The sequence below is a fragment of the Pezoporus wallicus genome, unplaced genomic scaffold, assembly GCF_028554395.1.
Source record: "Pezoporus wallicus isolate ANWC-B61680 ecotype Strahan unplaced genomic scaffold, APGP_CSIRO_Pwel_v1 contig_865, whole genome shotgun sequence".
NCBI classification, from domain to species: Eukaryota; Metazoa; Chordata; class Aves; order Psittaciformes; family Psittacidae; genus Pezoporus; species Pezoporus wallicus.
The window spans coordinates 1,409,411-1,481,499 of NW_026636827.1; the positions used below are offsets into that span (position 1 = coordinate 1,409,411).

A 72,089-nucleotide genomic window follows, 5' to 3' on the forward strand; every position below is an offset into this window, starting at 1 on the left:
GCTTATTTATTATATAGTACTTCAGACTACTTAATTCCAATTCACTTCTCATGTCAGATGTATTTAACCGTAACATTTCTAGCTTCAATAACTGAAGATTTGGATTAGCTGAAGTACTCGGGGGAAAACAGGATGCCTGCTCACCCAAGCCTCCTGCAGGTGATACCATACAGGGCGATTGCTCTGTCCTGAGGGAACACTCTCCCTCTTCTGCTTCATTCTCCTGGTTTTAAAGTAAATATACCATAAATACTAGACCCACAGTGCTTTGCCACAGCCAAACACAACCTGACTGCTCAAAGTGAAAACAAGCACAGATGAACAGTGTGGAGGGCAAAGCAGTCCACACCCACTGGGTCAGCCAAGCTCATGGGTATATCAAGACATCAAAGGATACTTATGTTACTTGGTAAAAGGAGCGGAGAGGGAAATGTGTATTTTGATTCACCATACCAGTTATCTTTAAAAGAAGCACAGCCCCTTACTTAAAAAATGAGTACTGAATTGTGTCGCCAGAAGCAGATTAATTGCAGCTTCCAGGAAAAACTCTAAGATTATTTCACGTTGACTTTTATTCCCACTTGAATTAAGGTCCTTATGTTTCACTGACTCATTTGAATTTTTTGAATTGGCTTTGCATAGTATCATTTACTGATGTACTATCTTTAATTACATAACACACACACGCTCTCCAAATGCATTATTAATGAAAGTGTTTTTAATTAAATGGCTTTCAGCATAATATTCAGTCATTAATTTCACATGCTCAGGATGTGGAGAGATTCTATTCCGATGGTCTGGGAAAACTTTGTACTTTAGATGAGGGATACTTCCAAAGTGATAGTTTTAGAGTGAAGCTGAAAATCATTATGAGCACTGAATTACCCTCTCAGCAGCTGGTACCGCAGTTCTGCTCCACTGGGTGTTATCTATTCTTCAGCTCAAGTGCTCCTTTTGCTCTACCATGCTTCACCACTGGTAATTTTAAAATGCCCCTCACTGGATTCACATATATTCCACAGTGAATAATACCAGTTATCTTTTAGGAACAACTTAGACAACGGCACTAAGGCTGAATGCTCTACAATAAAAAGCTCTGCAACCTCCTTTCTAATTATATATCGCCCACCTGCCTCCACTCTTAAACTTTTAGTGCTCTTTGAAGTGATAAAGAGCCTTAGAAGTTACAAAGAGCATTCACATTCTTGGGGATTGGGCTTTCATAGTCCCAGGCTTTTGTTTTTGAGTAACAAAGTCCATCCACAGAAGCTTATGTTTAAAAGCCTTCTCAGCAGTGGTAAGGAGATGAGGACTGGCTCCCATTCTCCTGAAAGCACAGAATCCTGGATCATGTCTTACCCACTGGTTCCTCTCTCTACTTCAGCTCAATATCTTGATGTAAAGCTCACACTTCTGGATTCCTCCCTCTCTCTGCTGTGCTGCCCTACAGCTGCTGTCCTCTTTGAGCTTGAGGTTGTCCTTCCAGCTCAGCTCCTGTAGCCTAACAGCATGGAGATACTGGTCTCCACTTCAGCCAAGCAACAAAAACCTTGTGAAGATGACAGACAGGGAGGGTATACATTAGAATAAATGCTCAGAAACCTTCAATCAGTAAGATTAAATCAATCCCTTACTTCCTTGGGAACAAAAAAGAGAAAGGACTTCAGCTAGTAAGTAAGTTCAAAACCTCATTAAAAATCATAGTGACTTTATCTCAGAGTCATCATGTTTTAGCATGCTGACTAGAAAAACCATAGGGTAGACAACAGCTAGCTATAGGCTAGCTGTGGCAGAATCTGTACTTACAAAGCATCCCCATTAAAGATGATTGCTTTGCAGGGTTTTTAATGGAAGGGGCAGCACAGAGAAATATTATAAAAATCTACTATGTCACAATGATACTATACATGGACCTCCACTGCATTTAAAACGAATTTTAAAGAAATAACTAATATTTTGATATGACAAGACTAATGACAATATATGCCCACATTCCCAGCATTTCATGTCTAGACAAAACATTGCTCCATAATGAAGATAATTGAAAGTATGACTTTCATCAATATTTAATTAGCATTTAGTGCTAACTCATTATTGCTGTACAATTAATTTGACATCTTGCTGTATGGCCTACACAGACTTCCTTCTAGAGGTTCTTTTATTGGTGGGACATAAGTAACACCAGACACGTGTACCTTCCCTCAGGCTTCTAGAGAGAGGACTATGAAATATGGAGAATATGACTGATGTTTTAATCTATTGCAGAATACAAAAGATTAATATTGAAGCTCAAAATATGCCCATTTGGCTCATGCAGTTTTGTAATAAGGCCAATATTCTACTAAACTAACGTTTGCAGAAAACAGATTGTACCATCATCACACCTATCTTTTCCTTCCCAAATCCCCTGGCTTATGTACCCAGTGATAATTCAGTTAACCAAAACAGCATTGCCTTATGTTACCAATTTAAAATTGTTACAGAAGTTTCAAGATGATTCCACACAAGTGTGTGGAAACCCATGCAAAAGTATGGATCTTCAGATGATCGCAGAATGTGAGATGACTCCTGATGACTGGGATATACTTTACAAGAGCGTACTGACAAAGGACAAAAGATGCTTCACAGACATTCTGTCAGACCGAGATCTTAGTAGGAAACATGATGCAAACTGCAGTTTTCTTTCTACATCTTTGGAGCAGTGCTACTGACTCAGAGGATCCTTCACACAGTTGGTAAATGGGTTATCACCACCATGAAGGAAGAGATGCAAGGAAGTACATAGGCTAACAGTACTGCCTGAAGAACGTTGAGAATGCACTGCTTATGTTCCCAGATGTTAAATGAAGTTCTTGCAGGAATTTTCTGAACTACCTTGATTCAAGGGTGAACCTGCTCCAAGAAATGGAAAGCAACCATATGCATGCTTAGTTAACACCTAATCTAGCATTTCCAAACACAGGGACTACAGTTTGTAAAACTCTATGGTAGGATTTCAGAACTACTGCAACATGTTCAGATTTGTCACTAACTGGAAGTTTGATTAGTTTAAGGCATCTGAAAAGTCTGCCACACTTCCAAAATTTGAGACTGCTCACATCACTATCGCTACATCATTATTTCACTCCACTTCAGATATTTGAATGAAATATTTAACAAAGCTTTAATGAGTGCTACAAATTACGAGCCAGTACTAAGAGTTGCAAGTGGGAAGTTGTAAGACCTGCTTTAAGAGCCACTTCCCTTCATTTTGCACATACTCACTTTTGTCATGGAAAAAAGAAAATCAAGTTTCAGAATTGTCCTCACTTCTACATTTTTAAACATGTACTCCTTGCAAATTTTAAGGAAAAAATGGTTCATTCTTAATGATTTTCAAATTAAGGCAAATCTAATGAATATATTCTATCGCTTTGTTACCTTTGACAGCTAGTAAGACAACAATATTCATGCCTAGCAAGCTAATATAGCAACATATTTAAAGACCAAGTAATCACTAACATTGAAAGTGCTCAGCCAGCTTGGCAAGTACCAAGCTTGGTGGAAAAAGAACTGATACCACAGCTGAAGCTGAAGACTAGACAGATACAAGGTGTATACTTGCTGTGAAAATAACCAGAGTGACCCAGACACCGATACAGTTTTTACTGCTCACTGCTAGTTCCTACTGCCCTGCTGGAGCATTGGTATGGACAACACAAATGCTCTCCTTCATTTCATCCTCATTATTTAAGCTAAAATTGCTGAATAAATAGCTTTGACAGCCATGTACAAGTATATTAACAGTTAACTTTACCCAGCCAGCCATGCCCTTAGGCAGCACAGTTCCTCTGGGGAACTGACACTTCCCTTATAGATGTTTAAACCCTGTTTTTCTGCAGGAATAGAAGCTAGTTCTGACAAAGTTTAGCTTTACAGGAAGCAAGTAAAGATTACAGAACTATGCCAGCACTATTGATGGTTCTGTGATAGGAATCTCTACATACAGCTAAATAAGCTGCTTATTTTTATTAGTGATATGGTCTCAGTAGCACTGAACACAGCTGGGCCAGCCCCAGGTTTTGTGGTTGCTTTTAACGAATGAAGCAAGAGGCACATTCATGCCCATAAAAACTTCCTTACAATTTTGTAATTCATGTGAAAACACAAACAAGGATTATAGTAAAGCACAGTCTCAGTGCAACAGCACCTTCCTTTACACATTTTTATCTGGAGGAATTAGGAACAAATGTTTGGTCTGCTCTCTGCAAACAAGCAATAAGGGAAGATTATGGACTTGCTGATAGTACTGACTTAAAGTAAATACAATGAACTAGAGTAAATATGATTGCTCATAGAATGGCTATGACCAAGAGTGCAGAGATAATTATTATTACACAAAATTAGCCCAGCTTAGAAATGCTCTTGGGTTTATACCACATGGAGTATCCTCAACAACTAATGTTATATACATAATCATTTTTACTCCCTGAATATTTATGTTGCCTGGCCCAATGTTCTCCCAGATGCAGAAGAATGCCAAAATGATCTAGAACTAAGTGGTAGTTTGGGCAAGATCGAAAGCTGAATACAAACGTATCATTTCACCTGACCTTCCTAGCATGATACCTGTTTATAAATCAGTCATGCCGATTTAATATGTTTGCAAGGTTCCATCTTGCACAGTGCTCATTATAGCCTCAAGGTATTTTTCTGCACTAGTAGCTTTAAAGCATCTCCTTTGCACAAAATCTGTTTCAGCTGATTATTCTGCCAAATATATTCTATTTATCCAAGCTGAATCTTTATTTCCTGTCAATCTATTATGAAGTTTTGTCCTACTGTCCTTTTTTTCCCCCAGCTACTGAGAAAATACTTTGTTTGATCTCAGTTCTTTCCTCTGGACAAGCATTTCTACCAGAAGATGCAGGACTAATTAAGCAGAAACCAAAATTTTATTTATTTGGGTTTTTTTTTTGAGACCCAAATGTTGTATACCTGCAAAGCAGCATGGAAAGCTTAAGCTCCTATGCAGACAAAAAAACCCAATGGCTTTCACAACCTCATGCTGCTGATCTTAAGCACAAAATTAGTATGATGACGTATCTGGATAAATCCCCCCATGGGTGTGTATTAGGAGTAAGACAAAACCAAAGAAAGGACAACATAAAGGAGGCATATAGAAACTCTAAAAGAAAACCAAACCCTCTGAAGAGTAAATGCCTACAGGATTCACCTGTTCTGACATCTTGCAGATCTAAATGTATTCCAAAGCTCACCCTTAACTCACCCTTAACTCACCCTTAACTCACCCTTAACTCACCCTTAACTCACCCTTAACTCACCCTTAACTCACCCTTAACTCACCCTTAACTCACCCTTAACTCACCCTTAACTCACCCTTAACTCACCCTTAACTCACCCTTAACTCACCCTTAACTCCAGGATGAGTTAAGGCTCCTGATGGCAGCTTTGCATCCCTACATTCCTGCTGACCTACTAAAAAGTAGCTGGGAAGAAACTGCTTTTATAGAAAAGAGCCAGGATCTGCGTTTGTGCCCAAAACATTTCTTAAGGAAAAAAATACATTGAACTACCTAACGCATCTACCAGACTCTCCCTGAAAACTGAAATTCCGAACACCCCAAAGAAGCAACAGATAAACCTGGTTTGCCCATGTATACAAATTGCATTTTTTTTTAGAAACACTGGAGCTTGAATATGCAAATTATAAGAATGCATTAATTATCATTAATCATCCTTCACAAAGACTAAACTAACTGGAGAACTAATTTGAGAAAATTGAAGTACATGATAGAAAGCATTAAGATTCATTAAGTTTCAATTCTCTGGTCTGTCAGCTTGTCAAGAGTAGATGCCTGCTATTCTAGCATTAAGAAAATGCAAAGTGTTTTACCAGTAATCTAGTATACAGTTTAACCCCCCCCTCTTTGTTTAGAGATTTACTACACCTGATATGATACATTTTTTGTTAGCAGGCACAGTTACAAAGAAATTTCCATGTCCATTTCTCTCAATCAGGGAAACGGAACTTGCTGAAATTTCGTTACAGAGCTTTTGCAGGTTCACTAGTTATTCTGCATTTAAATTATTTACAAAGTGCAAGCACACATTCTGAAAAATAAAACAGAAAACAAGAAGGCATTTGAAGAAAAAGTTCCATTCAAAAAGATATCCACACTGCTCCATACCTACACCTCAAATTCACATTGACCAGAAAAGCCAGTAAGTACGCAACAAGGAGCAGGCATTATTTGTCCCATGGTTACAGCGAAGACCATATAAATACCTATGAAATAACAGCAAAGAGGGAGCTTAGAAGCTTGTCCATAACTTAGATGCCCCAGCAACCTATATCAAACACCTTTGGTTAACTTCAGATGCACTTTCAGCAACCAACTTGGCAGCTAGCCTTAGTGAGCACACCCTTGGCATGCTTCCCTGCATACCAGTCCTTAACACAGCAGCAGGAAAAGAGGTAAATAAATTTTAGTCCTTCTGTTCCCCTGGGATAATCCTCCCCAGGTAAAACGGCATAGGCTTTTGTGAGCCAGCGTAACAACACAAAGTCCTGCTGTAAGGGAGAAACTGAGCCTTGCCAGTGGAAAAAACTCCCACATGCATGTGTCCAAAAGGAACAGCCATCTGCAAGATCTGACAGGGACAAGATGCAAAATTTAATAGTTTGGGTGTTGTGTTGTGTTTTTTTTTGTGTGTGTGTTTGTGTGTGGTTTTTTTTCCTCCTTTTAAAACATATGGTGTGGGTTTATGGAGAACATCACGGCTCTTAATCTACGGATGCAGAACAATCCTAGCAAGATTTACTCTTTGCTGGCCACAGCAGGTAAATATTTTAGTTTCATTCTTCAGTAACATGTAGATAGTCTGATTTAAAATGTCAAGACTTGATAACCTTGACACAGCTGAGTTAGAAAATTGTGTATGCGATACACGAGATTTTAAAGCTCATAGAAAGTTACCAATTTAAAAATAGAAATTTTAAAGTTTACTTGGCAATTGAGGTTAAAATAGGCTACCCTGCACTTAGAGCTTCTATGCTTTCAGAAGTCACCCTATTAGAAAGTTTTTTTTTGCATATGCTTCAAAATTTACCTTTATTAACTGAAATGGCTCAGTCAACTATTCAGTGAGAAATGCAGGAAGTCAAAACCCATAGCTGCTTAAAATGCATCACAAATCGCCTCTGCTTTGATCAGCAGCACAAAATTTGACATAGTGAAGTTTATTTCCTACATGACTATCACTGCCAACGCATGAAACATGCATGAGTTTGGCAGAGCACAGATTTTTCACTCATCATATATACTGTTGATTGAAAACCAACACCTGCATGAAATAGTTATGCTCCAAACTGTACTAAGAACACAAGACAAAAATGTTAGTGTCAGGTAGTGTTTTCAAAGGAAGCCAAATCCACACTGCTTTACAGGATGATCATCATGATTGCTACAGCTCTAAGTGTCCTTCAAAATACTTTAACTGAGAACTCAAACTATTCTTGGTGGTTTCTCTATAAGCCAAGGCCAGGCAACTCTGCAAAATTACTTTTCCCTCCTGAGCATCGAATCACAAGCTCATTTCTGTTATTTATATTTAATGTATGAGAAACTCAATTTTATAATTAAAGCATCAACTTCACATACTGTTTAAAATATAACTTATTAGACAACCACTGGCATGACACCTCTATTCCAAAGCACCGGTGGATTGTCACAGTTAAGTCTGGGTTTTGGTGGGTATTCTTTTCCTAGATGCAGTGCTTGTAGTGGAAAATACAAGTCCTTCAACATCACGCATTTGCAATGCTCCAGCTTCTGCACTTACATTTCTTCCAGATTTCTCCGAGATAACAAAGAAGGAATCTTCAAAATCAACAATAAAAAAATATTCCTCTAGTGGAAAATTACCAAGAAGTTTGCGGAAAGATAAGCTGTTCAAACCTACTCTAACAGCAATTAACAGCATTTCCTCCATTACCATACCATCACAACGTTAAGTGCAAAGTTACTTGTGGATAATGGAAGTAGTTTGATTATAATTTACTTAATAAATATGGCAAGTAAAATTTGTAGTGGAATGGGTAACACTTTAACAAATACTAATTGTAACAGAAGTCATCTGAAACATACAAAGACATTAAAAGGTTATATTCTTTCATACAGATCATAGCTAAAATTAATGAATCCTTTGCTAAACAAAGCAAAAACCACATTGAATATTAAGGTAGATAAGATTCTAGAGTATATCAGAATTGCTGATAAAGTTAAGATGCAAGTTGTTGTGATTAGTCAGTAACTACTAAGTCTGGCAAAGCGGCACAAAGACGTTTTAATCAGTACTTCTCGGCTGTGACTGAGAAACTTTTCTTCTAGTAGCTGTAATGGGGACTGCTTAAGCTGGCACTACTCATAGCACATCAAACTGCCTACAGCATATGGCGGGGCTGGCACTTTGGTATACAAGAGCTGCTTTTTGTTCTAATAGCATATCCTACCAATCAAGATTCATTATTTGAGCTTTCCCCTTTTAAAGAAAGAAAAGGGCATACACTGGACTTACAATGAGAATTCCCAGAAACCTGCCAGAGTTACTAGTAGTATTTTAGTTAAACCAAGATTCAGATAAACTGACACCATAAAATACTTTAAAACAGAAGCATTCAACTAAAAGGAGGAAAAGCTTTATTTACACCCAAAAGGCCATCAGAATTTTAGAAGGAAAATAGGTGCTTTTTTCATCAATGCCAACTGAATCCATTCTGATGAATAATGAAGAAAACTTTTGAATGAGAAGCTATACATCAAGAAAAATTACTTCAGAAAGACCATGGATAAAAATATAGCTTTCTAAAATAAAAGAAATAATGAAGTTTAATATTCTCTACCTAGAAGTTGAAGCTCAGTTCAAAAATTTGGACTTGCACAAATAACTGATTGCCATTCATAGGGGTAACTAGTCATGTTTTCCTTGGAAGTTACTGAAACTGCCTGTGAAGGTGCAAGTTACACTACTGTTGCTGTTAGCCCCATGAGTAACATCAAGCTCAATCACTGGAAAGTAATTTAAGGGATTTATGTTTTAAGCAAACGTGGAGAACTTTGCGTGTACCTACACATAAAACAGCAATGTGCTATGCTAAGATACCCACAGGAGCCTTGTGATGACAGTTCTGTATCCTTATTTGTTACCCAAGTCATCTTGGGAAGAACTGCAATGGTCAACTGTGCTGTGTTTTCGACGTAGCCTAGATAACACAAACCAAGTAATTATGTTTGTTCAAACAGCCTGTGACATTTCTTATAAAGTGACTTACCTTGACATTACTGTTTTCATGAGTTCAGCACGTCCAAAGTCAAACACGTGGAGCAGCATATCAACAGTCCTATCTTTGCAAAAATATCTATAAACATATTAAATCCCATGAACTACCCATAGGGATTACTCCTGCATACCACTTCTCCTATAACAAATGCAAGCAACATTCCTGTTGTATGTAGTCATATGAGCCTATACTCCTTGACAAAAAAAAAACCAACCAGGTTTTGACAGCAGGTGGAAAAAGAAACCAAATCTCTTCAAAACTACGAAGTCCACCTTCATGACCATAAGATCAACTCTTCTTCCCACCCAGTATCAGTTCTGACAGAGTCTGTGTAAAGGCAGTCATTTCTCAGGTAGGCAAGTTATAAGCTGTTCAGACCTTGAAGTTATTTGAAGGTGTCAAAATGAAAAAATAATTAAGTTATTGCAGTCTTGCTCTGATCTTCACTATGATCTTCCCCAAAAACTGGTTTTCAAAGGACAGCAGTGTATTTCATGCCAGACAGACTGACAATGCTGGAAAAATTCCTTTTTCAAAAGGAGAGAAGCAAAAGTAGCGACTGTGAACATATACAGGAAATAAACCAAATACAAGCCACACAGACACATTCTGTATAAGTAACAACTTTATTGTAACTTGATGTGCTGAAATGCAAAAATATTTTCAGCAACAAGGTACAAAAAGTATTTCACCATTAACATCAGCTGATAAAAAAAGGCTGGATGGTTTGATACAACTGTTTACATATCTGAATGCTTTTAATCATTTCCACCGCAAAACAGGTCTAAGTCATTTCACTGGTTTAATTTCTAAAATAAGACTCATTGATCTTACACCTTCAAAAACCAGGTTACAAATACAGTGAAGTTCCTTGCAAAACACTTGAAATAGTGAATTCCCTTTACAAATGTAGTCCATTTACTGTAAGCAGAAGCCAAGTTATGAGACTAAGTCAGTGTCTTGCTAGCTAAGGAGCTAAGCTCTGCACTAAATGCACTATCAACACCAGACAGCAGACAGTTAACATTCCATTTGTCAATTACAAAAAGTAAATCCCTTAAACTCAGAAATTTTAACCAACTGTAAAATCCAATGAAATTGAACAGTATTTCAGGTAGCAATATCTCATATTTGCAATTCACTGTCTTTCATGAAACACAGTTTCAAATACAGCACATCGTTTTATTCTCCCAAGGGAGAAAACTTACTATAAGGATTTAAAAGGAACATAATCTCCATGTACGTCTTCTACTGACCATCTGTGCAAAGGTGGATTTTATACCCAATGTTTAGAAAAACATCAGACTAGAGTAAATTGTGAAACTAACTTTGTGTCCATGATTATCACATTTTGACATACGCTTATCTTGTAACAGCAAATATTTTCACATTTTCACAAAAATATACCATTACTCAACTTGTATCTATAATACTTATTCCACTTTTTTGTGTAGTTTCCACCTCAGTGAAACTGAATTTAGGTAGAAAGAATCAACATGCAACAGAGCCTAAACGGGCAATTTTTAACTTTTCCATCTCAATTGTATATCAAATAGCATACTCCACCTTTAAGATTACCTTTTAAAAAAGATCTTGTGTCCTGTTAAATATTCCCTTCATTACAACGGTTTCCTAAAAAGGCACAATGTGTTCATACTTCTGCATGCAGTAAATGGACTCAGAAATAAGGATCATTTATTGAAGCATCTCCCACCCAAAGCGTCTCCTTAGGAGAGGTTCAAATAAAAAAAAAAAAAAAAAACCATAGCATTTTAACAGCAAATTGAGTCCTTATTTTTAGAAAGTCATTCTTGACAAAAAACACCGCACAGTCATACACACACACGCACGCACACACAGGACACATGCAGGGTTCTCCCCAGAAAAGTATGGAAGCAATGGTTCACATCTATCTGAGGGAGTAGTGTTGGCAAGCCAAAACATGGCACCTTCATACATTATATTCCTAATACATATATAAAACTAAGAAAAACCCTTAACATTTCAGCCTGAAAAAAACTGTCCATTTGTATCTAGATATTTTCATACCTGCTGCACTTAGAACTGACAACTGAGGTTTTGAAGGGCAAGCTCTTGAGATGTGGGGAATAAAAACAAGCTACTGACTCCAAAGGAGAAGGTTGTAATTACCAGCCAGCCCTGTTCCAGTGAGAACACTGCATGTAGTTAATTAAAGAATAAGAGGTGAATAATTAGTGCACTCACTTAATAATACAGCAACTGTTTCACTTTTTTCGCAAGAGCTGACGAAACTTCAAAACATACATAAGAAAATATCTAAACAGATCAATCACCATGTGGGTTGTTTGTTTTTTTTTCCTGTTAGTGTAATGTATGATACACATTGTCTGACTTGAAAAGTGGACACTCTACAATGTAGGTAATATTACAGCATAGTGTCTGACATTTTTTGGTACAAAGTGTGCTGTTAACTTTCTATTAAAAAAAATTTCATAAAAGTCCTTAAGCTTTCCATTTGATTACTGTACGCTGATATTTTTGAGTAAGCTGAACTGGACAATCATTACAGCATTAAATATTCAAGTCACTTCGTATGTTAGAGCTGCAAGTTTTACCAGTGATGAGTATGAGGATATATAGTCCTAACGCATTACACAGTGCAGCAAAAACATCACTATTTTGGAGAGAACAATTAGTTTTGTCTTACTGTGAAGAATGTTTATGAGATCTTATTTTAGATAAATACTTTAAAATTCATAAAAGGATAAATCTCTGCAAATATATAATTTGATGCCTTACGTTCTATTAAAGTTTCTGATTTTACAGTTTATCCATCATAAAGATTTAGTTAGAAGGTAAGAAGAAAATGCATCTTTAGAGGTTATTTTATTGTTCAAAATGGAACTGAGCATTTTTTCCAATTTACCTTTGCTAGTGATATCCTAGGTGCCAAAGTATAAAACTATATACTCTTTCCTCTAAAAATTTCCTTCAGAGCAATTAGATGAATCCTAATGAAATGAGGATGGAGATAGATTTTAAGATAGTAAACAATCTGAAATTCTTCCTCTCTCCTCCCTGCGTGACTTTTTTTTAATAGGCAACCTAACCCCCTTATGCAAATATGTTCATAAATTAGGTGAGATCTCTCCCATTCCCCACTGTCTTCCCCAAAAGGTATAGCATACTATCACTATTACAGTAAACTCAATGCAGTAACTCAGGAAACATTTAGAGTGTGCACTACTGCAGACTTTTCCTCCCAATTGTAAACAATGCTATCAAACACTGAGGATGTTGATATTAAAGCTAAGGTTCGCATCATAAAGAACTGGCCCATGACAAGCAGTTTATAAATGTTTCATCCTTTTCACATTATGCAGAATTTCAATACCATCCACAATGCTAGCACAATAACCGAAATGCAAGACTGAGCAAGTCTTTGCTTGCAAACTCCATCTGACATTTCAGGGAAATATTCCTCTTGATGTGTACATAACCTTCTTAGGTGTTAATGAAAGCTATGCACATAGGTCAAGATGGGAAAAAACCCTTCAAAACTTTGCCATTCACATGCCTTTTTCAAATAAGCAAAAATATTCTGTTACTTAAATACGAAAGCTTGCAATAGCCACCTTCAATTGAGTCTTAAAAGACATGCCTTTCTTTTCTAACAAAACTAAATCCCATGTGGCTGTGGGCATCTTAAAATGTATCTAAAAAGTTAAGCCACAGTTACCTGTACCTCATTAATTCATCAAAAGCAAAATATATATGTACCACACAACATACAAAAGTTACACATTAAAAGTGCATATTCAGAATCCATTTGGCCCATTTCTTCAATTTACATTTGGTCATTCTATGCATCCTTTACTTTCCTATGTAACCATACACATGGGATATATTTTTTTTCCTTATACAATACTATTCTGTTTTCACATTGAACAATCTTTACCTCTGTTCTGTTCTGCATTAAATGTAAACTAATGATGGACCATAAAGAAACACAAGCAAGAGGTTTATTCTGTGTTTCTTTTTACCATTTGGACAGCTTTGACACACACACAGTAAGCATTACAAACTGTAATGAAAATACATTTTTGGGCCAAACCGTTGCATATTTGCCCCCACAATGAAAAATAAATTATGTTCAAAGCAGTATATTGCCATAAATAGCCTGTAAGCATTTGCTGAAGGTAAACAGGCTCTCCCCATATTCAACACTTGCCTAGGGTACATTATGTGCCTCTGATTCAAGTGCTTTTAATGAGAGGCTAGTTAAAACCTTCCAGTTTAGCACAGGACCAAACTATAATCTTTTTTTTTTTCTTCTGAAAATAATGGAAGATCCCTTTCAAAAATTAATCTTCAGTTATCAACTTTACTGCATTATGGCGCTAGTGCAATCCTGCAGAGCCTAGTCAAAAAGACAAGGCACATTAAAAAATAATAATAATAATAAAAAAATCAAGATACATTAGACTATATGGACTAGAGTCATTGAAGATAATTTAAGGCCTTTCAGTGAATTAATCAGTCTAATTTAAAGCTGAGGATTAAACCATAAATTATCCATCTGAAAAGCAAACAATAGGCTTTTTCAGCTTCTGTTCTGTGGACAAGGATAACAAAAAATTTTTATGGTTTGTGAAAACACCTCTGGACATGGAGTAGAGTCAATTCAGTTTCTCTAAAGTTCATGGAAGATTTCATGACTGTTTTAGCCGTTTGCGTGGAATGCCAAACTGTGGACACTGTGCAGATGCTAGTGCGCGAAAGGCCTCTGCTACTAAGTGAGGGTGGGAGTGGATCATGGACTTCCAGCCTGCTGTTTCCATTATGTCTGTTGCTTGGCTGAAAACAGAAGTATTAATAATAGTCACACAACTTTACAAACCAAATGCAAAAAAACACAGTTGAGAAGAGCAGGCAAGACAACTATCACAGAAAAGCAGCTGAACGTTATGAGACACCAGTTTATAAATGCTGGTAAGGATGCCATAGGAAAGAAACAGCAACTTGCAATTTGGGTATACTAATACCATCACATGTAGGACATAAGGTACTTACTTATTCTGCTTTACTTAGTACTGGCAACACATTAGCTAGAGGCCTGCATCCAATACTGGGCACTGTGTTAAGATAACCACCTTGAAATCGCTCAGAAAAAACACAATAAAAGAGGAAATCTAGAAGAAAGTGAGGTCTAGTGTAGACACAAAAAGCTAGGGAAGACAAAGTAATTTCATTACATAGAAGGGCATGCTCAGTTTAGAGAGAGAAGGATGACAAGATGAATCAGCCAAAACAGCAGCAAAAATGATGCAGTTCATATGTTAGAAAAAGCAATGAAGACAGATTAGCTGCCTGACTACAGAGCCCTTCACTGCAAGCTCACAGTTTCACTACCAGTCAAGTATATATGAGAATATTCACTCCTTCAGTACAAAATCACAGACTACACTCAGAACGGCTTTCAATGGCCACTATGGATTCTTAACTAACATAGAAGCAACAACAAATTTCAGCAAGTATCCAGGAAATTAAAAGCTATGTATTTTCTCAATGTGTATGTTTACTTTTTTGTGAATATAGATTCTTCCGCATGTGAAGAACATTACACTGGTCGGTATGCATGCCGCATTGACACAGGATAAATTCGTAATTTTGAACCAACAATTTATGCATCAGGCCCAGGTTTCTGCTACCCTGCATTTTCAAGCGCCTTTCATAATCACCCTCATACTGCTTCAGGAATACTGTCAAGCATAAAGTTAACAGACAACATCTGTACCATATGATCTCTAAATAACCTTTGCACATTCCTAATGCAAGCCTTTAATCTTCTGCTGCAAGTCAGTAAAGGTAAGTGCCTTGAGAAACAATATCAAAGTTCAGACTCCCTGGTGCCAAGTGTTAGTAAATTAAGCCAGGCCTTCTCACGTTATTTCCCTGATTTATTGCAGATGCTTTAGCTGAAGCAAAGATGACCAGCATCTTAAATAGCAATGTGCCAAGACACAAGTCAACTCAGTAAATTCCAAATCACTTCAAAAGGAATACATCTGCTAGTTTACATTGTTACGTATGCCGACTTATCTTTATTAAGTTTTCTACTGGTATTTCACTATTTACCTTCTACCACTCCCTTTTCCACAGCATGCTCAATCATTAGGCCTGTGAAGATTTTTTGTTGTTGTTGTTGTTAAAGGAGAAGCACTAATTGTAAAGCAACTGGTACAACACACATTTTAACTTCTCTGGAGATTCTGACAGTAAGATAAGGGCTCTGCTTCATTTCACTGTTTCAGCCTACTGCTGGCTGTCTTCTATTCTGAGATTCACTTGAGCTGTTCCAAACACATGCCGCAATCGGTCTTACAGTCTAAGCCACATATTTTTGACCTATTCCCAGCGTAGGCAGAAGCACTTAGAGAGCCAGCCAGAGCAGAGGGACCTGACTAGTTGTGTGGCCTCAAGAGTACTAGTGCTGGCATGTGGGAAGGTGCACAAACACTGCCAAAGGCAAAAAGAGCAACTGCCCTCCTTTCTTTGGAAATACTGCAGGCTCATATTGACCTAAGCAAGTCATGAAACCACACTGGAGTTGTCACTCCTCCAGGCATAAACCTGGTTAGTCAAGAGAAAAGTTCCATTTATAAAGGTTGCTGCCACCATCTCACAGCACTGATACAAGTGGGGGAGAGGAAGGAAAACTAGCTATTGTTAGGGACCTCATGTTAGAAGGCAATTAACTCTACCTATCAGTTAAAGGGGAGGTTGCAATCATAACTGGGGTAGCATCTGCTGAATCCTACTTTACTTACAGTCAGTGACTGGCCTCAGTAGTGTGGACATGAAGCAACAGTTCTTAAGATCTGCAGTCTATTTAGCAGTGTTTGTACAGAACATCATGAGGCAGGAAAACTTACTTGCTATTCCAGTTTTTCCCATCTTTACACCCAAGTTGTCTAAGAACACTGCACCTGTAAGAAAGAGCCATGCTCATGATGAAAAGGTACACAAAGCATAAATACAAATATATGTACAGTCTCAAAAATACTACTTGCCTGTTAATGAAGTCTATTGCTTGTGCTTTTAACTGTTCAGCGCTGTGCAAATCTGCGAGGATAAGAATGTCAGCAACATTTTCTACCGAGAGGTTACTACAGAGTGCTTCCTCACACATGACCTTCAGCCGTTCCAGTGCATACTGATAAAAGAAAAAACTACACTAATCATTCTTCAAACTCATTTTTTCTACCAGTACCTCTACAGTTTTTACAACAGTTCCAGTCATGAAAGTCCTTGGTGCCTCTCAAGCTTAACGTCAAACCACTTCCAAACAGATAATTCTAATTCAGTATGCTGTACTGAAGAGTCCTCAAATGGTAAGACATGTATTAGGTTTGACACAAACTGATCAAATGCTTTACTAGGAGAACTTTAGAACAAAAATAACTCATTCAGAAGTTTTCATTTTCCTTCAGTTTGGTAGGGGAGGAAGAGCAAGAAACAGACACAGGCTCTATAATTATATTAGACATGTATACATCTCAAAGTGAGGGGCAAGAAATTATACAGTGGTAACATTCATGAAAATGTCCACGGGAAAATACATTAAACTAGCTTATTCCAAGTTCAGTCCTACCCCTACCTCTGAATTTCTTTATTTCTTCCATACCTTTGACACAGCCTACCAGAAAGCTGATGTAAAAGAATTGCATTCCCACATTATATTCTGCATTAATAAACTATGCTTTTCTGAAGGATGTCATAGTCCGAACAGGTTTCATTCAGCTGTATACATTACTACTGAGAGCTTACCCATCCCATTTAGTTCAGCATCCTCCAGATAAGAGCTTTCAAGTCTGAAAAGAATTTTAGACACAAGTAGCATATATTCAAGTTGCCACTTATACATTTGTATTAGCAACTGTTGAATACAATGAAGAAATGCCACTCAAGTCAAATTATTGGGCTAACTTCTATGTTTCTAGACCTATGCATTTTTACTTCCATTTTATTTCTATAGTGCTCCACAAGATACAGCAGTGTAGATTTGTTCTAACTGATATTTATTTACTCTAAATAAGGGTATTACCTGGTAGGAATAATGCCTTCTGTAAAATGTAAAACACAATTTTTTTTTAGATTATTATTTCACATTCAAAAGGAATAAAGTTTCCATTTTGATTCCCAGATATTGCAGAAAATCCCACCACTGCAACTTATTATCTATATTTATCAATTATGCGCTAAATAAAGGCCAGCATTCATAAAATATCATCACTTCACCTTTCTGTTTGGGTATACTGAAACCTGGTAAAACACCATCAGTTTTGGAAGATAAGATGCTGGCAATGAGAAGTGAAAAGAGCAAGAGTGGCAAGTTACCAAGGCCAGGTCAAAGGATCTTGAAAACTTAAGAATCCATTAAACTGCCAGAAAAAAAAATACATCTATTTTTTTATTGAAATTAACTACTGGTGTGACTTATTATGTTAAATGCTTTATATCAGGACTGATTATGAGAATAGGTAATTTTCACCACTAATATCTTAAAGATATGATTGCTCAACCAATACCAAAACTGCAAAGGTAGTTTAAGAAATTGCCATTGCAGCTGAGAATGAAAACTTCAATTACACACAATGAAGTATTTTCTGGATTCTAAACTACTTCTGCCTCCTCTGGGAAAGACAACTGTGTGTCCTCTGAGGATAGCTAAGTAAAACTTTAACTCAAGCTGTAAAGCAGTGAAGAAAAAAAAATCAGTTATTGAGATCAAAAGTTAGAAAACTGTAAATTATGATAGGGAATAATCTCACCTTAACTGCTGTGCTACTAAAAGCCCCTTTATCTCAAATATAATTGTAGAAAAAGTATTTCACAGAGTGACAATTTAAAGTAGACAAAGTTCCAATACAGAAGAGATGAAAAGCTAAAACTATTATGTTTGTAGGGAAAACAAAAAGATGAAAGTTCTGAAGTAGCAGTACTTTAGGAAGCACAGTTAATTCAAACACTTGCATATAGCCTCTTCAAGAGCACAAAGATCTAGGATACATTTTATTCAAGACCAATTTTCCAAGCATATTAATGGTCTCCAATCTCGTCTCAAAAAAAAAAAAAATTAAAAATTGGGTAGCAAATATAATTAATCTGAAATACTTCTGGTCAAGAAAGATTTATCAGCCTTCGATTGCTAAAAGGCTATCCTTTCCCTTCTTTCTCTATTTCTGATGAAATCTGTTTCTCATAATTAAAAAAAAATAAAAATACACAATCTGAAAGAGTGGTAGGTTTGGGGTTTTTTTTTTAGAAGAAAATTCCACAAGCAAACATGAGGTTTGAGAATTTAAAAGTCAATAACTTACTTTGTCTGCAGCTGCTAACAAATTGTCAGCCATTTTTTCAAGGTTTGGTGCTTTTCCCGTGTAAATGAACCTCATCATTTCTTTAAAAACTTCAGGATCTACATCATTTATCTCTACACGATTCTGGTAAAAAAAAACCAACAATAAATGCCTCTAAAATTTAGCTACAACTTTAACATATCAAATATCATTTGATGAACACTACGAGTTTTCATTTGCCATCCATTATGCAAAATCCTTACAAACTTAAGTTAGCATTCAACAATATTAAGCAGAAAGTAAATAAAATTAACAGCTCTTAAAATCCCATAGAAATCAGTTAGGAACGCTTCAGGAATAACTGCAACTTTTTTCTAGAAATGTCGAAGTCTGGACTATTGCATAGGTTGTACATAAAAAGAAAAAATCAAGGCACAGTTTCAGGAATACTTAAAAGTGCTGCTGAGCTTCCAAGCCAACCATGATGTGCTTGGAATACCACAAGTCAGAGCACCAGGCAGAACAAAGTCAGACATTTTGGCTCGACTTTGACTGAGTCAACACAGCCTACATTTGGTTCTCGGAATCCAAAAAGCAAACACAAAAGCTGATATAATTGACATTATATGTGCTGAAGCCCATCCTAATAAAATTGCGGTACTACATGCTTGACCCCACCCTCAAATAGTATTCCCTATAAGCAACTGACAAAGTAGGAAATTATTTCAAAGATGCAGAAGCAAGCACCAGACTCCTGAATGGAGTACACAATAGTACATGAGATGCACATGTTCTGGTTTCCTATCCACTGAACCACAAACAGTATTTACGAGTAAGGCTGCACTAGTGATTCACTGTTAACATGAAGGTGGAGGCCCCCAGCAATGGTGCATTACTGAAGCTGTGACATATCTGGATTTCTCTCATTTCAGAAATCTCTATAAAATGCTTCCAGTATTCCAAATCTACCTGTGAAAGTTTCCAGATTGCGTAAGTGCAGGGAAGAAAAATGCCATGCTTGTGAAACCCAACTGTACTTCCACCCGATATTCATCCAATGTATTTGTTCACACCAGTGGCAATCTTGCAGCCTCCAAGACTAAGTGATGGTCATCTATTACAACTCTTTAGTGAGCTGATCAGGTCCTTGCTTTTTTTTATGGATTCTGCCTACAACCAACCATTTTAGATATTTTTCTTCAGGAAAGACACAACTCCTTACTGTGGGAGAGATCAAGTGCATAAAAGCAGCAGTAGCTCTCTGTGCTGATTAAGTAACTATCCATCCAAAACACTTACACAGGTCAAGTACCTGCAGAAACTGAATGAAAAGGAGAGCTTCACTGCCTCAGGGCTTAATTTTAGTCATAATTCACCTGTTGTTTCTATGTCTCCTAGCTACCATATAAAATGTTTTAATACACTATCACAAAACCTTAGTAAAGTCAATCAGCTTATGTGAAGGCATAAACTGAAGCAAAAAAAGGGGCAAGTCAATTACATAAGTAGCTACTATTAGAAAACCCTGACTGATCTAGGGTAGGTACAAGTACTTGCAAGAACAAATCCTCCAGAACCCTTCCACATTCAACCCTAACTGTTCTACACAAGGAAATTCCCGCAGAACTCACCAGGAGGGCAATCAGTAGTACCCTCCTCCACTCATGCACCATCATACAGTACTCGTCTTGCTCAATTTGTAATACCTGAGTTTTCTACAACTTTTCCCTTTTTCACAAGATACAAATATTTACATGTGAAGTTTTCAGTAATGCTTACCTTTTTACTTTCCTCCATTTCATGTTCAAACATTGCATTAAAAACTGGAGATCGTGCTGTATCAAGAAAGGTAAATACTGAATATAGCCAAATTTAAAATTTTCAGCAATTTAAATTACAAAGTAATAGCAATACAAAGTAGAAAGTACCTGCAAGGACAGATTTATGAGCTTTGAATTCTTGTCCTCCTACATAAAAACTGCAATCTGTAAATCTTGTTGTTTCCCAGAGATTCCCTAAATCTTCTGCTAGTCGACATTCAGGTACCTTCAAAGTGTTTGTATTAGACTGTCCTGATATATTTACTGAGTCTTGGACCACGCTTACCTAACAGAAAATCACAGCAAGACAACTCCTTCATAACTGAATCACAGTAATAATTATATTACAGCACCTACTGCTAGAATTTCAGCAATTTCAAAGCAAAGCAAAAAAAAAAGTGATGTTTTTGGCATTAGGCCAGAACCATAAGCCAATGCTTTACAGTTTACTTTTAAGCAATATAAAACAAACAGGGCTTTACTTAGAGACTAGTATTTTGTATTTATCCAACCAAAACAAACAAACAAACAAAAAGAGCAGAATACCACATGCTACCAGAATCAATATGGCTCTTGGGATATCAGTGGGATAAAAAAAATAGTTAACTATCTGTAAGAGATAACAGTTCACTCTTTACACATTTAAGCAAAATACCTACAATATAAAATTGTAAACAGATCATCAGGATCACAAGGTCACAGCAAAGTTTTTAAGGGAATAATCCATAGAAATTTTGAATAATTATAACTTTTAACTACAGTAAGTCCATACTTCACCTGCAATGTGATAATGAAAACTAAGTACAAGTAACATAGGTCCTCCATTATTTCATTTTACTGTGTATAGCTGAGGCTGGAATCACCAGTCATTGTTTTCCAAACAAGATTAAAAGCCATTATTTCAGCAATGTAAGTCAATGAAGTAAAAGATGGAGTAGGTAACTTCAATAGTGAAATGCATGCTCACAGGATGTCATTTTGGTACAGAACTAATTAAGAAAACTGTGAAATATGTGCATTTGAAGTGAATATATTGCCATTATTCCCCATGTTTAAATCTGTCACGTGAGAACAGGACAGCAGCATTCTTACATGCTTTTTTTCAGATATCGTTACATATTGTTTTAATGTATGTTGGGAAAACAGAAATGCTCAGCAGGTTTTACTTCTGTTCCCTGAGATCACACGCCTGAGGAAAAAAAAAAAACAAAACACTTTTGTAAATAAGAGACATACTACAAGATCTTGATCACAAGATCTCCCAAATACAGTAGGGTTATATATTAAGAGAAAATGCTGATACTGTTAAGATCAGTGCTCAGTTTGATTTCTAGAGGCACAGCATCTGGAATAAATATGGCATAAAACAAAACAGCACAGCTAAGCTTCACAGAAAGTTGAAGCACAGCAAACGAAACTCCAGATCAGAAGAGGAAGATGATCAAATTAGGACAGCAGCTTGGGAATTTGAATCACTGCCTAATTCCCTGTTTCATCCCATACCTCCTTGTGATTAGTAGAAATTCCTTTATATTCTTCCACCTTCTAAAGGAAAAAAAAAATAAAAAATACCCCAGACACTGTGAAATTTCAGTTTGACATTAAGACTATAAATTTATAACACTAAAAATCTACAGAGCTATTGTGTACTTGATTTCACAGTTTTCATACACACAGAGTGATTTCAACAGATATACATACACACAAAGTTTCAGCTTAGCAAAGTTAGTCTTCTGTTGTCAAAGGAGAGTTCTGCTTCTTCAGAGACTTGACTCAAAAGTTCCTGAGCCAAGTTGCCTGCACAGCATCCTCCTGCTGGCTACAGACAAGTGCCTAGGAAGGTCACCTACATAGTCTTTATGTGTAATTAAATTGACCTATGATCTTCCAAACTTCTGTTGGTTTTTAATACACATTAGTAGTTGTGCAACACAACAATTTGCTATGATCCATCCTTTAAAGATATAACCCAAGCAAAATTTTAATTCACATCTCCTACCTCTGAGAGGCCTGGCATGTATTGTCTATAGATAGTAACAAGTTTTAAAAATTCTAAATACAGACACAGGAGTCTGATATTTCATATCTCACTTGTCCAGATGGTTCTTTTCTGTTTTTTTTTTGTGTTTGTTTTTTTTTAATTTGTTTAAATCAAGCTGAAATCCAATGAAGTTAATCCCACATAACTATTGAAACCTCATCTCAGGCTGAGTAACACCTGATACAATCCTTACTTGTGTTTATAAAAACCACTCACAAGATCAAAGGTATTTCTTTACTGAACTGAGGGATGATGAGAAGATGTCAGAAGAGCAAACAATGTATTTCAAAGAGCAGCAGCAATCCAGCCAGGATTTCCAGGTACTCCATCCAAAAAGGTCTGATGTATTTTACTGCTTAGGAAGCTATCCAACATGCAGCTTTTGTGCAGCCTACATACTTTAGGGATACAGGTCCTATTTGCATTGCATTCTCTCACATGTAAGGGTACAGAAAAAAATGCATAAACTAGGACTTCAAGTTTTGTGTGTGAAGACAGTTAATGAGGATAATGTCTATTATTTTCTTGGTTTTGAACCCATGGTAAACTAATAGTAAAGATAATTTAAGTGATACTCCAGACTACTTTCTTGACATAAGCTAGGTAAGAGATCTGTGAAAGCACTCACTAGGAAAAACACCCCTGCAGAGAATTTACTATTCTATTTGTAAAAGTGCCTGCAAGACTTCAGTAACTGCAGGTTATATGGAATATACAAACTGAGCGAAACACATCAGTTTGCTTAAAAAAAAATTAAAATTATGAAGTTGTATTTAATCAGGAGCTCACTTGTCAGTGGCAACACCAGACTTTGCAAAGTATTTCACTTAACAACCCTTCAGTTTCCAGTCCAAGGACATAGCCAAGAACACTCAACACAGAAGGAATATCTTTGCTGCCAAACAAGACCAAAAAAAATCCTGCAATTCAAAAGGGAGAAAAGAGCCAACCAATACAGCAGGTACCCACTGATCTTTACTAAATACCTGCTATGACTGGTAAATTTTAGCAATATAGTTTTAAGAAGTGGTCAGTCCTCCAATTAGGATACAAATAGGAAGGCAAACACAGAAATTACAACTTACAGTTCACTTTTAAAGGACAAAAACTTCAAACTTGTCTATAGAAACAAGTCCTTCAAACAACACCTAGTTCTTCAGGTGTCATTAGAAATGACAGAACACACCAGATTAAACTAATTTCAAAATTATTTGGATTACTGAGGTTGTTTTTTCCTTTAGCCTAAAATAAGCCAGAAGTTATTTAACATGCTCACTGTGCACGACTAAATGTACTTTCTTCCAGCATTTGTAATCAGGGTAGGTCAAACACTTAAAAAAAAGCCATTCGCATTAAGACATCAAGAAGTTTTGTAGCGAAACACAGCTATATTTAAAGATTAGCATCAAGATTTACAGAGCAATGTTTCCTTCTGGAAAATTCAGTATTTGTTCGATTTTAAAAAACAAAGCAAAAAACTTTAACATTAAATAGTGACCTATTTACAAAACCAAAAAAATATTCATTTACAAAGTATTCATTACAAGGAAAACTTAAAATGAGAAAATACCCAAAAGTATCTTCACAGAACCATAAGACACTTGTTACATCAGCTTTTATCACCCAAATAATTGTATTCATAACAAATTTATCATGCTGCTCATTTAACTTGTCTAAGTGAAAATAAGATGCACTATATTTGCAATATCTAGTCTCAGGGGGCACATTTCAATTATTCTTCCTACACAGCATAATGACATATAATTAAATTGTAATCTTGCCAAGACAATTTTACATATTTCCTGCAAATACACAAATCAAAGCAAACTTATTAGTAGTTAGAACATCTATCATCCTCCTAAGTCACTAATCACTTTATGGTAGCAGAGATAACCAGCCAATGAGTATTTTACACTGTACTTATACTTTCTCTAGTTCCCATTTTTAACATTGAGTAAGCATTTTACTGAATTTTAATGACAATTTAGGTTACAATATAACTGATATAGAAGTGACCCCTGATGCACCATGAAGTTAAATATACACCACAGCTCTCAATATTAATTCTCAACATTAAGCAGTCCTTCTACAGGATTCTTGCATTTGTTCAGAAAGCAAAATATAAAATCATTATTTAAAAAAAAAAGTATTTCATTTACTGGAAATACCTGATCATTGGTTAAAATCATCAATTATGATATTACAGAAATATAGATTCTGACAATCGGGGTTTTTATAATGCAAACCAAAATGCAGACATTCTTTTTGCTTATCCAGTCAAAACCAATCCTGTAATTCCAAATACAACATCTTTAAATAAAAGTGACCTCAGTAAAAGAGTACTTCTACAGAGAGCATGTGTAAGCCTCCTTTTACAGAAGTAATCCTAAAATAATCCTAGGAGATTCATGGTGAAGTCCAATAGTTTACAAGTGATCAATTCAGACCTATTCTAAACTTCAGTATACATGTAGAAAAAACCCCAACAAATGCAATGCAGACAAAACAAGTAAATGTGTATTTTACCATATTATAGTTTACAGAAGAAAACGTTAAGATATCACTGCTTAAATCAATGTTAACCTTTATTAAAGCAGAAAACATTTTACTTAAAAGTTTACCACTTATAAACCTATACCCACCTCACAAAATAATGTAAGCTTGTCATCTGGTAGAAGACCATTGGCTTCATCCAGTAAAAAGTCTCTTCGGATAAATTTCTTAAAACCCCAGTCCTTGCCTTGCACAAATCGATATGCTCTTTGGCTTTCTGATAAAATACAGTCAATGTACAAATAAAGCAACTTAAATAAAAATATTAGCAAATAACAACACCTAAATGCTATATTAAAGCCAAGCATTAATCAAAAAATAAAACCATTTAGCATGTTTGGATCATATGTCACACTGAGAAAACCCACAACTCTTAAAAATATAATGTTGTAATTGCATTATTTTATGAAACACCTGATAGAATTTAATAGAGCAAAATTTGCAATTCAAGCCGGATCACCCCCTTAGACGCTATCTTAGGCGCCATCCAGCAAAAAAGGAGTTTTTCAGTTAATGTTTAAGAATGCCAATGTGTCAAAACAGAAATTGTTCACTGGGAAGTACCATTACAATGAATTTGTCACCACAAGTACATTCTGACAGCACTTCTGCAGTTGTCACAACAATCTGTTTTGACTTCCTCCTGGAATGGAAAATCATGTTTCACAGGCTGAAATTATTTTGAAATACGGTAACAGCACTAAAAAAGGCAAAACAGAAATAAAAGCTTTCAAGTAACAAACTTTTTTTTTTGGTCATAAAAAGGTATTATTTATATTTACCTTCTAGCCATAGTTAGGATAATTATTTTTTTTTTTTTAATCCATTGGATTTCCTGTGACCATACAACCCTTTTTTTCCCAGTTCTAGTGTTCATAGCCCACAAAAGGGTTCCCAAAGTCATATCAGTGCAAATACATGTAATTCTGAAAGATTAGTTATTTTACATGGCAGGTTCACTATAAGGTGTTCACTTGTTCCACAGGGAAGAGCATTATATACTTCTATGTGGAACTAAAACATAGAATCATAGAATAATTAGGGTTGGAAAGGACCTTAAGATCATCTAGTTCCAACCCCCCTGCCGTGGGCAGGGACACGTTATGCTAAATCGTATCACCCAAGGCCTCGTCCAACTTGGTCTTGAACACTGCCAGGGATGGAGCATTCATGGGAAAGAGGTTATCTGGGAATACCTTTGAGAATATCTGTAGAATAAACCACATTCTGAATCAGATTTAGAAAGACTGTTCAAAATGAAGAGAGCAAGACTACTTCTGAAATAACATGGAGTCCGAGGGGAAGGGGAAAGAATCCCAAAAAGAGTTCTCCAAGATAGATTTTTTTTTCATTCCAAAAAGCTGGACAAGAAACATGTCATCATATTTCCATACAATTCCACACAAAGCTGTATGGATAGATACTTTAGCCTTTTAGAGAAGAATTTAGAAGTCAGAAGTTTGTTATAAAAGCAATGTATTTTCCATTACAGAATCTGTTAAAATATAATTCGTTCTACAACATCTAAAATAAAGATATCAGGAAAGTCAGACTTCACTATTCAGCTTGGTAGCATCACTGAAATAGACTTGACCATTTAACACACCACACATGCTAGGAAACATATGTCTAATACGTTGTCCTCACTGCCAATAGCTGGAAAAATGACATTCCTAACAGTTTTTCCACTAGAATTAGACCAAGCAGAATATATTGTACAGGTTTTGATTCTGTTTTTTTAATACAATGAAGAACCACTCAGGAACTGACAATACAGGAGGTGTCTCCAGCACACATCCTTACACTGCAGAAAACAGAAGCAGAGGAAAATACACTTACCAAGTGCAGTGTGGGCTTTGAGGGCAACAGAACAAATGTCAAATACTGTTACATTTAACTTTGTATGCCAAAGAAAAATTATCATTTTAAAAAATACCATTTAGGTTTTCTGTCATCTGGATCAGCATTTTCACATTTTTATCAACTTGCCAAAAATCCACAACAAACCTCAGAACAGAATGAAAACATAAAACCAGAAAAAAAATGAAGAGGTTAAAATTGTTTTCCTCTGGATTCAGCCCAATTCTTTATTCTGAAAACAGTTTTTACTGTTATCAGCAACAACCAGTGATAAACCCTCTGAAATTGTGACCAGTAGCAATTTAAGTACACAAAACCCACAAAAATAAAGCAACATAAAAGCATAAATGTGGTTCTTTTCCTCCTAATAAAGCCCAAATGTTACTTTGTTATGTATTATGTTATGCTCCTTTTGCATCAAAAGGAGCGTGACCAGCAGATCAAAGGAGGTGATCCTGCCCCTTTACTCTGCTCTCATGAGACCTCACATGAAGTACTGTGTGCAGTTCTGGTTTCCTCAACATAAAAAGGACATGGAACTGTTGGAACAAGTCCAGAGGAGAGCCATGAGGATGATCAGGGGACTGGAGCACCTCCCCTATGAAGACAGGCTGAGAAAGTTGGGGCTGTTCAGCCTGGAGAAGGCTGCATGGAGACCTCACATGTAACGGGTAAAATTTAAACAGGGGAAGTTTAGACTGGATATAAGGAGGAAATTCTCTCCTGTTAGGGTGCTGAGGCACTGGAATAGGTTGCCAAGGGAGGTTGTGAATGCTCCATCCCTGGCAGTGTTCAAGACCAGGTTGGACGAGGCCTTGGGTGGCATGGTTTAGTGTGAGGTATCCCTGCCCATGGCAGGGGGGTTGGAACTAGATGCTCTTAAGGTCCTTTCCAATCCTAACTATTCTACGATTCTATGATTTTATACACAGCTTCATCATCTGGAAGCAGTCTGCACGTGAATTATGAATTTACAAAGGACATCTGAAGTCGGGCATCACGATACTGTATAAATAAAAGTACAGAACAGAAGCAAATGGCAAATGGCTGGAAAGTCCAAGAAATAAGACTTCTGTTGGTAATGTCCCAAAATAAAAATATGTTTCCAATTCCTGTAGTGCCAAACACAGGACAGCTACTACTGCAGAAACTGAAAACACTAGGATTTTGGGGGTTTAGCACCTTGTGATTTTTAGCATTTAAAGTAACACTTCTGAAGCACCTCTCTGAAGTGCTCACAAACTCATGTACACAGGATGAGGAAGAAATAGGAGAAATTAGAAGTCTGTGTTCGGTTGCACAGCTATCATCTTGCCCCCACACAGACACAGTAGGATAGCTCATGGGACCATAGGGCTGCAGTGGACAGGTTCAGTCTCCTTGGGAAGGCTAGGCTACCCTTTACATGAGACCTATAGGAATGCATGGAGCTCTGCCCTGCAGATGATGAACCAGCAGAGAACTTACGGGATTAGAGGGGATGCCAGTGCAAACAATGTGCTCAGTGTCTGCTTGCAGACCTACTCAGCAGGAAGAAACAGGCGACTGGTGATTAGGTGCTGGTGGGCAACAAATGAACGAGTCATCAGTGAACCCCTAAAGCAAAAAAGGACCAGCAGTATCTAATTAAACTCTAGAAAGGTTGCCCAGGTAAGTTGCAGAGTATCCATCCTTGGGAGATATTCAAAGCATGAGATTCCAAGCAAACTGCTCTGGTTGATCCTGCTTTTGGCAAGGGGATTAGACAAGGCAACACCCAGAGGTCCCTTGCAACCTCAATAATTCTGTGATTCTCTGATTATTTTGAAATATTTTTTGATGTTCACATTGCAGTTTTATTTAACTACATACATCAGTCCACTACCGGACTTTGTCAGTGACATGGAAAGCGGGATTGAGTGCAGGTTTGCCAATGACACCTGTGTGGTTTGGTTGATACGCTGGAAGGAAGGAATGCCATCCAGAGGGACCCTGACACACTTGTAAGGTGGGCCGATGCCAACCTTATCGCACTTGAACAAGCCAAGTGCAAGGCTCTACACCTGGGTCAGAGCAATCCCAGGCACAGCTACAGGTTGGGCAGAGAAGAGATTCAGAGTAGCCCTGTGGAGAAGACTTCGGGGTGTTGGTTGATGACAAATTGAACATGAGCCAGATTCAGTGTGCGCTCACAGCCCAGAAAGCCAACCGTACCCTGGGCTGCATCAAAAGAAGTGTGACCAGCAGGTCGAAGGAGGCGATCCTGCTCCTCTACTCTGCTCTCGTGAGACCTTACTTGGAGTACTGTGTGCAGTTCCGGTGCCCTCAACATAAAAAGGACATGGAGCTGTTGGAACAAGTCCAGAGGAGAGCCATGAGGATGATCAGGGGACTGAAGCACCTCCCCTGTGAAGACAGGCTGAGAAAGTTGGGGCTGTTCAGCCTGGAGAAGGCTGCATGGAGACCTCACAGCAGCCTTTCAGTATCTGAAGGAGGCCTATAAGGATGCTGGGGAGGGACTCTTCAATAGGGACTGTAGTGACAGGACAAGGGGTAATGGGTTCAAACCTAAACAGGGGAAGTTTAGGTTATATGTAAGGAAGAAGTTCTTTACTGTGAGGGTGGTGAGGCACTGGAATGAGTTGCTCAGGGAAGCTGTGAATGATCCATCCCTGGTGGTGTTCAAGGCCAGGCTGGACAGAGCCTTGGGTGACATGGTTTAGTACGTGGTGTCCCTGCCCATGGCAAGGGGGTTGGAACTTGCTGATCTTAAGGTCCTTTCCAACCCTAACTATTCTATGATTCTACAATTCTGTCTCAAGCTAAAAACTACGAGCTTTGTTCATGTAACAGAACCAGGAGGCCTGAAGAGATTGAAGCAACCGACTATATCAGTGGAAGAGGATAAATAGAGTGAATGTATGTATTTCCTTTCCTTCCAAGAAGTCCAACCATTTAAGTTTTAGATTTGAACTCAGTTTTGTGGATTTATTTTCAAGATTACAAGCGTGTCTAGTTACATAAGGAGAAAGCAGCATGAACTTTGGGTATGAGTACTAGAGAGCTACAGATTTTTCCAAGAAATTCAGAACTTGCAACAGAACAGACCCTGCAAGATCTCAAGTCCTGGAGTAGAAGGAAGAAAGGTAGACAGATTCTTCATATATAGAACTAGCAACAGCATAAGCTCAGTGCAGACCAGCATTAAAGTACACATTTTCATGAGAATTCCAGCTTTTCCAAAAAGTGTTTCCAATGCAGGTTAAGCTTGTAACTTTAAAACTAAGAGCCATATTTTTCATATTAAAGCAGCAATTAAATCACTGTTTATTTCAAAGTTTCCTTCCTAATTCCTCAGATAAATATGGCTCATGTTTCTAAAGTTAGAGTGTAAATGAGATGAACTAGACCAAAACACTGTAAAGGAGTGTCTAAAAAAACCCCAAACACCAACCATGCATGTTTATCCCAATTAACTATGGAAATCAAACACTTCCACTGCAGCTAGAAACAAGCAAATACACCCCTAATAATAGGAAGCAAGAATAATCTGCTAGAAGAGCAAAGTGACAAGAATTTGGAGTGACGACAGTAATTTATACTGCTCAGGATAGAATTAACATAGCTCAGCAATCAGGAAAGTGTGAAACATGAACAAGATTTTTAATTAAGTTTCTAAAAGTATATTAAAAATGTATTTTAAAGTTTACCTCAATACTAAATTCTGTTCTCAACTGAAAAACTTACAAGGCTGATTTTTTTGGGAATGCTTTTACAAATCCACACGTAATACATTAAGATTCCCTTACCCATTGCTTTTGTTTCTTCTCTTTTAGCATTCAACAGGGAAAATTTGAATTTTGCTCTGACTTCACTTTTAGGACAACTGACTAAAAGCAGATATAATGACAGGTAGTCTTTGCTTTCATCATCTAATCCCTTTGGATTTACTCTCAGGCACCTGAAAGGAACACAGAAATGGTACATTTCTCAATAGTATCCAGAATAAATTCAGAAATACTTCTACAAAATACAATGATACATACTACAAAAATGAATGTTTCCCTTATGACTGTTGAAACTTTGAAATTAGAACCAATCTGTACCTACAGTAAAACTTCAAGAAATATGAGGTTTAATATTTATTTGCAATTGAATTTTGCAACTTTTGTGAGTGGGAAAACCAAAAACAAATAAAAAACCCCAAACAAAACCCACAAAGAAGTTGCTAGAATAAAGACCTTACCACTTCATTTTGTCATTTGGCCCTGATGAAAAGGTAGAACTCTTTAACACTTCACCCATTTCTTCTCGGCAAAAACTGAAGTTATTAATGGTCCACATGTAGGAAAATTTTACTACTTTAACCTGAATAAAAGATGCAGAGATGTAGAGACTGTCAATAAAATTTAACTTGCACCAGCTAGTTAGATTGTCAACATGGCTCAGTAATTTTATTTTTTATTTTTAGTTATAATTATGACTAGAAAATAAAGGCGCTGGAATTTATGTAGATTACCTGTGTGTAGCACCAGCTTTCAGCCACAGGTCCACTGGACATCTCCCCAGGAGGAGGTGGGGTGGGAACCCTTGACATTGCCACTTATTGCAGGTTTATAGTATCAAGATAGCAATCCAGACTTCAGTAATTCTCCTAAAAAAAATAATTTAATACATTTTGTTCACCCTTTATAAGTGTGGAAAGAAATATCCATTGATATCCATATTACTATGTTTACTAAATGATGCAACTGAAAGAGGACAATGGCTTTGCTATTTAGATGAGCTAGATGTCTGACATTAATGACCACTTGTACTCAAAATCCACAGGCTGAATCTTCATTGAAATACTTCATAAAAGCAAGCACTTGCGCATCATACAATACCACTAACAACCTTACTTCAACGTCACCTTTGCAAATTACCACCTTGATCACACCAGTTGTGTTACAACTTTCTTCAGGATCTTCTCCTTTGATTTGGAGAGTAACTAGGGCCTTGTGAGCACTCAGTTATTACTACCAATGTATTAGTTGCCCACACAAGCATAATTCAGTGCTGGAATCACACCTAGCTACCAGGTTCAAACAATCCTGGGATTTCTCGAGGGAAGGAAAGAAATTAAACTTGCATTTAAAGTATTTTCTTCATAGATCTTTCATGACTGCCTTGTATGTTTAACACCAACAGATTCAACTGCAGAACTATAAGCACCATAATCATGTGTTTGTTCCTTATCGGAACACAAAACTGAAAACCAGCTTAAGACAACTTGCCAAACCCGAAGAACTTTCTAATAGCAAATAAAGCCGTATTGTTATGGATTATCACCTAACAGAGCACTACAATTTTTTTCTGCCCATCAGAAACTGAGTCACATGCCCAGATTCATTACATCTAGCCACAGACACCAAGTTAGCAGCCTACTTGTGCTAGTCTTGGTATATAAGTAATGAATGAAGGCGGGCTTTTCAAGAGGGTAGGCTCTGGGTTACTGGGCTGACTCTCCTTTAGAGTAGGGTTTGCTGTCAACTTTAGACAGGTTTCTGCCAGAAGCACAGCTTCTCACTTAAGCAGCTCCATTAAGTTGCAAAAAAGAAATTAACCCTGATCAAACCAGATGAAAGTGACAATTGTCTGCCACCAAATATTTTCTCTTAGTACAGAAAGTTTCTTTAAACATATCCTGCTATCGCTGAAGCACCATCAGAAAACTACAATCTTCCTGCAACATTTGAGTGTTTCTGCATAGAGGTCTTTTGTACTTGTGACAGAACAGCAGTAGTTGTCTTACTCAAAAGATGCGATTGCACATCACTAACCATATTGGAACTCTTTTTTTAGGGACAGGCAACTTAGAAACAAGGGTTTATGCAAGCCTTTGTAAGAAGATACTACAAGACCACGTCATTCAGTCACAATGTGAACAAATTTATTATTCCTATAGGGAAAGAATTCTCTGCAAATCACTATGAACCTCGGTAGATGTCTTCCCTCTTACCTTTCTAGGGCTGCTTCTCACTTACTTTTGATAAGAATTAGCCATTCCTCACTAAATCCTGCTGGCATGGGAATCACTCTGAAATGTATGAAACCTTGAAAACAAAATTGATTCTCAGTTTATGAGGAAGCAGATGCTATATAATCAGATCCCATACTGGATCTCTACTAACAGACCTACTATGACTAGATATATAAAAAAAATTAAATAAAAATTAGTGAATAGGTCTTCTGCAAGACATGGATCAGAGACACTGAAGTGTAATCATAAATACAATTCAGCTCTTATAAGTTATCTTTTTGTAAGTAAAACTTGATTTTATTTATGGCAATCTTCAGTACTTAAAAGTACTTTCCATAGATGAAAACTAGAAACAAACAGCCACCCTAAATTTAAGGTAATGGAACTTGCTTGCCCTGTATTTTTTTTTTTTTAAGCAAGAATTGCGTGTATTGTGGAAACTGTGTTTACAGAGATTTTGTTTGCAGGTTTACAACTTGTTTTGACTGTCTGTACAAAACCATGCAGAGTAAAATTCCTGGGAAACATACATGTGAACATCCCTCTTTCATAAAGCAAATATTCGTACTTATGTTACCATTATTTCTGGAAGCAGATCCTATTCAATGGTAACAACTGAAGCTGCTACCCAAATACATGATGGATTTTAGATAAAACCACATCCTGAAAGAATTACAACAGCTCACCTCAGCTTTACTGAGCCTGTTTTGCTCTTCTTCAATTCTCCAATGCTAAAACCAAGAAGAAATATACCCCTGTTCCTTATCCTGTCATTTGCATGAGATGCACAGGACTCCCTCATCTCTAATCTGCTCCTCAATTCTTTCAGTCCATTAGATTGCTCAGCTCCCAGTAACCATGATCAAGCAGCAGATCTGAGCCTAGTTTGCTCTGAAAGGGTATCCAAATTGAAAAAGACTGAAAAACCTGCTGTATAGCAAGCTCTTTAGAGAGCATCCAGTCACCTTATGCCAGGTACCAGTGCTTACCTGCCCCCTCCTATCACACAGCTAAATTGCCCGATTCGCTGATAATTTAACTCTAAGCAAGGGTGGGTATTCTCAATTATTTTCAGGTATCTGCCACCCTGTCTCTGTACCTGCTCTACCCAGGGCATCTGTACTTCACAGGCTGCTTCCACCTGCTGCATGGCTTTTTTTTTTTTATTTCAGGTTCTGACAGCATGATTTTATGTAAGTACCCTTTACAGATCCTTCTGAATAGCTTCAGAATTTTGTTAAGTTTCCATTTACAGCATTAGAACTAGAAAACTGATTTTCATGAGCTCATGATAAGACTTTGAGGAACAGATTTAGACATCACTTTTTTTGGCATGGATTTACCAAGTCAATCAAATTTTTAGATTCAGAAAACTGTAAGAAAACAATAACTTTAAATACTTCATATACTGTGAGCCTGTGTTGAAGAGCTGTCTTTTATACTTTTTAATATGCCTGGATGTGCAATTAAAAAAAAAAGTAGTAAGAAACCAACTAACAGCAAAACTGAACAATGGAGAACAAATACACAGAGCATCAGAGGCTCTCTGTCAAGACATACCAAAAGACTGCCAGGAACAGCAGGGAAACAGTTTAGCAGTACTGCTCATCTGCCCCTCGCTTAACCTATTAATCAGCATTTGGGTGGGGATGTAGGGATATTTACCAAAACTACAGGGTGAAAGAGAACACAATCTTCAAAGGTGCTATTCTGAAGTGTAGAGGTGTTTGGGGAAGGAAGGATTTTTTTCAGACCCCAGACTGCCACTCAGACCAAGCAGGCCTTGAAGGCCAAGAGCCTTACCCACTTCATGTGGCCCGTGATGGCTACCAGGGCAAAGTGGACCTCACAAGGGCAGACTGAAGGTGAGGAAAAAAAAAATGTACTTACACATTTACCCCTTTGTTCTACATACTGTACTCTGCTTGGGGAGATGTCTAAATACCACTTTGAAGAAAATGTTTATGAATCATTGATTAGCCACTGCCCTCAGCTCTGACAAAAAGGTTTTTCAAGTACCAAGCCCTCGTCACAGCCTATTAGATCAAATGGTTGGGAACAAGATGAAGCTGAAGTTCACAAAACCAGTCTGAGAATGACTGGGCAGAATTAAATGAATGAAGTGCAGAAAGACAGACCTGTTATCTGCAGGACAAAGCAACTCATGCTAGAACCTGCACTTATTTCTCTGCAGGCTATAATGAACAAAGCACCAGAGGTGACAGGACATTATCAGGTAATGCCTCCAAGAGTTTTCAGGCCATACTTGTCTGGACTTGGCTTAACAAACCAGTGTGGCCATTTTGCCAGGCAGATATGTTTGACCAGAATAAACATGCACTGGGAACAGTAAAACAAGTTTTAATGGATAAGGGTAAAAGAAGTTTCTGGTTTTCAAAGGGAAAGAGATGTATTTTTAAAGGATGTCAAGTACCTTTGTTGTTTGGTTGGTTTATCAATGAAATTATATACCCATATTGAATGCAGTGCAGCAGTCAGTGATGATTTTACTCACTGAGATGCTACTTTCATTGTCTAACTTCAAAAAACCCCAACCCCAAACAACGAAACACTTTCCACTAGACCACCTTACCCAAAGCCTCATCCAACCTGTCTTTGAAGACTTCCACAGATGGTGCAGCCACAGCTTCTCTGGACAACCTGTGCAAGTGCCTCAGCACCCTCACAAGGAAGAGCTTCTTTGTAATTTCTAATCCAAACATGATGGGCTTATCACCTGTACTGGTCTCTTTAGGAAGGTATTGGTTTTACCTGCTAATCACTCTGCCAAGTAGACTGGTCCCAGTTAAATTAGGATCTTCACAGAGCTGGGTACCACTTGCAGAGCAGTGGTGGGTTTGAAGGCACACAGATGACAAAAGAAGGGATTTCTCAAAGCACATTTTATTCAGGAATCAACTAAAGTACTCTCCTAGTCAAAAAAAATACTTGTGTTAAGCTTCAAGCCACGTAAGTTGATTATCATTAATTACCTGCACATGAAGCATAAAGAAAGCATGGGCTACCCTCCATAAAGCATTTACACTAAATTTCATCAAAAGCTGCATCAGCTCTCCATTTTCATAACTTTTAAGAGATCTTAAGATTCAAAGCTACTTCATACATCCACAGAACATGAATTCCAGAAAACATTACCTTGCTTCCTTTCCCAAAAATTGAGTACTTGTCCATGTTATTCTAAATAGTTTCAACCTCTTAGAGCTAGACAAGAACACATTCCCAGGTTGTTACATCTTGTGTTGGAATCATCTCAACACCTTCACTGAAAAAATTACTAGCTCATTAAGAAAGTACCACATGCATATGAACACAAAGAGGAGTTTCCTAATCCCCCAAAATAAACCTACAAAACACTTCATAAACCTATTTGAATATTTGTCTGAAGTGTTAACATGATCTTTTGCCAGCCCCCACATCTGAAAGCAGAAGCTCAGGGTAACTATATCCTAACAGTTCTTTCAGAATAATGAAAGTGTAGCAAGTGCACACAACCAGGTGCACATGTTAACCACTGACCATAGGAATAACTTATCTTTGTATTTCAATAAGGTGTTACAGTCAGCAAATTACTGGCAGGAACAGCTAAACAGTCTTCTGCAGGGTATCCAACACACCCCAAAAGTCAAATCCAGCCTGCCAGAACCTAACCCACACATCAGTTCACCAAGCAAGCCAGTGACCCTGTCCTGCTCCCTCAAGAGTGAGAAGGAAAGCACATTATGAACTTGATGATCAGCTCCTGCTGACCCTCTTTTCTTTGACATCCCTCCCTCCAGGAAGGGATACACTCACATGAGTGAGTCTGGCACAGTGCAGACTTCTTCTCATGTCCTGTCCAGAAACTGGGCAACAAAGCAACATTTAATATTAATGTCATTGTTCAGTTCCAAACCATGACAGCAGTCTCCACAAAGAAAGAGGCTGTGGAGCTTGTTGTGACTGAAACATCAAATATCTCTATCCAGCAAACCACACCAAGCATTTAACAGCTAATGCAAAAACTAAGAGTAAATTGCTGTCTAAGAGTGAGTGGTATTAATATCATTTAGTCATCTATAAGGAAAGCCTAAAAAATTACCATACCAAGAAACCTCACGTATGTATTACATATTCCATTTGAATGGTAAGTATCATATATAGTACTACCTATCGTTACTTGTTACTCAAGGAATCAGTTTTGGTTTTTAAATTACAGAGTCAAACAATTGGGAAAAATACTGAATTTTATCACTTCTTGGGTGAGAGAGTATACATTTATGAAGCTAAAGACGGAGAACAAACCATATCAAAATAGTTAAATATAAAGTGAAAGACATTATAAGGCCCAACACAAAGTTACTTTTGCACCTCTAACCGAAGCAACGTTCCAGCTGACTCAAACAGTTCTAGGTAGCACCAACTTATGAAGGCCAAACTGTTTAAGACCCAAGAAAGCCATGTCCCTTTCTCCTTGGCCATGGAAAGATTTGTGTAACAGCCACTCATCACCTGGGTCATGCCTATCCAGTGGCATGAAACTCTTGGGGCCTGAATGCTGATCAAATCCACAGGAGAAAGATTCACTTTCTCACCAAATTTCAGAGACTTAGAATATCCAATCAAAGTGATTTTTGTTTTCCTCCCTGTTTAAGATTTTGTGTAGTAAGCTGATTATACTTACAAAAATTTGTAAGATGTCTACTAGTAAGTACGCAAAAAAATCTAAACTTTGTAAAAGATAGGACTGTTTGTTAATTAACATGATTTGCATGTCTTCACAATTGATCTTTTTGAAAGAGTTGCTGCATATTTCCTATAGCTAATGATTAAACTAAATTTTCTGCTATATGATACACAACAAAAACGACAAACATTTGAAAGGTCTATTAAGTTTAGGCAGTTTTCTAATTTCATATAACCATAGAATGGTTTGGGCTGGAAGGGACCTTATGGATCATTTAGTTCCAACCCTGCTGACAATTTTTCAGTATCATCATTTGCTTCTCTGGAAACATACTCAAAATATACTTACACAATTTAAATACAGTGTTCAGTATTTACTTAATTTAATCCTTATCACTGCAACATTTAACTGCATTACTAACACTTACACAATTGCAGTTATATATATCCACCCCCTAAATTAGAAAACATACAGGTTAAGGATATACTACATTCCGTATTTGTAGTACTTCTAACATATGAACTGTCTCCTTTTTAGGGCAAGCAGAAGGGAACAGCAGTTGGGTTATACACAGGAAAACCCTAACTGAAGAAGTGAGAGATCTATTAACAGTTAAAAGGAAGAATTTGAGGACTTTTTTTTTAGGACATAGTATTAAAAAACGCTTATCTAAGTTTGCTCTTGAACCACACAATAGCAACCAAGTTTGTACCAACCTAAATCAGGTTTGGGGGCTTAAATCATAAGCTCTGGCTCTCCTGTGTGCTTCACACTGAAGATCTCACCCTTGCCAGGCCCGCAGCGCTGCTGGAAGCTATTGCCCTGCCAGGAGAAACACACAAACACTTCAGCAACCACATCACCAGCCAATTCATAACCCTCTCCACAGCTCTCCAGTGAGAAATAACACTAACCCTGGATGGGACTGTGACAGTTGAGGAACTACATATTCATCCCCGTCACCCCTACTCCAGGGACAGTAAGCTCCAGCAGAGATAGAGCAGGCAGCTGGGGTCAGAGACATCTTAAAATAGCTGCAACTAAGACTCAAGAATTTAAAAGCACATCCACAAAGGGGTTCCAGCAGAAGAGCCCCAGCAAAGAAGAGCCAGGCAAAACCCAGCACATGTGAAATGTCCAACTTTTCAGGAGTACGGTGGTGTAGCTATAACTAATAACACTGAAGTCAGCAGTTCAAAATTAGCATGATCATACCTAGTTGTAAAAACTGCCAAGCTGAGTACATGCATTTTTCAGGCTTTGCTCTGAATTTTATTCCTTATCCCAACCCATTGAAAAATATAGTTGAGTTTTACCTCAGCTGAGATAAAACATAGTGCCCAGCAGAGACTGAACTGTAACTGTCTAGTTTACATCTGCCAAGCTTATTAATAATACCCCAGAGCATTAGCCTTGTGTTATTGTTCTGTACTATAGGAAACCCACTGCGCCCCTTATTAGATAGCCTAGACCATCCCCTATGGGAGTCATCTATGCATTTCCCTGAAGAAATGCAGTACTATTTCTTACAGCATATTTCAATTTCATTGACCAGTCTAGTTTTATGGGACCCAAAAAGATGGATACTTCTACCACAGCTCCACTTGGAAAACTATTCTGTTCAAATAACCTACTGATGTTTGGGGCTTTTCCTGGTATACAGCCAAAGTGATCTTTTCCCGTCCTTCGTTTTACTCTATTACTCTTACTCAAAGAAATCATTGGCATGTTAAAGTATATTTAGTGAAGACTTTTTTTTCCCCCTAAATACTTCAGTTACACACAATTCAGAATTCACCAAACTGAAAATGCTAATCTTGGCTTTCAATTTTGCACATGAAACAAGTATCTGTAAAAACCAATGGAAAGCTGACTTCAAATTGTAACAAAAACTATCTTTCTCCAGCAGATTCAGTTAGTTTGGGGTGGTTTGTCTTGGTTTTCCTTTCTTTTTAAATTCCTAAGATTTGTGAAAAGCAATGGACTACACTCTCTGGAGACAGATGCTTTCATTTGCTGCAGAGAAGTTGTAAAGTGCAACAGCAGCTTAATACTCTCCTCATTAACCTCTGCAGATGGTGATCACTTGCAAAGTCCACACTGAAATGGTAAAACTGCTTTCAGCAGCCAAAAGCTCACAAATGTTACCAGGAGGGCTTTTGATAATTCATTTCTTGCAGTGTTACCTATCATGGCAAACAGTGGACACATTTGCGCACAGGGCTGCACCTTTGTGGTGAGTTTGTGAGAGGTACAGTTCATACAGCTCATCATCTTATGCCTTGTACCAGGCCAGTCACAAAGTGTATTAGACTGCGCAAAAAAAAAACAACTGATACTTATGAGCTGGAAAACTGAGAAAAAAAAACCAAAACAAAACAAAAAAAAAAAAAACAGAAACCTACACATAAGCTCCAAACCCCAAAACTCAATTCTTCCAGAGGACTAAACTGCATTCAATGCTAGTTCACCCAAAACAGTCTTGAAACTGAACTCATTTCAGTGGACTGGGTATTAAATTTCATCCTCACCAGCTGATCAGACAACACCCTAGGAAAGACAGGTAGGTCAAGAGGTACAGCTGCACACTCCCTTGCTTTAGTGAATATTAACTAGGAATCTCTGAAAGCATAGCTATAGGAGAACCTGACAAAAGCCATCAAGGCGATCAAAACTTGACTTGCAGTCTCAGCCTGCAGCAAAACAAGTTCACACCCAGAAAGGTAAAAAAAGAAAATCCTAAAAGTTCATAGAATACCTCCATCTGGAAGGGACCCATAAAGAATCACTGAATCCAGCTCCCAACTTCAGTCCAATAGAGGCTGGTTTCTGAAGTTTAAAGACACACAATTTCTCCTATTGTTTCAAAACCACTGAGATTGTTTTGTTTTGGATTTAAAAACAATTCCAAAACAATCTGTTTAAAATACCGTTTTCCACAACAAAAGCAATTCAAAACTCTTAAGAAAGACCAATTGATCAAACTCAGGAGCTGTAAACTTTTATAGATTAGAAAGAGTAAGTCCCAAGACCAAAAGCAGTATTTACATTTCTTTCACGCAAATGTTACTTCTTTGAAATTAGTTTGAGTATTAAAAGATTTCAGTAGCTTTCAACTTTCACAGAAACATGTAATGCTTCACAAGACTACTCAGCAATAACCACTTCTTGCTTCGCAACAGCAAACCCCACTGCTTCTACATTCGCTGAGGTGGCAGAACTCACTGCTCTATTTGCAACCCTGGACTGCAACACAGGATGAGAGGGAAAGGGAACAGGGGATGGTGCAGGTTACTCTGTATCGGGCTCCCCCCTACAGATCTTTCTTGAAAAGGATAACACACATCACCTACTCACCTAACAAAGCTTGTGCAAACTCTCCGAGGATTAAAACTCAAAGGAATAGGAAAAATGCTGTCTTGCAAAAAAGCCCTAGTTACCAAAGCATGAACGTGTAAAATCTTAACTCGCACCTTGTCAAACAGGCTGTTTGCCCACATTCCCCTCACCTCCCAGCACAGTCTCATTGTGCCATCAGTTTGTCCCTCTGCAGGTAATGTTTAATTAAGTTTAAAAACAACAGTAAGGCAAACGGGATGGCACAGGGCTGTCAGAGTGGCCTGGCTAGTCTGGGAAGAGTTAAGCAGATTTTAGCTTGACAAAACCAACAGGGTTGATAAAAAGGTGGTAAATTCTATCACACCAAAATCTCTTCTCATAACCTGCTTCAGCTGCCTTTGAGAAGCTCTTGCTGGCAACATACTCCACAAACCACCACACTGTGAACTACTACTGCACGTAGCCATCTTATTACCAGAAGCTATTCCCAAAAATTGTGCTGCACGGGCTGCAGACCACCGAGGCCATCACCCACTGACATCTATGCTCAAATAACCTAACATTCCTCCTCTCTTTATTGATACCCTAGCACAGTTGGGCTTGCAAAGTCCTCCACTTGCTATGGCAAGCAAATAATATTGTTTCGTCTTCAGTGCTGTCAAATAAGGCAGACCTAAAGCAGATGCAAGTCTGCCGTTTCTTGCCTCGCTTCAGGAGACACAACCGCACTGTGAATCATCCTGATGATCCAGTTCAGCCACAGAATACTGCTTTCACAAAAAAAAAAAAAAAAACAAGTTAAAAATGCAACTTAATATCAGGAAATCAAAAAGTCAGCTAACACCAAGCGATGAGCCCATCTTCACAAGTGACTCTGGAAACCTCTGTGAAAGCTTAGACACTATAATTTATTAGTTACCCAGAATAACATTAGATGGTTCTACTGCCACGTATTTTTTCCTCACCACCACTCAGTGAGCAGAGTCACACAACTGCTGGAGGAGGTGGCACATTTCCAAATAAAACTGGTATTTAAATTATTAAAAAATGATGCCTGGTCTGTGAAACAATATTCAATATTCCAAACTACTGATCACAGAATAAACGTTAATTTTGCTTGATAATCTTATCAATACAACTAATCATAGCAACTAACTATGGGTACAAAGCTTACCACATACAAATTTTAAGCAGGCTACTGCCTACGCAAGGTTTTCTTCCACTTCTACTTGTATTATGATTTCCTCCCACTCCTAACCCCCTCCCAATCCCCTCAAACCCCCTCCCCCCCTTTTTAAATTTTTTTAAGGGAACAGCCATACTTCAGGAAAACATCACTGATAAGCAACACAGGAACTCCCCTAATCAGAAGCCTCTCACAGGATGTAATAGTATTAATTCAACCCTTCCAGATGTATTTACTTCATTTATTTGTTTTCCCCTCAGATCAACCACCTGCCTGGTTTATTTTGTAAATCTTGCAAAAAATGTCTTTATGCAAACTTCTTCAGTGTAAGTTTCAGTTTCTTATAAATCACCCATTGCAACACAAATATTCTTCAGCTGCAATTTTAAATTTTAAAAGTTTGTTTGCTATATGCACAGAAGTAACAAACAAAATGTACCTTGATATATTCTGCAGAGATCAAAAAAACATTGAAGCTGGATTTTATACATTCTATTCCTCTGAAACTACCACACACCAAATGCAGTACCAGACCTACAAGTAAGATCACACCAACTTCAACACTCAATACAGCAACGTATTATATTAACCTACAATTACCCAAAGCAGCAAGGGATTTTAAACAATTTGATTTCTCGTTTAACATTTCCAGAACTGTAGTAGTATGACTCACATCTTTAAACGAGTTCATACAAAGCAGAACTTTCCAAATGCATTAAAAACCACATTTAAAATAGGTATGTATGCAAACTGCTGCAATTAATTTCACGCACACCACAAACACATTAGTTGACATGACTGTATTCTGTCCTCTGTTACAAGAACAGTTAATCGATTTCACAAGTAAATATCAGTGTGACCACTGGTGCATATGCTGCCTATAGAAAGGAGTTAAAGCTTAATATTTTCGTTGTATATTGCTCCCAGAAGCTGAAGCAAACTATATTAAGCACTTGTTATCTAAATTCATTACAAAACAGTTCTGATTTTATCTTCAAGATTTTTGATTACAAACAAGCGACTCTGAAATTAAACTGTTAACAAGTTTCCATATGTTTTAAAATTTATGGAAAAATGCCATCAAAGAGCGCTGTTTTGTTGCTGAGGTAATGTCTACAAATGGAGTAATTCAGAGCCCCATTGTGTTAGATGCCTCCTACAGTAAACAAGTGCATCTTCTAAAGAGCATTAAGAAATTATTAGCTAGCTAATCTGGATCATTAGATTCATACATTAAGCAATCAAAGCAACAAATTACTTATATTTAGATTTTTTTTCTACTTAAACCAGTGGGTTTTTTTCCACTTAATCCCTGTATATTGAAAACGGTTGTCCTTCACAGGCTACAGGCCATGCTGATGGAGAAAACAGACCCATCAATTAGAAACTGAATATGAATAAAGAAAGCCAGGAAAATAAAAACTTTTTGGACAAGTAGTTTTCCAAAGAAGTCATCAGCAGGGAACAGAGAACTAGAAAGTATGACACCAGAGGAGAAAGTTATACCAGCTATTCCTCAGGCCAGAATGAGTTCGGCACCTACACGCAATTTCAGTTTTTCAGGAAGCAACAACTGATGCAACTAACCCCAAACCCTTCTAAAGACACACAAGCCTAATTAATTTTCAAAGCATTTAATACACAAGTAAACAAGTCATTTGAAACAAATCAAGTGCAAGTCATCACTGCCCCCGATTCCTTTCTTCTGCATCCATAACCTTACTTATGAATTGTTTTTGCAAGTGACTTGACCAACTGGTAAGTGAGCTCTTGGGAGGGGATAAACATTAACATTGCCTCCCAAGTTTCACCCAGTGATCTCCACTGCACAACAGAGGCAGGTATAATAATAAGAGGCTCCCACCCCATGAACTTTGGAAGTTTCCCAACTGCTGGAGACATTTATTCCATAAGCAGCAACACTGCCTACGCCAAGAGCTTCTCCCTGGCACTCAATTACTTTTTCTTTCTATAAAGCAGCCAGTTAAATTGCACATCAAATGATAATTCACCCTTGAACTGCTTAAGAAGTCAAGTCACAATATAGTGCAAAGAGCAAATGTCACATAGATGAAGGCAGGCAGAACTGACAGACTGTTCACTACTCGATTGACAAAGTACCACTAATTAAAGGCTCAACAGCTGTCTATTCTAAAACAATCCTACAGCAAGAGTACAATCAAACTACAGCTTCAAATAATGCATATCAACTGAGCTGAGATCTGAACTTAAAAAAAAGAAAGTCTCAAAAACAAAAAAAAGAACACCACACCACCAAAACCCTCACAGACACACAAGCAGCAAATTACCATCTTAAAAATGCTCCCAAATTCACCAGCTTCATTCCATATATTCAGCAATGAAATCAAGGGAGAGCACACTTAGACACTTCTAATACTAAAAAAAAATAAAAATAAAATGGTTACAAGTACCTGCAGCAGCCTCTTTTATAGAGGTGAGAACACTAACCCTTTTCTCCTTTTACCTAGCATTCCACACTACATAAAAAAAAAAAAAGAAAAAGTCCACTTTGAAATCATTTAGTCCATCTTTAATCCTTGAATAATCAGCATGGGAAAGAAAGCAGCTTTTTTTCATGAAAAAAACTGTCAAATGCCTGAAATAACATATTACATTTGTTTTATGTCACCTATTTTGGATGATTTCCACAGAAAGAAAAAGACAAGTAACCAATGAAAAGTGGCAAGTGTGATACTTTTCACAAAAAAATCAAATGATAAATGCCATATGGGAGATACAAGGCAGCATCAAGGATAAGTAATCTAATTCCAGGAATTTGTACATGAGAGGTCTCTAGATTATTCCATGCCAACAAGTTTCTGACTCAGCTGCAAGAATATCTCACTTTCCACTACATTTCCTAAATGCTATATGCAAACAACATTGACAGCTAACATGCCTGCTTGCAAAGCAATTCCCTGTAAAGAACAAAAAAAAACCAAAACACACAAAAAAAAAAACACCACCAAAAAAACACAACCCTTTACAGCTGATACAGAATCATTTTAAACCAGGTTAACACACCCACATCAGGAAGCTATTAAACTCAGGTAAACTGGAACCAGGAGACTTGAGAGTTTTTCTTGTTTAATCTCAACTCCAACACTGAACTTCTGCTAAAGTTTAGCCCCACCAAAGTTGAATAGCTAAAACATTTCAAACACACAAAACAACACACACTCTATAACATAGTATACACACTGCTTTAAGAAAGCCACTGAACTAGGCTGACCATCTTCTCTCAGTAACAACTATGGCATCTGCATTGCACTATGTAAGTACCTCCACCCCTCACACAGTTGCAACAATCTCTTGTAAGTAACAAAGCACAAACTGAAGGAGAGACTTCCTACTGTCCATTTGAAGGGACAGTACCAGTGGGAGCCCTTTTGATTTGGGTGGAACAAGAAGTAATTGAAAAAAAAAGGTGTCATAAGGACAAACTGGAAAGTTTCTCAAGAAATCAAAGCAAGGAAGAAGCCTCTTGTGAATATGCACGCATTTTACAGAGAGGAAAAGGAATCATGAGCTAAGGTATGAAAGTCTCTTGGAAGGCAAATCTCTGGCATGATGGTGCAGCTACTAGACAACCACTGAGGCAAAGTCCTTCCATTTTATCCTAAAAATGCAAGGTTTAGGACATATACAACAAAACACAGAGCCCATGCGGCTAACAAAATGCTCTTCCTCCTCAGTCCAGTGACCTCTGCAGTTAGGAGAGGGCCCCTTCAGCTTCACGATACTAGTAGACTTCTGAAGCTATGCAATTCACATAAGTTAATATAACATCAGTAAAACAACAGTTGGCCGTGTGACAGTCAATACAACAGAGATGGTTAAGGAAGAGCTAACTGTCAACAAAGTGCTCTGACATTCACAGTGAAGGAAGGCCTAAATAAGGTGGGAAGGGAGCACCGCTGACACTTTTCAACATCTTCATGGTCCAATCCAGGGTGCAGTATTTTGAAGACCACATTATTTTATCATTACAAGATTAGGTTACTGCTTTTTATGGGTGTAATAATCTCATTGACATGTCCTTACTCTTAACCATGTTTTGCTAAATACACAGGAAGCAGAAAGGGCAGCATGTTGTAGACTTCTTTTTACAAAGAGACAGAAATACCTACAAGGAGTCTGTGAGCCTGCCACAAAAACTGTGAGAGAAAATACCACAAATATCCACTTGCTCTCAACAGAAAGAAAAACAATTAAAAAACCAAACTAACCAACCAAACTGGGTTAGTGTAGTTTTGGCAAGAGTATCCTGGTTTCATTATATCATGACAAACACACACAGAAGCCTACTTCTGAGCATACCCCAGAAGCAGGTGACATTCAATATTTCTATTTACAATCATTTCTACAAGAGCATAAGATATAAAGAGAACATAGGTAGAATTGTGAAAAGACTCTATGAAAGAGCGTGAAAACAACAAATGCAGACAAAAAAAAAAAACAAACAAGGAAAGGTAAATAAAAAGGTAAGTCAATGAGATCCACATGCAAGTTGTAACTACACTACCTATTGCTGTCCTCAGCTATTTATTTTCCATTTTAACTTCTACTGTTCATATCAACTGGTTTCCTTATCTTTCCTGTATATTTGTGTTTGGTACTTTTAAAGGCCCCAAAATTAGCAGATAAAAATAGCATAGAGAAAAAAAAAAAGGGGAGGGGGGAAGGAAGTTTTCTAATATGTTATTTCAACTGAAAATCCAAAAACAGTAAACTGTACGTACTGACAACTAAAACTGGTGAACAGGCCAAGAAAAAAATTATGTGTTTTCAAATGTATTTTATATTTGTCTATGGCGTATTGAAGTTTTTAATAGCAACAAGTAGCTTACAACACCTATGCAAGTTCAGAATGTAATGCTTTATTTTTGCTGACAGTTTAAGAGCAGACTGTAAAGCACTGAAGTTAAAAGTTTGGCAGAAAGCTGTTTCAAGGCAATATAACACCAAGGATATTTCTGGATATTTAAAATCTCAGGTTTCCTGAAGAGAGTTAAAAGTAGTTTCTGGTGATGTACCAAAGTCTGCCATGTTTGCAGCTTTAAACATAAAAGGCGTATTGTTTAGAAATTATTTTCCCTTTCCTGAGCAAGCATCCACTTACAGAGTGGGGAGAAATACTGTGCAGTAGACACACACTGGAAATCCCTCACAAATTTATGTTTGTGCTAGTCACACATCCCAGAAGGCCCAGATAAGGAAGCCAGGTAAAACACTTTCAGAAGTGACAGTGACTGCTAAGCGTCTCTCTAAAATGGGCTTTTTACTTCCATAAATAATAAAGTTTATGCTTAAAAAAAAACTGAAAAAAAAAATAAAAGAAAACCACCAACAAAAAAGCCCCACAACCCTGAAAAAGGGAACAAAACCTTTTTTTCTTTTTTCTTTCTTTTTAGCAGTTAAACAAATGCCTTGGCCATCATACAAATGGCTCAGCTTCAGCACCACTGTGGTACAAATTCCTCTAACCATATGGGAAATCTATCAAAATAATGCATTCTGCAGAACTGATAAGAATAAGGAATGACCCAGCTTGACTCTCACAGATTGTTCTCCCCGGCAGGAGGTTAGAAACAATCCTTTTTGTTCAAACACTATTTTTATAACTCTCAACACCATTTTACAAAACAAGCTAAGAATACCTTCACAAAGCAAAGCTACATTTTAAAATTAGCTGATTTTAGTATACTGCAATTAAAAAACGATCGTGAACTCATCAAAAGATCACGTTGTTTCTTTGTTATGCCTTTTTCCATTCTCTATGCTCCTTATCAACTACTTGTGCTCTCAAAAAGCCTTATGATGCAAATTTCACCATACTGCTGTGAATTTGGGTAGATGACATCATCAGGTGAAAACCACTATTAGTCAATGCCGTTTCCTAACCACGCATAAAATGGTGCAGACAGCACAGATGAATCAAACACGAGCTCTTAAAACATTATTCACTTGCTGCTACAGCGTTCCCAAAAGTTTGCCGCGGCCCGAAGAAGGGAGCCAAACCCCCTATTTTATGTTTCCCCCCGGATGTGAACTTTCCCACCACAAACTGCAGCTTAGGATAACACCAAGAGTGTAAGCAGAAAATAAGATGTTAACAGCCAGTTTCGCATGACGGCCTCCTGCACCGTGCAGCCGAAAGCACTCATGCCAGGGCCTGCAACAGCCCATTATGAAGCGCGTCCTGCCCAAGGTATGGATTACATACGTGGAAGCAACACCAGTCCCCAGCCTCCTCCGTCCGTGCGGCCCGGGCCGAGGCGGCTTCGCCACCGCGAAGGCGAGGCGCTGAGGGGGAGCGGGAGCGGTACCCCCAGCCCCTCAGGAATACCCCTGGTCCCCGTCACGGGAAGGGCCCTGTAAGGTCGCTGCCCCGGGCAGGGAGACCCGGGCCCGCCCCGCCGGCACGGCGATGGACAAGGGAGAGCTCAACAAAGGCCTGCCCCCACACGCGCCCCGCCACCCAGCAGTGCTCCCCTCCCGTTTCTCCCCACCCCCTCGGCCCGGGCTGGTACGTACCGGAGCGCGGCGCTGGCTGGGAGGCGCGGCGGGTCTCATACTGCCGGGACGGGGGGAAAGGTGTGACTGTCACCGGTGCCCTGCGGGACGCGGATGCGGCGAGGCCGGGCGGTGGCGGAGCCGCATCGCTGCCCGCGACAAGACCCGCTGCCGCCCCTCCCCCTCGCTCGGTACCTCGCGGCTCCTGTACGGCCCCGCTGCCGCCACCGCTCCTCCTGCTACCGCCGCCGCCGCCGCACTTCCGGGCAGGGAGGGGTCACGCTGCCGCACGCCGTGCCGCTTCCATCCGGGACTTTCCGCGCGGTCCCGCCCTCTCCCTCGCGGCGCCCGAGGAGGGAGGGTGGGGGGGGCTGGCGGGTGGCTGATGGGGGTGCGGTTGTTGAGGTTATAGTTGAGGTGCTCTCCGGCGCCTTTGTTGCTGTTTGGGTACCGAGATGGGGAGGGCGTGTGGTGTCCGGGCTCCGGGTGAGGAAGGGTGGCGCTGGGGGTGGGGTAGCTAAGGGGTTTGTAGTGTGAGCTTTCGGTGGCTGTCCTGGAGCGAGTGCCCGGGGATCACCCCCACTGACCAGCTGACTCACGCTGCGGGGCGGAGATGGGGCTTCTGAGGACGTCTTTCTTATTTGTCCGTTTCAGTTGAAGTTGACCTGAAAGTGCCATTCGTGAGGGCCATCCTTCTACCAAGTATCAGGACCTGACGAGAACCAACACTGTAACTGCGCCCCCGCTTACAGTGCCGATGTTGAGTTCTCAGCATCTTACCTGGTGCACAGATCTGCTTTGCGCTCCTTGCTGGCATAGGCGTGGGCTTCGAGCCCTTCACTCTACAGCTCCCTGACTGGGGCGCTTGTGTTCTTCCTACATGTGTTCACTACCCACCAGTTTCGAGAGCTGTCGGTCAGATCTGTTTCTTTCAGCCCAGGTGGGATGAATTTCCCTAAATCATTGACGTATCTTCCTAGTTGCTTCTGAAAATAAATGATGTTATAATTGTAAGTTCCATATACAGTACTGCAGACTTCTTTGTGGAGCGTTGGAAATAAGCAGTATGTTTTGTTTTTCTAATGGCCAGGGCGCTAGGGAAAATACCATCTATAAAGACAATTAAGACTCAGTGACACCCTAATTGCATCCCTTGGGAATGAGCGCTAAGAATACATATACACAGCATTGTGCTGCGTAAAGATACCCAAGCTACCAAGGTCTCAAAATCAATACAGCTGCATTAGTGAGGCACAGAGCCCTGGATAATTCATCCTGCAAAGGAAAAATGCACTGACAGGGCCATACTGCTTTTGATATTACTAGTTCAGTGAGAACTATTTCAGGAACCTGCCCAACACGGAGCTGTATTTTCAAGTGGCTCAGCATTTTTTTGTTTGGAGTCTTTTTTTAAGCCAGTTCTTGTAGGAAATATCATTACAGACACAACCAGGGCTTACTTCCTACAGCTGAACAGGATACTCGGGGCGGGACCAGGCTGTTACCTTTTGTATGGCCCTTTACTTGGAAGAAATCACAGTATATCTTTGTTGGTTGTATGAGACACATGTAGAGCACAGACTAACAGGATTCTTGGTATTGTAAGCTGAATAGTTCGGTGCTTGGAGACAACTGTTGCAAATGTGAAGAATATCCACTCTTTTATGAGATAGAATTCAGTCTCTGCTACTGGAAATCAGGGATGTACTCCTAGTTGTAACTGAAGAGTCTGTAATGGGAATCTTATGATTTAGAGCAATTTACCACACCAGAAATGCAGTGAGCCAAGTGAACCTTCGTATATGGTAACTAACCGCCATGTCCCTTAAATCCCCCTCTAGAAAAAGTCTGCAAAGATGGATCATTAACAGGAACTGTGAAAAACACAAGCATATTTGTCAGCAGACAGAAGGTGAGATTACAGCTCATGCATCCCTTGGGCTGAAAAGTTCGTTTGCTCACTCTCATATATATATATTATTCTTGTGTGTGTGGGCAAATGCCACAGAAGGGTATGTAGATGGTTGCCAAGCAAAGCAGCTACCACTTTCCAGATCTGGAGTTTCCAGTCAGTTTTAACAGAAGTTTATTTTCCTGTACTTTTCATCCACTACTCAGTCCTATTTCCTGCTATCTCCCCTTGGGTGCTCATTTTCAGACCCTGAGCTTGTTTCTCACCTCAGTGCTAAATTAAAGTGCACTGTATAGTACAGCCTCTTGTGTCACATTAGGATTATATATTGTCACATCAGGATGCATTGGTATTAATTGTATTATGGCAGCGTTTGGTGTGTCAACTGAGGTAAGTGGCCCTTTATGCCAGGCATTTTACGAAACATACGAGACAAACACAAAGTCTGTAATCTAATTAGGCAGGACAGAAAGTATTAGAGAAAAACAAGATAAGGTGAAAAGATTAAGCACACCTACAGAACAAAGATTTGTCAGACACCAGAGGAGGATCAAACTTTCCTGGGTTCAGAGTGAAAGCTCTAGACTGTATTTTCTCAGACTAGATAGGAGGTTGCACAAGAATATGCTCTTATAATATACAGTACTTTCTGGCAGAAACTTGGGAGTATTTATACTTTTCAGAGTTTTTAGGGAGAAAGTGCTATGTTACTTTATTGTCTAAAAAGAGATTAAAGATAAAAGAAGAAAAAACACTGTTGTAGAAATTCTTTCCTCCCAGATTCCACTGGGACAGAGCAATGTTTGCACTGTACTGTGGTGGTGCCATCCTGCATTGGGAAACCCTCATATTTAGAACAGAATAAAAGAGAATAGGGTAGAATAAATATTTCAGTTGGAAAGAACCTCAGTGATCATCCAGTCCAACTGATGATATCCCTTGGCTACAGTCATATAATCATAGAATAGTTAGGGTTGGAAAGGACCTTAAGATCATGTAGTTCCAACCCCCCCTGCCATGGGCAGGGACACCTCACACTAAACCATGCTAATCTCACACTAAACCATGCCACCCAAGGGTCTGTCCAACCTGGCCTTGAACACTGCCAGGGATGGAGCATTCACAACTTCCCTGGGCAACCCATTCCAGTGCCTCACCACCCTAACAGGAAAGAATTTCCTCCTTAAATCCAATCTAAACTTCCCCTGTTTAAGTTTTAACCCGTTACCCCTTGTCCTGTCACTACAGTCCCTAATGAAGAGTCCATCCCCAGCATCCCTATAGGCCTGCTTCAGATACTGGAAGGCTGCTATGTCAATCTGGATATCTTCTCAAGGGCTGACTTTCCATAATTCTTCTGGGTTTCTTTATAGAATAATTTTTCTTACATGTGCTGCTAGAAAGAATAAGGAACTATGTTAACATACAGTTATAAAAGGATTAGTATTTGGAGATTTTAAGTGCTCTAGTCTAGGTAAGCAACACAATCTTTGTCCTATCAGCATGATCAAGTTTCAGGCTGTTGGGAATTTTACCTTAGATAAACTTTTTGAAATGCAACTTCTGTCTGCTGTGTATTAGATACCAGATTTGCTGTGCTTCTGTTTGAAAGAGAGAATTTATTCTGGGTTATTGACCAGGTTTCCTCACCCTTGTTTTGTGATATAAGGTGAACTGCCTGAATTCAGTTGCTATGTATGATGGTGTTAACCCTCAGAGCATGTAAAATAGACTTCTTTTAAGTATTTGGTATATGAGCAGTCCCACAGATTTAGGGAAAGTAGTTGCATATATAAACATGCGTTTAAATGATTTTCAGGATAAAGTTACAAGTGGAAGTCATTTTCTGCCCAATAGGTAGCCACATTTCAATGGTGAAATTATATATCCTAATTACAGATTCCTTATAAACCTCATTGAGATCTTTTTGGTGAAAGAAAGCATTATACACACATGCATATGTGTGTAAGCACATGGCTGCAATGTTTTAGAATCATAGAATTGTTAGGGTTGGAAAGGACCTTAAGATTATCTAGTTCCAACCCCCCCTGCCATTGGCAGGGACACCTTACGCTAAATCATATCACCCAAGGCCTCGTCCAACCTGGTCTTGAACACTGCCAGGGATGGAGCATTCACAACCTCCCTGGGCAACCTATTCCAGTGCCTCACCACCCTAACAGGAAAGAATTTCCTTCTTATATCCAATGTTCACAAACATTTATATCATTAAAATAAGCTTTTTGAAAGAAACTCAAGACAAGAATATTAATCTCATCTATTTTTTTAATCAAGTTAATTATTTTTATTTACTTGTGCTAGCAAAATCAATGGTAAACCTCCCAAGACTCTGCTAGTGTCACATGCTTTCTGTTTTCCTTTCCTGTCTGTTGTCTAAACGAGAGCACTTTCTGGAGGAATCATGATAAATCCGTAATATCTTATTTTATTCTACCCTATTTACTTTTAAAAGAGCAAGTAGACAGCATTGCAAATGTATTGCCAAGATGTATGGGTGATTTTGCATTAAATAAATGCAAACCATGATCTAGCTGATAAATATCACAATTTTATGGAGAGTTTTAAAAGAATATAAAATTTCAGCAGGGAAGTATTTAGTCTTTTCATAATATAGTGGCTTTGGAATTTGACTTTCTTTGAGGAATTTAAAATTCTAGAGTGTTAAGGCATTACCCAATTTAGATTGATTTTTCAATCTTAACTTCTTTTTATATTTTCCTTCTAGATTTTCTTCCTGAATAGGAAAATAATAAAACCTGCTAAACTGCAACAAACAACTAATTTCTTACAAGTTAGTGCTATGACTCTGAATTTGTTCAATAATGTTTCAACAGAATGTATATTCACTTGAAAAGGTCCATGTTTTGAAACCATCACCCTTCACTGTAAAATATATTCTATTTTTGGCAGAAAGGTTTTAACAAAGATGCAATTTCTTCTGAGGGAGGAGGGTGATGTATGAGTAAGCAGTGTTCCAGTGGCCATAGCAAAGAGCCTGCCAGTGTTGGGTGAGTCAGATTCAGGTCTCGATCTCCCAACTTTCACATCACAGATAAAACCTTAACCACTGAGCTACTGGCTGATACACAATTAGAATCTTTCCTGTTCTTCTGTTTTTATACTTTGCATAAAATTTTAGCAGAGACTTGAACTTGGGACTTCCAATCTTTGCCTTAGCTCAGCAGCTGTTCTGTGTGAGCTTCTCTTTCTTCTTTCATTCAAAATAAATACTTAAAACATTTTCATGAGAAACTTTCACAAGGCAGCAAACATTTCCCACACAATTTTAGCTTTTGAAGACTTTTTAGTTCAAGGGACACATATATTAATAGCATTTTAAACTAATAGAATAGAATTTGCTTTCTATTGTCATATTCCTTTCCCTCAGTTTCTCTTTTTGTGTTTGCTGTATTTACTGTTATGTTTTAAAATAGATAGTAATAGCTTCAAAGCAGGCATCATGTCTTCCTATGAATATTTCTTTAATGCATAGTGGCAGAAAACTCACTGGAGATTGGTTGCAGCATTATATGGCATTATTTTTTTTGCAGAATGGCAGGCTGCAAATTGCTTACGATCTTTGTTTAGTTCCTCCTCAGTGTTCTTTAACACATTAGCACCATTTTCTTGTCCAAAAATATTTCCAGATTCCTTTCTGTCATCCACCCCTACAAATCTTCCTTTTTTTCCTTATTTTTCCTTCATGCGCTTTCAAGTTGTTGAATTCATATTTGCTAGAACTCCACAACTATGACTGTGTGCCTGTGCCGTGTGCCCCAGGTTCTTTCTACTCCACTGCCATTGCAGTGTCACTGAAGATCACAAATAAGGTAGCAAACCAGTGATATTATTTGAGATATGTTTTTATATGTTTTATATATATTTATATTTAAATATCTTTTAATATATTATATATATATGCTCGATAAGACACATAACTGACAGCTACTATGGCTTCCAAGTTCATGTTCCCTGATGCAATCATGACATGTTTACAGTTCTGTCAAATTAAAGAACCCTTTCCCCCTGACACACGTATACAGTGAGACTTTTTTTCATAATGAAAACTGATAGGCAGTCTAAATAGAGGAATCAGTACTGCTGGCTGTGTATACAATTAAAAACAAGAACTTAAACAGCCATTGGGCTTTATTCAGATCTATTTAGAAATACAGTTTCTCAGACCATAACTTGGAAGCTAAACACATTCCTGGATATGGTAAAATTTTTATAAGTGGGAAAGGTGATTCTTTTGGGGGTAAATTTAATAGATTCTTTTTGGATCTTGCTAAAGCACGAGAAAGCCTCGTTTAAGTTCTTTGCAAATCAACATTCCTCTCATTTCCCACAGAACAATAAAAATCAAACCGTATTTTCAAGTGTAATGCCAAACCTTTCTTCCTCTACTACCTTCTACTCTTCAAAAAGCAATCAAACACGAAGTCACATACCCTTCTACAGATTTTTTTGTTAGAGAGAGTCTGGAAACTTCTTTTTGCGCCAGAATGCAATAATAAATAGCAAATTTTGGTTTGTGGCTTGTACTCATAAATTTGATAATAAAGCCAAATGCATACACTTTTCCTCATTTCAATACCAAGTAACTGCAAAAATGCTTTTAGAAGTCACTTTCATAAAGGGAAGAACAAGCATGAGTTCTGAATATTACGTGGGCCCCAAACATCATCACTTACAAATTCAAATAAAACCAGCATCTGAACATGATTCAGTTGGCTCAGAGAGAATACAAATAGATTCACAGAAGAATCAGTAGATTCCTCGCTGAATGAAGTTCAAGTTGCTAAGGCATACCTCAGTTCAAAATGTAAGGAAAACAAATTGAACTTCATTACCCTTTTTGTTTTTGAGATTCTGTGGTTTTGCCTTTGGAAATCACTTCCTGCTTCCCAGCTGATAAACAAAATCCTTAATTATACTATTCAAAAGTACTTTTCAACATCAATATTCTCCAAATTCTCTTGATTTTCATGACAGGACCTGGCTCAGTTGTCTCTATGCAGAGTAAAATCCCAGTAATCCTTCTAATTTAGTGTTTTGTAGGACTTAGCTCTTCTGTCATGCTTTGCAAACCTAACATATTTAGCATGGAGTGCTAAGTATCTAACTTTTATTAATGATTAAAGTAAACCAGCACTCAGTCCTTTCAGTAATGACTATTTTTACACCTGCCAAGTATACAGGACAAGTGACTGGATATTTACGGATTTTTATGCAATTTTATAATTTGCTCATGGACTTATGAGGTACACATGCAATTGCCTATTTTGATCCATTCTGCATATTTCAGGGGAAAAAAAAAAAAAAGGTATTATTCTGTTTTCCCCACTATTGTGCAAATTTTTGTACATATGAAAAACAATGGATTTAGGAGAAACCTTAAACTGAAAGCTCAGTGCTTTCATGTTTTATACATAAGTTGACCTCCATTCATAAGGTTAATTAACCTAATGAAAAATGCTTTTTTTGTGTTTGAAACAGCATTTTTGTTTAACCACAAACTACTTCCCTCTTCCCCTGCTTTTTTCTGAGAAATGCAAGCATTCTACTGGCTGCTTTTTATAATTTTTTAGTTTCACCATCCCCCCAGAATTATAATTTACACAATTTTATTCATCACTGTTGCCTATACTTGATCTGGTCTTTATAAAGTTTAAGTAGTTAAAATTTAAAGGTGCAGCTATCCTTCAAATAAAGTTAATTTAAAAGGGTGCTAGACCATATACTCTATATAATCAGCAATTCTTATATATATAATAATATGTAATAGTAATAAGAATAACATAACCTGTGCAATGAGTTTCGATTGGAAACTCTTCTAAGCAGAATGGTTCCTGTGTTTTGCTGAAAAGATGTGGGCTCACTGAATTTCATCTCTAAGAAATATTGAACAGTTGTATAGTAAGTAATTCACTGTTTGTTATGAATAGAAGTAAAGATAGATACCAAGCTTGAATAGAAGGATAGATGCTGTGCTGAAAACACAGAACAGCTCCATGATGATTTCTAATGGAGTTATACTTAATATAGGAAATTTTGATGTAGCTAACTTTTTCACTTTAATACAATTATAGGGGTTTCTTGCCTATTTCTGTTTATTTTGGCATCTATTTGGGTTGAACACCTTTTTACATATCACTGTGTGCTTTAAATAGTGTAGTCCTCATTAGCACAGATTTTGCACTGTTGATGTTTTCATATAGTTAATTCTTCTTTCTAGCAAGCAATTTTTTGTCTGAAGACAAATTATGATTCGTAAGCGGAAGAGCTTCCTTTTGCTCTGGGATTCAACAGGCCAGCATGGAAGTATTCTATTCCTAGAGAAAAACTACTCATGAATAATGTAGTATGACTACAGCATACCCGTCAGTGGTGGAGATCTTTCGTCTGTGTAGATAGCTTAAAATTGGTGGTCAGGAAAAGGTAGTTTAAGTCAGATAATGGTCTTCTGAGTCAGATTTTCTCTGGCATAGAAATATATAGTGCTAAAACATTAGAATTATTTTGCAATACTGTAATTGGATGCAAACTTCGTCTGAGATTTTAGCTTTCAACTCCTTTACCAAATTTACATAACACAAATGTTAATTCGTGAAGAAAATTATACAGTAAACTCTCACACATTACGGTTAGACAAAGTCAAAAATCCCACTTTTATCAAAAGGTGGCTTTTTTCTTTTTCTTTAGCAGTCTGTTGACACCATTGATTTGGAAAGATGTGAAATTCTCAGTAATTATACATCATGATATGGTCTATTTGCTTGCAGATTTCATTCTGTATCTGTTAATTAAAATAGAATTTTCAATAGTTTTCCCATACATATATTAAAAGTCCACTTTTCTTGCAACTCAGAGTTGAGCTCTTTAATTTCTTTTGACTTTTTCTTGTTTCATACTTTGACCACTTTACATTAAATACTTGAAGTTTAGTATCTGATATTTTCTTGTGGCTGTTCTCTGCCTGAGTATCTCTATTGATTTCAACAGAATTATCCAGAGTGGTATAGAAGCTGGTTCAGTAATGGTCATATCCAAAAAGCAGGAATTTACTATGGAACAATTGCAACATATTATATGTAAATTCAGAAAATGTAAATAATACATCAGAACTCACTACTTTGTAAGTCCTAGTGTTAAAGATCAGATAGCTAATATTACCAGACTGGACTGATAGCTTGCACTTCAGTTTTTAGGAGCTGGAATGTAATATATCCTTTCAATTTTAGTGTTTCAGGGTGTTTTTACAAGCACATTAGGTAGTTAATTAAAAAGAAAAAAGTTAAATATGTTCATCCCAGATAGCAACCTTAAATTGCCAACAGAACTCGAAGTGTGTTATCTCAAAGTCATTGGCTATCATGGCTGAAGAATGTCTTCTAAGAACACAGTCAAAAATCAGATTTGTCATCTAAAACTTATTTAGTCCTGCAAGTTTTAGGATAACAGAAGGTGACAGCAGCATCTCCTCAAAATGAAGAGATTCAAAGAAAGCTGTGATCTCATAAACATCGAATGATGAGATTCTGAGTCATAGCTCCCTAATGGTAATTTTAAGGTCACTGCTGAATATGGTCAGTTTATTTGGAGAGACAAGAAACAATACCTGGCAAGAAGAAGAAGAGAGATCAATTGGCATGATACATACATCTAGTTCAGTTAATCAAAGTGCCTTTGACATGCTTTTGATTTGTGGCTTTGCTATTCTGTTGTTCTAGAAATCTGTTCTAATTTTTCCATCCCATAGTCTGTGAAGGAGTTAATGAATTCTGTAATATCTGGATAGAGGATGATTTAGTTTGAGTACTTTGATCAGCCTTTGTTGACAAAGCTTCATCAACCATTACTGAGATTAATTTTTTCTATGTACTATCACCAGTGTGGCTTCTCTGAAACCTCTTTCCAGCACCTGTATGCAAGTGGTTAGTTTGCATCAACAGTGGAAAAAAGCAAACCAGAAAGCTCAAAACCCACTGGAGGAAAACCTCCCATCTACAATTAAAAAGAGGACTCCTATGTCACCTATGCTGAAAACAGGTTATGGTGGCATGTTTTGATTAATATAAAGAAACCTATAGAAGTAGATGCTTTCCAAAGTGTTATTTCTGGTCCTGGGAAAAGAATTTGTCTATCTAAATTAGGAAAAGAAGAAATAAATAGAATTAACCTGCAGAATGCAGGCTATAGAATTCCATTAGATAATTCTCATGTCAAGCTTAGTTACACTTTGCCAAAGTCATGTAGTGCTAATAAGCACACCAGTTTTTATTTCCAAGATTTTATGCAAGGAAATGACCTTTCACATATGTTAAGACCTTGGAGTTACAGGCTAAGTCAAAGCCTAGAACAGTGGGGGAAATTTTGTGTTGGTATGATATCTTTGTCAGAACAACTGTATAGAAAGTGAAGGAAAATAGATCTTTGTCTATAGAAATAGCTTCAAAACTGTCTGAGAAAGCAGAAAGCCTGAAGAAAACTTAAAGCTAATGACAAATTTTTTTTACCCGGTGGACTATATATGCACACAGATGAAGATAAAGAACATTTTCAGGCGTGAAGGCAAACCATTGATATAGGAGGAAGCTCAATATAAAGAGAAATTTGAGCTGGTGCCAGAATGAATGTTCTACTGCTTCTTAATATGCTGTAAATAAAGGTTTGCCCACACTGTTTTAAGAAACATGTATGTATCCATCTATAAAAAGCCAGCTCTGTAGGAAGCAGTTCTATTGTAAAGAGCCTACTCCTGCTTTTAATGGAAGTATATCCAATATATATAATGAAAATAATGTTCCACATCCTTTGATGTGGAACAGAAGGATCCACACCCTCTGAATACTTCCAACTACTATTTAACTAGACATGTGGTCCTACCTAAACTCACTGTATGGCATCACTAGCTTCTGCCTTTGTGAGCTCAGAACTGCCTTCCTTCAGTTCAAGGAAGGACTGTTAACACTGAACCCCAAAGTTAACAGAGAACTAACTGTGCCTTTACTTCATCAGTGCTATCTGTTTCAGGTAAATTGACTTTCAAAATGTCTGATAGGAAGCTCATTCTAGGCAAACTGTAAATAATCATCCAAGATATGATAAAGATAAATAATTTTGCAGACTTGTTTTCTGTAGTGAATCCCAGCTGCTAACAAAATAATCCCCTTTCCAGTGAAGGGAAATAATTCCCTTGTACTTGCCAACTGGTTATCTCTGTTAATATTACCTTTCACTTGCTTCTAGTTCCTTGACTACTCATGTGCATAGTGGGGGATAGGTCTTATCTCATAACCATGTGCACCTTTCCTCAAGTGCTTTTACCTGAGCTTAGGGATTTGGCTTTTTTCTACCTAAATGAGCAATCACAAGAGGAACTTAAAAAACAGCTAGTTCATGAGAGCTCCTTATCAGAGGCAACTGTATTTACTTATGAAAAATGTGGATGGTGACACTGTGTTTCTGATGGCTTATTTAAAAAGAGAAGTCTATCAATATCTTTCTTTGAAATAAATAGAAAACTCTTTTACATTCAGTTAGCCTCTTATCAGAGTATTTCAGTTATTGAATGGTCAATATTATTCACTCTTTTCTCAGTGCAATGAATAATAGAGTACAAATATGCAACAGGACTTTCAGAAAAAGTACACAAGAAGAGTGGAGGTTTGTGCAAACACATTTGTACAGATAAGGGATGCCTCCAAGGACTTGACCATAGGACTTCAGAGTATAGTGCTGCCAGCACGGTTCCTGGGAGTAATTAAGGATAATGCTAAAAGAGAAAAATCTGTGCTCCTGAGAGTGCAACATTTTAGTTCATAGTGAAGTTGCAGTTATATAGTGTGGCATGCTGATTAATGAAGCCTTCGTTAGTTCTTTTTAGACCCAGGCAACCTTGTAAGAATGCCTGTTTGTACATTATTGCTGACTGTTGAATTGTACCTGCAAGAACACAAACTAATAATGGTGTTAGTTCTAGCCATGAAGATAAGCTTAAGTTAAGCAGCAATAAAGGCTGAAAAGCTGCAGCGTTTGAATCTTTTCCAATTCATATGCTATAAGGAGTCTTTCATGCACGTAATAAATTGGATGTGAAATACAAGTTGCTAGAGAAGAGAGTGTAGATGAAGACAGCACAAATCTATATGCACAACTCGGTCATTTATCACAGTTCTAGGATTTCTCTAATAGATAAAGAGCAATTTGTTTGTAAAGCTTGAGCTGTTACTATTCAGCACTCCCTAGATGAAATCTGATGTCATTAACAAGATTCATGACACCTACAACATGGCAAGAAATTTAATTAACAAGACAAAAATGCAACACCTACAGACAGGCCACCTGGTCACCTGCATATCCAGACCAGAAAGAACCTGCAGTGTATCAGAAAGAAAAATTAAATCTTGCTATAAACTGACCTGACAATGAAAACAATGATGAAAAACTGAAGATAAAATTGAGGGGCAAGGTATTTATTTTTTCTTTCTTATTTTTTCCTTTTGCCTTTTTTGTTTTTCTTTATTTCTTCTTCGTTTTGCTATATATTTTTTCTATTTTTCTTAATTTTTTTTCTTCTTCTTTTCTTTTTTTCCATTTTTCTTTTATTCTTTCTATACTTTCCCACTGAGAAACAAGGCCATAAAATGATTGACACTTATACTAGGAATAACTCCTGAAATGCTGGAATTGATAGTGTCCGCTGGGAACTGTGATCTGAGGCAGAATGAGACTGTAGAGTGAAAAGGATCAAAACATTAATAGCCATTAGTGCAGAACAAATTCAAAATTTAAGGGCAAGGAACTGGAACACAGAATAGGCAGTCTCTATCTGAGAAAGCAGACAGTGCCATACAGTGTAGAGAAGGCAGGCAAAACCCCAGAAGTAAAATGCTTAGGCCTAAAGTATTACTGAAACTTGTGTGGGCAAAGAAAGTATCCCAGTGTTTGTTCCCTAAAGAAAATGAAAGTTAAAGCACACACAAGCAGATATAGCAACTATCAGGAAAGAACACAAGTTGTGTGACAAGGTTGTCTCCAAGGTTCTCCATATACAGACTTATTATCCAGATAAAGCTGACTGCTACTTCTACCATTCTGCGATAAGACCAGTAACAACTTGGGTTCTGGCTGACTGGTGGAGCTGCAATCTTATTCCAGCAACAATGATAAGCAACTTATATGTGGCCATGAGAAGAGAACTTCAGCATTACTGGAGCAGTGGACTGGCTGTCAAAAATTAAAACCTTACAACATGATATATTGGTGCCTGAACTTTTTAGCAACTAGCACAGAAATCACTTCTTTCCAAGAAAACTGCCTCCCAAAGCAGATGAGTAAATCTCAGATGAGCCATCAGCTTGACCCACCATAGAAATGTTTTGCTTTTTTCTAAAATCAAGTTGTTATTTCATCTTTGTTCTAATTTTTAGTTTTATTTTAAAGGGACTTCTAAAACATTTCATAATGAAAAGCCCGAACTAAAGAATTGTATAACATAGACACAGAATGTTTCTATTACTCCAAAACATGTTGACTTCTCTCATTACCTGCCATTGTTTTCAGAAAAAAATTGACTTGAAATCCAACTAGCTTTGGTTCTGTTCAGTATTTTGGCAAACAAATAAGTATATGGTCAAGGGAATGAAGGAACATGTACTAAAAGAATGAGAAAATGTGCCTTGATAGTGAGTAGTGGGCAGAATTCACTTCTCTGGAATAAAGAACTGATTCTGCTTTCCACATGAGAGACCAGACAAAGCCTCAGTTTACAAAGCTGTCTAGCAGTACCAGAGAGTTTGCAGGTCCTCTGTTTTCAAATGTTGATGAAAGCAAAGTTCTTTGTGAAGAATATTTACATATGTGAAGAACCTCACATATTTACAAACCCCAGGAACCCCAATCTTTATTCTAACAAACTCTCACAAGTGACAATTATAAAAGTAGAACATTAAAACAAACATTAAAACAAAACAAAAGTTAAAATTGACAGGATATAAAATGTTCTCAGTTCAGTAGCTTGGATATAAACTAAAATCTAAGCAGACAGCACATGTTTCTGCACTTGAAAAACTTCCCCCAGAATCTTCTTTCAGGGACAGCTTGAAAAGACAAATTGTACTGCAGTTTTTCAATCTGTCACAGTGAAGGACAGCTTCTGAGCTGTAAAGAGATGCCTTCAAATGAATAATATATAATTTTATCTGAGAGTTTATAAATCCTTCTAGTTTAGTTGTTTTTTTCTCTTTCTTCAAATGCCAGAAATACACCATCCAAGTTGAATCCAAGTACGTACTACCAAACCAATCTTAATCCAAACAAGATGTTGGAGTACCTCAGTAGTTGAATTTTGTATATTCTTTTATGCTACTTCTCTCTTCAAAATTAAAATGTCAATGTAAAGCAAAGTGAGGAAGCATCCATACTTTAATGGAAAACCCAGGTGGAAAATAATAGCCCATACTGAATGACACTGGAATCCAGGGTCAATTGATCTCATTAGGAAAAAGTACAGTAAATCTTTTGTGAGAAGAGAGAGTAAGACCCTACACAGTAGGTTCATCTTCAGGCTAATGTAAAACTCTGCCAACCTCTGACTTAAAATATGTGTATTTAACCTGGGAGTTTGTTCTGTTTATGAGAAATCTGTATCCATGGATAGGAACTGGTAGAATCTCATCACGCTTTGACATGATGTGCATAAAACTGAAAAAAAGCACAGTGTTTTCACAGTGAATGATTCAGCATAAACCTAATTTCTATGGTGGCTGCCTATTCAGTGTTCAACTGTGATTATCTGTAGGGTTGTACTTCCATACAAACTCTATTCTAGCATGCTGTCACAGGTGATGGCCTTTACAGTTTAGTAAAGTTCTTAAAAACGACCACTTTACAAATTGTTTTCTTATTTGATTCCTTTTGTCAGGAACTGTGCTAACTGCAGGGTTTTTTTTTTCCTTTTCCTTAAGGAAGGTTCATGTATATTATTTTTCAGTTAAGTATTTAATGGAATCGCTAAGACTTTCTGTGAAGTAAGCAAATAACAATATTCATGTTTTGTAAAAGGGGAAGCTGAAGAACAGAGAAGTAAAGTGACTTTCATGGTGAATGGTACCATCAGTGGCAAGGCTGGGAATATAAATCAGAGATCTTTACTGCCAATTCCACTCTAATCGGTGTAGACCACTGTTTCACAGCTGACATCCCCACACAGAACTACATAAAGATGTCAGCAGAACAAAACTAAGAATTCACAAGATATGAAATGACAAACTAAGAACACTTATGTAACTTCCAGTTCAGTCTATAGGCGCCTGTTCTAGTCTGTATCTTTTCTACCACCCTGTTTTTCCTCCTACTCCAGTCGATGTTGAGCATCATCTTTTTTTCCACAGATACTGAGTATTATATCATTGCCTGATTCCAGTTCAGCTGCATGCTTCTATCCTACCCCAAAGCACTAGATCCCATTCAGACTAATAAGTCTAAATAGATTTGTTTAAAAGCACTGGCTGATTCATAATCCAATCATAACCCTTCTCTACTATTCCTTATTTTTCAGTAACTTACTTTTACTTTCAAAGTCACTATTCTGTGGTTTTGCACAGATAATACAAGTGATGCATGAAGTCACCTCTTGCAGTTTAATGCAATTTTATCGCATAGTAGTAGAAAGTGATACTTTGGCAGTGTTTTGGAGATAATTGAAAACATGTGGATATTAATTCTGTTTCTTTTGAATTTTCAAAAATTAGAAGTGAATTCAAGAAATGGACACATAGAATTCAGCAAACTATAAAAATATATTTTTTTCAAAGAAATTGTTATTACAGTGAGAGGGTAGGAAGCCTGAAATGTCTTAAAGGAAAGGAAATGTGTAGTGGAGTTGTGAGGGTATGTAACACAACACCTTCCCTTTGGGATGATGATTTGATGATGTAGTAAATTAGGATTTTGAATTCCTAATCAGAAAAGTGTGTTCCAGCTGCAAACCATCATGCATAAAGTGCATTTGCTAGTTAAGATGTGTCTGTCTTCATGTCGCAGTAGAAGACCATCATAAAGGTTATCATTGGTCTGTATAATTCAACGCAAGTGCAGTTTACCTCCATGGCTGATATGGATCAGGTTTCTATGGTAAAGTGATTTGATTCCATACAGATCTGGTGTTAGTGTTTGCAGAGTCATGGCTTGAGTTCTAACTAACAGTAATGACCAATCTGGAAAGAATCTAAATGCCATCACTTCTTTTACCATGATAGAAGTCTCAGCCAAATACAGTTCTGCTTCAGATCTCTGTCTCATTTCTTTGACCTGCCCATGAACACTTTTCTGAATATGGCCCTTGGTTATTTCTTAGGTCATTTAGGTGGCTGTTCATTCCTGGTTGTTGGTCTGTTCTTGCTCCTCTATCTTCCATCTCCTTCTGGATACACATGCTATGCTGTCCTTTCTGCCTCCAGTATAAGACCATTCCCTCTCAAAAACCTATCTGCCAATAGGATCCTTTTCCAAGGTGACAGGAAGATGCAAATTCCTTGTACTGGGGATAGGCAAATAAGTCAGTAAATTGCTAGGTACATTCTCTGATTGTTTTTAAAGTTTTAGTTAGAAGAGCTTCTTCCTGAACTCTGACTCTATCTGCCCTTGGGCAGACCTTGGTATTTCTTTTACAAAGGTACTCTCACAAACTTTACACCAGACAGCAAGCTGAGTGTGCTGCCCCCTTACCAGCATGTTAGGTTGAGGAGCCCCACATAGCAGCTTCTGTTACTGTTTGGAGGAAGGAGGCAAGCTGCTGAAATGAGCTAAGACATTAAATAACAAGTTTCAGCCCAGAGTAAGATTTTTCTGCCTGAATTGTAAAGCTGCTGTAATAGGAACTGTAAGGAAAATTCAAACAGGCTATTAATTGTAGCAGTGCCAATATGAATAAGATTTGCTAAAGGTATGGACTAAGCAATTTCAGTTCCTTTTACTTGCTTCATTAGAACTGAATTCTTCGTAGATGCATTTTCAATAAATGTGTGTGCTGATTTAAGAGCTCCTGTATTGGAGTCAGTCACCTCTGCCAAGGCTCAGAAAGTACTGTGTTCCTAATGCCACCAGGGTTATACTGTTACATGCTCCACTATGCCTTTGGCTTTCTATAATCTTCATCTGACCTGTGGTAAATCCATGCTGACTGTTCTCACCCTTAAGGAAATGAAGTAAGATTAAGGGTATAAAGTTCTGAAAATTAATCTCATAGTCCTGAAGCCTCTTGGCTGTTTTAGAAAATGGTACAAGTCTGCTGGTCATGGTGTTTTTTCGGCTGACAAAACTGTTTTGAGGAAATGCTGAAATTTCTGCCTTGAGAAGAGCAGTTTCAGTTGTTCTTGGTCAATGAAATCCTGAAATCCTGCTTAAAATTTCAAACTCAAAGAGGTAGAATCAATCCAGTATTGTCCATGGCATGGTGGATCTGTCACACAGCAAGAGAAGAAAGCTGGCTTAAGTCCCTTCTCTTCCTGCTTCAGATGGAGGATTCTGTCTCAGTTGAGACTCCTTAGTCATAGCACTCACTTCACCTGGTCCCCCAATTTTTATTTACTTTTTTAATGTTTACATGAATTAGAAGAGTTCTTAGGAAAGACACTGAAAAAAAGGAAATGAGGATTGACTTTTGTTAAAAAAAGAAAATTCTTTAAGTGGAAAGTCTTTTACTCAGATCTTACTATGCAGTAGTAGATTGAGTAAAGTTCAGAATACACACACATAAATATGCTAGCCAAAAATCAAGGCAAAACCCAGAGAAGGCTTAACCATAAGTGATAGTCCTAAATGCATTTACAAAGGACACACAGGAGAATTCTAGACTGACTTAAGAACTGTGTCTGTGAAAGCAATGCTTGCCATTGGAGGAAGAGAACAATTTTGTTTCCATGAGGAATCAGCCACATGGGGTTCTTTCTAGTTGTGCATGAGGTAGTAAGGTTGTTTTATTCCATTACTGGTTCTCCCATGTCCTTGTTATGCCAAGCTTCTGCATATGCTACTGTAAACAGAATTTATTGTTACATCATTGTAGAAGTGCTTGCCATTGTATGTTTGACTGCTTTTGTATATTTGGGGAACAGGCACCTCTGCAAGAAACAATCAAGTAAAAAAATACGTATCAGCAAAATGCTTCCCTATTTTTTCCTGAATATTCATATTCTCATGGGAAATGTTTCCACAGTCTTCCTTTAAAGGAATGAAGTGCTTGGAAAACCTAGAGGGACAAAAAACTTTCCTCTGACTAAGAATCCCTAAATCATTAAACATTGTTTCCAGAATACGCAAAAATATCAGCTACTTCATTTGACTTGTTCCATAAAATATTATTTCTGCCAACCTGTTCTTTCCTTAGCTTCTCTGAGAAACATTTCCATTCTGAGGTCAGTTGCAGAAAAATTAAGGAATCCCATCGATGTTATAAAAAGAAGTATCAACTTTATAATAGATGAAATCAGACTATCACAAAAGAAAGAAAACCGTTTCTCTTTCATATTCATTACTGTTTCATTGATTATTTTCATTATTTTCAATTATTTCAGGATTTATTAGTATCATTATTGTCATGATATTCTTCATTTCATTCATTATTAAGATGAATCCAGAACAATGCTTATTTCTGTCTGCGCAGGAGCATATGCAAGACAGTAACTCCTCACTATTTCCAGCTTTAGATACCTACCACAGCACGCACTTCAAGTTCCAGGTGTTTTTTCTTAACAGCTCCAAAGACCAAATATGAAAGCTGTGCCTTATGGCTCCTGGGTTACCAGAAGCAGAAAGCTATTGTAAGATACACAGGCTGAGGATCTGGCCTGTAAGAGCCAGTGATGTCCATCAGTATGAGAGTGTTGTTAGGAGGCATTTATACTGGCACCAGATATGCTCTCTCTGCTTTGTTTCTTGCTCATTTTCTTCTCACTGAAGTCATGAAGTGTTTTTCTCAACTGCTATTCATTACAGTTCTCTCCTGGAAAAATATCAGTGGTTTAAAGGTTAATAGAATGCTGATGTCAGTGTAATTAGAGCAGAGGAAAAACATTTCTGTAATTACTGTTAATGCTTTCTTGCTGTTCAGCCAGTAAGATATGGCCCCCAGTCTGAGATGGAAGGTGGGTGTAGAGATAGCTGTGAGCAAGAACTTGTGACAGGGTGATCAGACTAGTCACTTTGGAGCATGTTGGAAATCGGTTGTTAAGCAACCCACCTGGGAAAAATAGAAGCCAAAATGTCAGGGATGAGAATGTCATAAAAATGTAGTTTATGGAACTGGCTAGTCTGGAAAACATTCAGATGTATAGTTAATCAATTTATTATTTTTTTTTATTTTCATCACACTGCATTAGAAATAAGCCTATTACATATCAAAAACAGATAGTGATAATTCAGAGCTGTCCACACAAAGGAGTCTGTGACAGCGACTGGGACAGGGCTGGAAGTTGGTTGCACCCAGATTGTTATTCGTAAAGCTGTTTATTGCTGCTGTGCCTGATCACATGCACCAGTGGCTTCGCATGGAGTGTGTTAGTGCCTGGAAGTGCACTATGAGGTCTCCATTCTGCCTCACTAGGTGGGACATGGTGTTTCAGAGCTCACTGGATTAGCTGCGAGCAAATGGAGTAGCCGAGTTTGGGAGGTTTTGTGTTCTGCCACTGGGAGACTGTGCCTGAATGGCTGGAAAAGAACCCCAGCTGTACTATTCTGGGGTACCCTAGGACAGAAATAGAAGTCTCTCCCACAGATTATTATTACATGCAGGTAATCTTTATGTGACCTGCCCAATAGCAGTTTATCAATATTAACAATCCTTCCTACCTCCAGGGTGCCCTTATTGAATGAAAGGACATAAGGCCGTACCCTGGCTGCCCTGTGCTCTGCATGTTGTTGGCCTCCCTGGAAGTGCTGAGGGAACTGTGTCAGACCAGCTGCTAGTGCCTTGCTTTCAGTGCCTAGATTCACTCTTGGTTTAAATTAAGATACCAGGCTATGCATGAAGTCAGAGGTTTTGTTGTGAGAGGAAGAGAGAAGTTGTGTGATAAAGTGTCCCAACCACAACTGTATCTGATAGAACACATCTCAAATCCCTTATTATCCATAATGTCTATATCTTTCTTAGCTGCACTGTTAGTTCAGGATGTTTTTGTTTCTTTCTTTGGAAGCAGGGAAGATACACTTTCAAAATCTGTTATGTTAGAAATCTTGCCATTTTGACTTCAAATTCATAGATTTCTGAGCTCCCACTTCACATTTCACTGTCTGTAGTTTGTCCTGTATGACTGACTTGATCATGATGGGGATTTCGGTATTTTGAAGAACTCATACTTCTTGACAACCTTTATAGAGAGCTTACTGGTCGGTGATACTGTTTTAGCTTAGTTTGCTTGATTCCTGTCTGGATTATAGGTGGATTATATTGGTCAGTTATAATATGCTTAAACAGTTTCTAAGATGGGCCTAAACACTTTAATTCACATACTTTTACCTTTTGGAAACTTTTAATGGCTGCCTTCATAAGTTTATTACTTCTATTTTGCTATTTTCTAACATGACTTTTTTGAAGATCATCATCTTAATTGTAGACTGTGGTCAGTCTTACTGGCTGAGACCTCTGTTCCTTGAATGGCTTCCTTGACTCTGCCAGTAACTTATATACAAAGCCATAAAGTGGGCTTCCCTTATTAGTGTGTAGCAAAATTTTCACAGGGCAGTATAATCTTGCAATGTATAGAAATGCTTTTTTGCTATTTTTAAATGTAGATTGAAATCAAATAAGAGTTATTCAAATGTATATAATGTTGAAAGAGCATAAAAAGAGAATAATTTCTGCAATGTAGAAGTTGTTTCAAGAAATATCAAGAACTTCCTTTAAATGCCTTCCAAATGGCTGGTTTATATGCACACGCCTGAAGTCACCCACTTCTGGGTGACCGATCCCTTGATTTCATTCAAAATTTAATTATTCTTTTTTTCTTCACATACAAACAAAGAATTTATTTTTTATATAAATTTATTTTTTATATAAATTTTATAAATATGTGTATGTGTATTTAATGGACAGAAGTTCAGAACAGAGGTTTTTTTACTCAAAAGTGTTTGTTTGCATGCACATAAGGCCTTAAGAGAAAACTATCTACAAATAAGTCGTCATATGAGTTTTGCTAACTTTAATGGACTTGCATTTGCACAATCATTAATGAAATTCTACACTCTGGTAAATCCAGAAATCATCAGGCTACCACTGAGCAACCTGGCGTAGTGACAGGTCAGAGTGTGCTATTGTGAAGGCATACTAACTTCCTTTTTAAAAGCAAAGTAACACTGCTAGCATGGCACTGTGCTTAGGCTACTTAGCTCTGTCCCACAGAGCTGGCTCATTCAGTAGCAGCTCAGGTGACTCTGTCCTGTAGTATTGTACAGTGCAGACATGCCCTAAGAAACTAATCAACGAGGAGTAAAAAAGAATAAATTTTGCTATTGCTATTTTTACTGTCAAACATTTCCCGGACGCCCTATGGTAGACCTGTTGTTAGTCACCTCATACCTTCCATGGGTTGCAGAAGATGTGGATTTTTGAAAAAGAGTTTGAAAAAAAGTAACTACATGATTCAGTTCAAAGCTGGCATCCCCTGGAGGAGCTTGGAATGAGAGAAGCAGCAAGTGCAGGTGAAAGTCAGAAACACTGGAGAAAAGTTGGATGATGTGATAATAGACAGTAAAAGTTTCATTGCAAAGGGAACAAGCATGCTAGATTAGGAGGAAGATAAATAGGCCTTTGCAACTTCAAATCTTCTCCTTTCCAATTTAACATATGAAAGTGAATGATATCTGAATGCTTATGGAGATCTAAAACTGAAAAATAGCCAAGGTTTGTTCCTGACTTTTTTTCAATGTTCCACTACCTTCGTTTTCACTTTGAAACAAAGTGGCAAGCAAAATTCTCATAATGTGATCTATACATTTTAAAAAGGCATGTCCTCCAGACATGATTACTACAACAGCAAGTATTCCTTTCTTGTATCACATTACAGTGATCAAGCCTCGTTACGGACTCAGAATGTTGTATCAAACTGCTCCTAAGTGACTTTAGTGATTTGGAATTGCAAATAAGTTACAGTTTAGCTGTACTAAGTCAAATGTGTTCTTAAACTGTGTCCTTGAGTATATATTTCTGTAATACTTTTAAGAGGATTATTTGATTTGTACCTGGTGGTGTAGTAGTGGTAGTAGTCTGTAGTCTGCAGTCTGCATTAAATTGTGATCATGATTAAAAACCTGAGACCCAAGATCTTCATGGTCTCAGGCTTAGTATGGGCCTTTTTCATATAGGCAGAACTGATTAAGAAGAATTGTAACATCTGAAGACTTAGTATAAGTTTTGGATGGACTTTCAGAGAAAGGTTATGGTCTTTGTGAAGGCCATCCTCTACAAGGAAGAATGGTAGCAAGCTCCCTGACCAACAGGCAGTAGTAGTTCTCACGAATAATAAACTCCCAGCCTTCTCCAGGGGTACCCATGTGTACTTCTGAGGGATAGCTTGACAGTGAGTTGGAAGCCATGGTATTGGTATCTAAGAACTCTTACACCTTCTTGAATCTTTCTTTAACATGCCTTTTCCTCTTCTTATTTCCATTGTCCTCTGCTTGTGGTTTCCCTTACTCCCTTATTTGTGAAGACACAGTGACACTATGCAGCTAATGGTTCTTTGTCAAGTCCTTGAAAACAATGTACGCATATCTTGTTCTCTTTATGAGATCACAGAATCACAGAACCATTAGGATTGGAAGGGACATCTGGAGATCATCTAGTCCAACACTCCTGCCAAGGCAGGGCCACTTAGAACAGGTTACACAGGAACATGTCCAGACATCCAGGCATTTGGATGTCTCCAGAGAGGGAGACTCCACAACCTTCCTGGGCAGCCTGTTCCAGTGCTCTGCCACCCTCAACATAAAGATAGTCTTCCTCATGTTGAGGTGGAACTTCTTGTATTTTTATGTATGGCCATTGCTCCTTTTCCTGTTGCTGGGCACCACTGAAAAGAGGCTGGCACCATCCTCTTGGCACCCACTTTTGAGGTATTATATGCATTTCTTCTGTTCTCTAGACTAAACAGGCCCAGCTCCCACAATCTCTCCTTGTAAGAGAGATGCTCAAGACCCCAATCATCTTTGTGGCCCTCTGCTGGACCCTCTCTGTTAACTCCTTGGAAGTTTCATTTAACTTGGTACAGTATTGAAAACAGTGGGTAACCATATTGACTGACATAAGCTTCTTAAAGGAAAATATGATATGGATTTAATGCACAGGTTGATGGAAAACAGCATTTCATTTTCTTAAATTCACAACTGATGGCATGGAAATCCCAAGGACATTTAAAACAATGCGATAGCTTTAAACTGTGTGACTGAA

General features: G+C 37.8%; 1 protein-coding gene and 1 long non-coding RNA gene across 5 annotated transcripts; one reads left to right on the plus strand and one right to left on the minus strand.

Moving 5' to 3' along the window:
* Positions 1-9,950: 9,950 nt before the first annotated feature.
* On the minus strand, positions 9,951-49,010 carry SPOPL (speckle type BTB/POZ protein like). 4 transcript variants are annotated; one of them, XM_057401814.1, is made up of 11 exons: positions 48,730-49,009; positions 31,460-31,594; positions 31,187-31,308; positions 30,750-30,901; positions 25,191-25,318; positions 20,616-20,793; positions 20,467-20,522; positions 18,709-18,831; positions 16,399-16,541; positions 16,261-16,314; positions 9,951-14,182 (listed from the first exon to the last, which is right to left on the minus strand). In XM_057401814.1, the coding sequence occupies exons 2-11, from the start codon at positions 31,535-31,537 to the stop codon at positions 14,038-14,040; spliced, it is 1,179 nt and encodes a 392-aa protein (XP_057257797.1). In that variant the 5' UTR covers positions 31,538-31,594; positions 48,730-49,009; the 3' UTR covers positions 9,951-14,037. The 4 variants fall into 4 exon arrangements, 3 of the variants coding, with proteins under 3 accessions (XP_057257797.1, XP_057257798.1, XP_057257799.1); XM_057401815.1 differs by lacking the exon at positions 48,730-49,009 and adding an exon at positions 48,419-48,541; XR_008971282.1 differs by having other exon boundaries at positions 14,049-14,182; positions 16,156-16,314; positions 48,730-49,010.
* Positions 49,011-49,459: 449 nt separating this feature from the next.
* LOC130595254 (uncharacterized) lies at positions 49,460-53,817 on the plus strand. Its single transcript, XR_008971283.1, has 4 exons — positions 49,460-49,718; positions 50,550-50,620; positions 51,994-52,094; positions 53,367-53,817. It is a non-coding gene; the product is annotated as an uncharacterized LOC130595254 (long non-coding RNA).
* The last annotated feature ends 18,272 nt before the right edge of the window (positions 53,818-72,089 follow it).

Coding starts and splice junctions, on each gene's coding strand:
- SPOPL (XM_057401814.1), bottom strand. CDS start 31,537: ATGTCAAGGGTTCCCACCCCACCTCCTCCTGGGGAGATGTCCAGTGGA. Junction 31,309..31,459: donor AAAGCTGGTGCTACACACAG/GTAATCTACATA, acceptor TCTTTTATTCAG/GTTAAAGTAGTAAAATTTTC. Junction 16,315..16,398: donor GCAATAGACTTCATTAACAG/GCAAGTAGTATT, acceptor TCTTTCTTACAG/GTGCAGTGTTCTTAGACAAC.